The sequence below is a fragment of the Thunnus thynnus genome, chromosome 5 (genome assembly GCF_963924715.1).
Source record: "Thunnus thynnus chromosome 5, fThuThy2.1, whole genome shotgun sequence".
In the NCBI taxonomy this organism is placed as follows: domain Eukaryota; kingdom Metazoa; phylum Chordata; class Actinopteri; order Scombriformes; family Scombridae; genus Thunnus; species Thunnus thynnus.
The window spans coordinates 26,665,520-26,722,925 of NC_089521.1; the positions used below are offsets into that span (position 1 = coordinate 26,665,520).

General features: G+C 39.9%; 2 protein-coding genes and 1 long non-coding RNA gene across 6 annotated transcripts; 2 read left to right on the top strand and 1 right to left on the bottom strand.

Annotated features, from left to right (window-relative positions):
* The first annotated feature begins 1,598 nt into the window (after nucleotides 1-1,598).
* On the top strand, nucleotides 1,599-28,786 carry ptpn9a (protein tyrosine phosphatase non-receptor type 9a). Its single transcript, XM_067590409.1, has 13 exons — nucleotides 1,599-2,208; nucleotides 11,974-12,117; nucleotides 16,568-16,657; nucleotides 18,542-18,666; nucleotides 19,587-19,692; nucleotides 20,296-20,406; nucleotides 21,339-21,655; nucleotides 21,935-22,022; nucleotides 22,262-22,331; nucleotides 23,747-23,825; nucleotides 23,941-24,091; nucleotides 25,918-26,125; nucleotides 26,305-28,786. The coding sequence occupies exons 1-13, from the start codon at nucleotides 2,125-2,127 to the stop codon at nucleotides 26,493-26,495; spliced, it is 1,764 nt and encodes a 587-aa protein (XP_067446510.1). The 5' UTR covers nucleotides 1,599-2,124; the 3' UTR covers nucleotides 26,496-28,786.
* A 3,127-nt stretch (nucleotides 28,787-31,913) lies between these two features.
* sin3aa (SIN3 transcription regulator family member Aa) lies at nucleotides 31,914-53,051 on the top strand. 4 transcript variants are annotated; one of them, XM_067590404.1, is made up of 21 exons: nucleotides 31,914-32,120; nucleotides 39,215-39,431; nucleotides 39,729-39,926; nucleotides 41,346-41,452; nucleotides 41,932-42,226; nucleotides 42,319-42,567; nucleotides 42,682-42,834; nucleotides 43,151-43,306; nucleotides 43,463-43,552; nucleotides 43,956-44,074; nucleotides 44,172-44,382; nucleotides 44,633-44,749; nucleotides 45,071-45,309; nucleotides 45,909-46,092; nucleotides 46,246-46,822; nucleotides 47,185-47,354; nucleotides 47,453-47,626; nucleotides 48,368-48,460; nucleotides 49,043-49,137; nucleotides 49,451-49,643; nucleotides 51,071-53,051. In XM_067590404.1, the coding sequence occupies exons 1-21, from the start codon at nucleotides 32,023-32,025 to the stop codon at nucleotides 51,299-51,301; spliced, it is 3,966 nt and encodes a 1,321-aa protein (XP_067446505.1). In that variant the 5' UTR covers nucleotides 31,914-32,022; the 3' UTR covers nucleotides 51,302-53,051. The 4 variants fall into 4 exon arrangements, with proteins under 4 accessions (XP_067446505.1, XP_067446506.1, XP_067446509.1 ...); XM_067590405.1 differs by having other exon boundaries at nucleotides 39,744-39,926; XM_067590408.1 differs by having other exon boundaries at nucleotides 49,414-49,643; nucleotides 51,071-51,209.
* Nucleotides 36,044-39,207, bottom strand: LOC137183389 (uncharacterized). The gene is made up of 2 exons (XR_010928462.1): nucleotides 36,971-39,207; nucleotides 36,044-36,525 (listed from the first exon to the last, which is right to left on the bottom strand). It is a non-coding gene; the product is annotated as an uncharacterized lncRNA (long non-coding RNA).
* Nucleotides 53,052-57,406: the final 4,355 nt, after the last annotated feature.

The following is a 57,406-nucleotide window of genomic DNA, read 5'->3' on the forward strand; positions in this document are numbered from 1 at the left end:
GAATCTTACCATCACTCTCTGTTCTGCATCGCATTTCTTTTTACAGTCTCATTAAAAACACATCAAGGTATGAATTAAAGTCCATCAATATGTCTTGCAGGAAATGCAATCTCCTAACTGCACTTGAACTAACCTCCCTGATGAAATGTACCAGCAGCTGATTGCATGCCTGTTGAGACCTGCAGTGTGTTTGTGGGTCGTATTACAGCGACTTTATCGTACTGTCGGGCATTTTCGGTTTCCTGTGATGTCATGCAATTCCTGTAAAGTGTACTGGATTATGACATAGCCTGAGGGGGGATGCATGAGTTGAGAGTTTCTCTAATTAAATTGCTATTCTTGCAACCACCTATTAAGGAAGGGCATGCTCCTATAATTAGTTATTTCCTCTCACTGTATTTTATGCATTAGCAATGTAAAATGTGTAGCACTACTGCTACTTAACATAAAATCCTTAATCCTTATATAAGTAAAAATCCAAAATACCACATAGACAAAATACTCCAATCACAAATAAAAGTCCTGCATTTAAAAGACTTCTTAACTAAAAGTACAAAGGTACAACTACATGTGACTGCTATCTTATCATTTAGTGCATTATTAGATTGTTAATACTGATGCAACATTAGTAAGGTGCATGTTACTGTTGTAGCTGTTCAGAGTGGAGCTTCTTTTAACTGTTTTACATACTGGTAGGAAGTTCAATCCCCTTCAAAAGGTCACAAGATGAATCTGTAAGGTCATGAGATGATTAATGGGAGAGGAAACAAGACAAAAAAACCCAGGTTCTGTGACAAACTTCATTCATTTATTTGGAATTCTCTATAATCTTTGCTGTTTTGTGAAATATTGGAGTTTTATCTCATCGGGCCTTGAATAATGAGATGGTTAGAGATTAAATGTCTTTTTAGTTGAACTTTTACCAAGAGATAGACATCTTAAATAGCTTTTTGTAAAGGGGTCAAAAAAGGTTATGATCTGTAACATTGCACTGTATTTTACAAGATTGTCATGTTTTTTTTTTTTTTTAATGCTTAATCTGAAAAGCAACCAGTAACTACACCTGTAAAAAACACAATATTTCCATCTGAATTTTATTCAAGCTAAGTACAAGTATGTCAAGATTATACTTAAGTTCAGTATTTTGTATGAAAATGTGCAAAAAAAACCTACTTTTTTGTAAAGCTTTATTTCTATAGCAAAATACATGCAAAAAATGCAACACAAAGTGCTTTAAATAAAAGCAAAGCATCATAAAATTGACAAGAGAACAGTAAAGGAAGGATAAATACAACAAACTATGATTAAAAAAGTCAGGATAAGACAAGATAAACCAACTGCTGGATAAAAACACTTAAAGAGAAAGCAAAGGGAGAGATGTGCCTTTATTTAAAAGTGTCTGATTTAGAGTTTAGAGTTATTCTATCTTTTTTTAAAAACTGATGGAGCCTGTTGCATTTCATACTCCTCATCGGGCCTCCAGATGCAAACTGACACTCAAAATGGTGATTTTCCTGTTTGGTTTCCTATTTTTATGAATGAAGGCAGAGGTCGTGAGCTTTTGGCATATTCTGGTCTCAACCACCAGGGGGTAGAGCAACATGCAGGAAGAACAACCTCTAATCTCTCTCCCTGCTCGCTTTGCTGTGCGCCTCTCTCTCACAACATAAAGGCGACGTTCAGGGCTAAAAACCTGCAATTCATGGCATGGAGGAGTCAGCGGGGAGCTGCAGCCCTCTGATCTGTGTCTGGTTAGGTGGACGAGCAGCAGATCATGGTCTGAACCCAGTTATCATCGAGCCGAAGCAAAGCCTCGTCTAGCTGCTCGAGTGCTGCTGTCCTCTCTCTCTTTTTTTTTTTTTTCCTTCCCTTTCTTCATTTTCTTGTGCTCGGTGAAATCTGACACAACATCAGCGGGTTTTCCCTGTAGTTTGGATGGCAGATTCAGGCTAATTGGCCTGCGTGTTTCGCAGTCAAACAATATCAAGAGAAAAGAAACATTGAGCTCAGACTGCAGCGTTTCAGATGCCTTCAACTTTGAGCGAGAGGGACAACCCCTAAACCCCGTTTTTTACACGAGGGACAGACGCGCAGACATCTCCGCTTCATTTCATTCTCCACTTTATGAAAAGGACGCGTCTCGGTAAAAAGGTGAGCAGAGAACTGACGGGGACCATGGCAGCTACTTTATCGGCGGAGGAAGAACAGGTAGGCCCTTTTAAAGTGCTTCTTCTTATTGTGTTTTATTGCCTCAATGTTCCGGCTACGGCCTCACCTGGACGTGTTTCGGCCCTGTGTGCTCTTTTTTTTTTTTTTTTTTTTTTTTGCGTGTGCGCGTCGCAGTGAGTGGCAATGGCAGTGCGCAAATGGTGGATCGGTTGCGAAATAGTCCTGAATGCGGAGCGGAAATAATGTATCGATTTCTGGCTGCATTATTGCTCTGGTTGCATCACTGCCAGTTCCTCTCCAGCGACCGGGGCTCAAGTGTTGCGAAACAGGCCGAAAGCTCGACACTATCAGCCTCCACTGATGTTTAAAAAAAGAAAAAGAAAATTCATTTCGGCGCTCAGTTCTCCATTCGTGGGTACAGAACGTGACTTTAACAGGAGAGGGGGTTTTTTATGGACGGATTTGGCTCATTCAGGAATGTATTATAGCGTCATGATAGTGATTTGGCAATAAAAAGCTGCATAAACTGTATAATCATCTTATAAGGCAGTCATTCATACATTTAAACCAGTATCAAGGACATGAAATGCATTTATATGTCTTATTAAAGCCTAAATGACTTTGACACTGATGTTAAACATTCCCAAAAGCTAAGTTTCTCATTTATTACGTCATCACATGTAAAGATTTGTGCTGTGTAAGTCATCACTTTTAATAAACTTTGATTTAGATATTACTTTGGATGTTGTAGGTCCAATGAGGAGAGTTATAGCCTTTCAAAATGGTATTATAAGCTTATATAATGCTTTTAGAACTCAGGTCAAGAAGAATAAAGCATTTATTGTACTCTTCATTAGACTTTTATTAGGATTTGAGACCAAATTTGAATAATCATAGGCAAACCTGAATTGCTGAGCTCATACAGCTGAAAGGATCAGGTGATTCATCCTTTAGCTGATGGACAGAAAGATAATTTGCAACTGTCTTTAACACTGGATAACTGTTTAAGTAACTTTTCAAGCAACACATTTCCTAGTTCCAGCTTCTTAAATGTGATGATTTGCTGCTTCTCTTTGTCTTATGTGATAGTGAACTGAATATCTTTAAAGTTTTTGACTGTTGGTCAAACAAAACAAGCAAATTAAAGATGTCACCTGGGGCTTTAGGGAAATTGGGATGGGCATTTTTCGCAATTTCCTGACATTTGTCAGGCCAAACAATAAATCGATAAAGCAATCAGCGGATTAATTCATAAGAAGATAATTGTTAGTTGCAGCCCTACTGAATATACACCCAGTTTCCAGTTTATTAGGCACACATAGCTAAAAATAATACAGTTTAAAACAGCAGCCCTGCAATAAATCTTCATGAAGCTTTGTTGAACCTGTTTCAGAAAGGTGTTGATTCACCTTTATGGTCATTTTGGAGACTTTGGTTTGTTTTGGTGTATTTCTAATATTTTGTACAGCCTTTTTATATCAGTGAAGGTAGGCCAAATATTAGAAACAGCTCTTATTATAACAATTCAACAGCACCACTCTCTTGATTCAGCCTCCAAAATTCCCATAAAGTTCGATCAACATCTCTCTAAAACGTTTTAAACCAAACGTGAACAGTATAACCTTCATGAAAGTGGGATTTAGTACTGGCAGCTCTCTTAGTTTTAGCCCGGTGTTCCTAATAAACCTCACATTTATTTTGGTTCAGAGTTTATTTTTAATATATCCTGGGAAAGGACTTAGAAGCATTAGCTTCTTCTTCTTCTTCTTTGGTGTTGCTCATGCTTGTGCCTTCTCTTCCCTCTGACTCCTCTCATCATCTGGCCAGCAGAAAGCCTTATCTGGCTACTCCATTTCCTGTGTGAGCCAGGGCCCCCCGCTAGGGTACCGGACGCCCTCATTACATCCACAGCCTTATGGGGGGGGGTGGGGTGGGGTGGGGGGGGGGGGGTGCTTGTGTTTGTGTGTGTGTGTGTGTGTGTGTTTGTGTGGCAGGGTGGCTCTCTCGGGAGTGTACACGAGTGTAGTGGAACTTCATTCTAAAGGCAGCTGTTAAAAGCATTTCCACTAGACTCGGGGGTGGTGTGTGTGTGTGTGTGTGTGGGGGGGGGGGGAGTTTATGAGTTACAGAGTGAGTGAGTGTGTGTCTATCATGTGCTTTAGAGAAAGAGTGAGTGTGTGTGTGTTGCGTCTACTCCCAGGAAGCAGTGGAGTGAGAGAAAGTGGGGAGCAGGGAGAGAGTGACATTATTGACTTCCTGTTTTGGTATCGACTCGTGCCAAATGGGACTCACTGAAGTGAAGCGAAGCCGCTTGGCAACAGCAGTCCTATATTTGTAAATAGATTAGCATGGCATCTGTAATCAAATAGATGGTGGAAAGACAAGGGCAGGCCTAAATCCTCTTAAAAATGATAAGGAAATGCATTAGCCTTGTCTGGAGGATCAAGGTGTAATCGTGACGCTGCAGTCGCCCCGCGCTGTTTTCCATAATGTTTTGATTGAATTTTCTTCAGCTGAGACATTAATACAGTCATCGTCTTGCAGCGTGACTCCCTCCGGCTGGAATGTGAACACAGCAGACAGCATGTCAATACTGATGCATTAATGACCAATTCCTGTTAATAAAAAAAAAAAAGGAGCCTGACAGTTGTATGTGAAACAAAAGAAAATCTAGGTGTGCCAGTGACACACAAGTTTACACCATAAGGAATCGTATTCAGGGTGGGAAATGTGGATACATTTTTCTATATCACATGAAATTTTCTATCCTGGTATCAATATACAGTAGCTAACATTGAGGAACAGTTTACTGCTTTTGGAAAATCCAGTGACTTCAATATGTGACAGACCAAGCAGAGCTGAACGGATTAATTGATTAGTCAAGTAATTATCATAGTAATTTTTTTTAAAAAGCAAAAATGCCAAAAATTTCACTTGTTTCAGCCTCTTCTGTGATAGTGAGTTAAATATATTTGTGTCAAAACGATTCGAAGATGTCACCGTGAGCTCTGGGACAAAGGTGATGGGCATTTTTCACAATTTACTGACATTTTTCAGTCCAAACGATGAATCGATGATAGGGCTGCAACTAACGATCCTCTTTAATTATTGACTAATCTGCCAATTTTTTCACGATTAATCGCTAAATCGGTGAAACGTGAAAAAATAGTGGGGAAAAAATGGCATTAACGATTTCTCACGAGTTCACTGTGATGTCTTCAATTTGCTTGTTTTGTCTGACTTACAGTCCAAAACCTAAAGATGTTAAATTTACCGTCATATATGACAAAAGAAAAGCAGTAAATCGTCATATTTGAGAAGCTGGAACCAGCGTTGGGTGTTTTTTTGCTTAAAAAATGACTGATGAATGACAATTAACCAATCAAAATGGTTGCCAATGAAGAAAATGAATCGCTAATGAAAATGATAGTTAGTTGCAGCCCTAAAATCAAGGTACTTCATCACATTTGTAATCCCAACATAAAGCAAACATTGACTTGCAGCATTGCCCATAATGGCCGAAGTCAACCAGAGATATTAAAGGGAAAGCTACCATGGTATGAACAGTATGACAAAATCTCTGACAGTTTGCAGTCTTTATCATCTCATGGTGTGTGTATGTATACATATCGTGATATTGCTCAACTGTAAATTGTACACAGTAGTAACTATCATTATTTCAGAACCAGAAAACGCTTTCTGTATGCAACACGTGCAGTCATAGTGAACAGCATGAAGCAACGGGATACATGTGGTCTGCAGTAACCAAACAATGTACTAATCCTGTGGTGGCCGGCTGCAGCAGAAGACGCCTGCACAGCATCAAGGTTGCTGGTAGTATTGTGCCGGCCTATAAATTGACCTGAACATGGATAATAAATATTAAGCGGCAGTAAATAGAACAGTAAAATATAGCAGATGGCTTCACAAGACTCTTGTCATTGTGTTACGATTCTCTTAAAAAATAAGCAGTTATGATGAATTATTGTCCAGTTAATTGAAACTCCACTCCTTGGTTGTAAACTATTAATAACAGTAACCGTAAACTTGTTTAGTTCTTGGGAGTTCAGGATTTTGTTTTTCTTCCGCGGAATGGGTAATTTGTGCGTCTTGTGGAAACACTGACGCTAATAGCAAAGCTATTTACATTTTCTGTGTAATCCGTCTTCCTAGTAAGCCATTATTTTCTCCAGAGTTCTCTGTAACTGTAAGTTGTTTGACATGTTGAATGGTTTCTGTGACATTTCCCCGAATCACAGGGTTCTCTCTCCATGAAATCGGTTGTTTTCATAGCAGCTTGTCCTCTGTGATGTCATACTGTCTCTCTGCGGCAACAAATTTTCTGTGATGTTATAGTGGTTTCCTTTAGTAGCGAGTACTTTGGGGCAGAGGTCGTCAACCTTTTTGACCCTGGACACCGGATGTTAGTGCTGTTTGGCTCGTCAACTCGAAATTCCTCCACTAGCTCGCAGTACAGCGGGTTTCTACCACTGTGAGCCTAATCAATTAGTTATTGACAGTCGTTGTCAACACCACCAATGAGAAACCCCAACCATCAATGAACAACCCTGACAACCAACAGGATTATGCAATGTCAGCTGTTATGTTTTTTTGGAAGGCCAGTAACCACTTCTTAAAATGTCTCACTCAGCAAGCATTTCAGAATAACAGACTGAAGATTTACAGAAAACTGAACTTGTGGGATGGGTGGGGGGGGGAGTTGATGGTCAGATAGAAAGTGTATTTGCAAGAACTGCTTAGTCTATTTAGATTCATGTCAGACAGTGTTGGCCACATTTAAGTGTTTTAAGATGAATAATCAGGAACTTCAAGGAAACATCTCCTCCCGTATCAGAACTGGAGCGAGTCAGGCAAATATTTATGCATCCACCAGGAATTGAATAAGTCACTCCTCCGCAGTGAGTCTTCCACCGCAGTCCGGTGTGCTATCATGAAAACAAACTGGTCCATCCTCAAATTCCACTCTTGCGGATATGGCCCCTAGTACAGAAAAACCAAACAAGACTGGCTTCTCCAGGAACAGAGGGTCACTGCCTGGAGTTGGCAGGCTCTCCTTAAAAGGCTAAGAGAGAAAGAGCAGCTGTCAGGCCATTGAAATCTTGGAAACCCGAGTGTACCTGACAGTAATCTGACAGGAAGTTATCTTTGGCGAACAGCAAAGGATTAACGCTTCATACTGCAACAACAGAGAGCAGACAATTCACATTAGATGGGACTTGTGAACTTTCTGTTAAAAGATGAAACCACAGCTTTGAAAAGTCAGTGTTACTCTTGTGGTAAAGTGCAGTCCAGTTATTTTTTTTATGACTGTAAATAAATCTTAAGTAGTGACAGAAACAGTGGTTGGGATGCTTTCTTTCAAGAGCATAGGATGTTTTATAATGCTCACAAAGATTTGTACTGAAAGAGAATATACATTATCCTCAGAAAATCCCCGATGGCTCTCACAGATGCTTTTTACAGTTTCACCAAATACAAAAAACAAACATTCTGTGAAGTAGCTCCAAATTTTATATCTTGTTGACATCACAGGTTTGTCTTACTTAGTCTTTTTCTTGCAATAAAGAAGGCAAATCATAGCTCTAAGCCTGCACAGCCTGTATCGGTCCGGCTTGATCCAATTGGCCAAGCAGGGCAGAAGATTTAAGTCCAAGTTTGCCTCCCAATGTCATCAACCGTCAACATCTTCTCAGTGATTTCCACTTAATCGCACCTGATAAATATGCATCTATTGCACTGCTTATACATGTAAACAAGTCTAAGCCTCTACACCCGCGGTAGCAGCTTTAAAATGCTCACAATGACAGCTTAATGTTTAGCGGGTATAAGGTTTTACCATGTTTGCCGTTTTAGTTTAGCGTATTAGCATGTTGCTAATTACCGCTGAACACGATGTAGAGATCGGGCTGATGGGAATCTCTTAGTGTTGTAGGTATTTAGTCATGAAACCAAAGTATTTGACAAACTGAATTTTTTATCACATCAGATGAAAAGATTTCACAGTTCTTTTGGTAAATTTAATTCCACTTAATTTCATTTCAAGGTCTCGTGGTGGTGCTAGAAGAAAACTCAGGATCAGGAAGTCATTAGATAGATACATCGTCTGTGAACCGTGAACATCTGTACATAATTTTGTAGCTATCCATTTAGTAGATTATGAGAGTGTGCTAGAGGAATAGTGAAGGGGTCACCAAAGTCAAGATTAGTATTCATCCTCTGGGGACCATGAATGCTTGTATAAAATGTCATGACAATCCTTCCAATAGTTGGATGGATTGTCTGGTAGGCCGACATTGACATTCCTAAAGCCTAATCTTTAACATAGTTTTAATAAAAAAACACTTGTGCAAACATTCAAGAATCTAATGAAGAACTAATAAAAGGGAAAGACATAATCCATTCAATCATTTAGCAGTTCTTCACATGAGAGTTTAGCTATTGATGTCGATTGAAATTTTCCTTTTGGCTGTCTTGGTTTGATAATCATTTTCTTCATCCTCAGTGCAAGCTTCACTTGCATCTAAGTCCATAAATTAAGTGGAAGTTAGTATAGTGAAACTGGACTGAGACAATTAAGGGTTTTAATTAGAATTACTGTGGCATGTTAATGCTTCATAGGTCATAATAATGCTGTCACATTTGGTTCGTAGTTCAGTTTACTAAAACATTTTCTCATCAGTTGTGTTTTTTTTTTTCTTTTTTTAAGTCAGTATTTTATGCTAGTATGGAGGAATCAGCTTAAAAGCCTCAAAGATCACATCCTCAACACAGTGTAAGATTCAGAGTTCAGAAAAACACTGCTCCACATTTTCCCCCATGAGAATCGGATATGAAACGACCTCAGCCCTGTCAGGTGCAATCATCCCTCATCCCTTGCATGTTAAGGCTTTTGAACAGAGCAGAAGCTGCAGGCCCTCCTGTCTCTGAAAGCACTGGCTTTCCTGAGGAGAGACAGTGGCATCCTGTCTTTAGGCTCAGCGCTCGTCAGTGATCGTTTTGTATTCCTAAAGAGCCGTGGAATCCCAGAACTTGACTTCCTGTCTCCCATGCATGCCCCACCGCCGCTGTGCCTGAGCAGAGAAGCGGAACCCTGTGTTTAAAGTGTGAGCTTTCATTGCCTCCTCTGTCGCCTTTTGACGATTCACTGGGTGCTGACTTGCTAACTCTGCGGGTGCTGAGGGAGGGTGGGTGGCGGGGGTGCTTGGGGGCCTGAGGCAGGGTAGAAGGGGAGAGGGGAGGACAGGAAGCCCCTGAAAGACTGCTGGCTAAATGCATAAGTTATTTGCAAGATGAGTGGAAGCCTTAATGGTAAACAGACTTTGCAAATTACAAGTGCGGTGTATGATATCAGATGACATGATGAATTTGATTTGAACCAGTTAACCAAAGAGCATCTTAACATTGTGTTTTTTAAAAAGAAGACACATTTTGAAAATGAGCCAACTTTTCTCTTATTAATCTCCTTTTAATTAAAGCAGCTGTAATCAATATTTTTTTATAACAATATATCAAATGGCGTGTAATGTAATGCAGCATTTACATGCCCATTTCCCAAGTTGGGAAGTCGTACTTCCGACTTTGGTGTGTTCATGAACTTTTAAGTCATAATGTGGAAACAACATGGACGCTACAAACAAGATGTGTTGTATTTATATATTTATAACACATAGCTGTTTCCAGTTTTTGCGTGACAACGAAGAGAAAAGGATCAACTCGTCTAACAAATCTAAGTCAGACAGCAACTAACGGTTACAACCTAATACCATATTACAAATTACATGTGAGCAAAAAATTGACAAGCAATACAAGTTTTAATAAAAAGTTTCTTACCATCAACCATTTTCTTTCGTCACCTTGCATATATGATGTCAACTTTCAGCAAGTCGTGTACCAGAATTTCTGCTGACTTTCCAAGTTGTTGTTCCAACTTGAGGTGTTCACATGAATTTTCCCAGTTGGGAACTAATTTTTCCAATTATTCCGACACCACATGAATGCCACAAAAAAGGCTGTAGTGATGAACCTAGAGAGAATTATCACTCGACTCTGCAGCTCCCCCTGGCTTTATGGAGCTTTTATAGCAAGTTTAAACTCATTGTTAAGCTGTTCAGCCCACAACTTTACTGTTTTGGTTCACTGTCACGGCTTTCATATGTCATTATGAGTTGCAGCAGGCATCTGTTTTCAGAGAAAAAACACTGAAACCACTGTACGTTACCTGCACAGCACCGAATGGTAAAAAGACACAGGTAGCGACTAGTTGCTGAACATAGCGTAGCATTTAGCAGCTAAAGAGGCAGATAATTCTTTCAGGAGTTTATAGAGACCAGAAAACAGAGATGAAGGATAGTGAATATCAGGTGGACAGAAACACGACTCAATTGAATGAATGATCATAATGATTAAAAAAAAAAAGAATGCCACATTAGCTTAAATGGTGATATGACAATGTTGTCAATGCAACTTCTCCCCACTGCCCCCTAGTGGCCACAAATCAGTTATTGCATGTTTAAAGCTGCTATATATTTTCATATTAACAATAGATCACATGACTTATTTTATGTGTATTTTATTAGTATTGATGACCCTAATTATCTCCGGACTCTGCGGTTGTACACAGTTCATTTCTACTGCCCCCAAGTGGACAAAAAAAATAATTGATACACTTGGTATCGTAAATACCTGATGCAAGTTTAAACCTTGAAACAAATGAAAAATATTGTGCTTTAATCACACTAAATACTAATTAAAAAACACTCCGTTTTTCAGTTTTCTTAGTATTTTTTTTTCTCTTTTAAAGTGTAGTGTAGTTAATGCCATGTAATCATTGGTAATCCATCATGTCAGTAGTCATTTTTAGCTCTTTATACTCTGCTTTGCTCTTCTTGGTTTCTTACCTGTGGTTGCAGCCAGATTTCACTAATTAGCATCTTCATCCTGAAACAACTGTCATCAATCAAACTATCATCATAGTTTGATGGATGATTATTCCTCTTCTTACTTGTGAAGAAGACCCGAAACCAAAATTAGGCTTAGGTGAGAAATGAATCCTGAAAACTGTCATTTCAGTGACATTCTTCCAAAATGCACAATTTTATTGCCAATAAACTACTTTATTATTTGATGTCTCAGAACTAGACTAGGAGATATGACTGGCTTTACTTCCAAGTACTATTAAAAGCGTATGTTGCCCTGTCATTATTGCAGCTTCACGTCATAGACACCAGTTCAGCCGGATTCCATCTTCTTCACCTCTCATGCTCTTGCACTCCTCTTAATAAAAGTGTCGGCTCTAAACTGGAAGTGTTCTTGCACTGAACAAAATCTACAAACCGCCCCAGTTTACCTAAGTGCTGCCGTTTACATGCGTCACTCCTTCGTTTTTCTTGTTCTTTTTAGCTCAACCATGCACAGGAATTTTTTTTGTCGCTCCACGGCTTCCACAAAATGCCAAAACCTTCCCCAAGATAGCTGTGGTTAACACGCAAGATGATCAGCAAAACTGAGGAACAACTTGTGTAAAACTGAGCATTTTCATTGGCTGCACAAATTACAAGTCAAATATTTTTATTTTGTACTTCTCTGTGTATGTATGTGCACTCACAGTGGGCAGGGCTCTCCAGAATATGCAACAGCATGTTAAACACAACCATAGGCCAGGCCACCTCGGAGGATGTATCAAGTTTAAAGCCTAGTTTCACTTCCTTCCTGTTTGACCCTTCAACTATGAGAGAACAAAGTTTGTGAGAACAAAGTTTGTGACCACATCTGTGTCTGTTTCAGGCTACCAGGCAGTTTCTGGAGGAAATCAACAAGTGGACCAGTCAGCATGGAGTGTCGCCGCTGTCCAGGGAACTGGCTGTCAAGTTCCTCATGGCTCGCAAGTTTGACGTCCTCCGAGCCATCGAGCTGTTCCACAGCTACAGGGTAAGGAGAGGGAGGGGAAACAGTCAGATTTCAAACATCTTGCAGCTGCACACACAGCACTGGAGCACGTTTAAGTGTCGTGGCCTCCTCTGGCAGCCATATTGGAAGTTCACATCTCTTGAAAACAACTTGTTCATCAGTAGACATGTTTGTTGCTTTGGATTCTCCCACTTAATAATGTTAACTCACAAAATTTAGAGGAAACTTAAATTGGAAATTACTAGTTAAAGTTCAACCACAAGGACTTTTTAAGTGTTTATCTCCAGTCTAACCAACATTAGCAAAAGAAACAATCTTTGAGAGCTTGGGTATTTTTATGAAAGTCTAAATCATTTCCACCAAGTGGGCACTGGCAGATAAAGCTTTCTTAAGAAAGACTTAGATTAAAAAGTTAAAGCTGTGACTCGTTAGTGCTCAGTAAGGTTTGAATTCACTGAGTCACTTTTGCACCTTTAGTTTAGGGAATATAAACTTACTTTAACTTTTTTTTTTTTTTTTTTTAAATGGGTGTTAAATATAAATAACTTTGCCTAAATACATTACAGTCTGAAGTTTAAATCAAGAAATATCTGCTCAAATAATAAGCAAACAAGCTTAAGAATTTGATGGCAACTATAAATATTATACTCTTTTCAATACTTGATGCTAATGGCACATTTCATTTGTACTCAAGTATTGAGGTTAGATACCCAGCACCACTACTCATACATCAGTAGGTGTTATAAATCATCCTCTAACTTCATGTATAAAACACATTTGGCCACCGTCACACTAAAGTTACAAATGTTACTGAGCAACAAGCAGAGATACACTCGCCTGTCGTAATACTTTACACTGCAGACAGCTGTTTTTCCTGAAAGACTACTACTTTATCAGCTCAGCTCATTAATCAGTAAAGGGAGATCTTGGTGACAGTGATGCTCATGTAACACAAGGGTAACAAAAATTCAAAGCTGCTAACTTTAACATTGTTGAGCAGTTAGAAAATTAACACAGTAGCACTGTAATTAGACAGTGTGATATTTTTTTTCTTCTTCTTCTTTTTAGTTCCACTGAATGTTCTCAAGGTCAGGTTGTTTTGGTGAAAACATAGTTTCCAGTTTTTCAGAAATCTAAATTTAGAGACATATCTACCACATCAGTCTAAACAATTTTTTTATCTAACATTATTGAAAGAATCTACACCCACATTGGAACACTATTTCTCATCTATCGCTCCTTTTCTAGCTCATTATACTGCACATCTGCCAATTATTTCCACAGAACCAGTCGTATTATTTAAGCTTGTTGTTTGTAAGATTATGACACAACTGCAAAGTCAGCAGTTGCTTCTCTCTCACGCACGCACACACACACTTTCTAAAACTTTCAGATGGACAAAAAAATAAAATCAGGACATCATAAAATATACATCAAAAAAATATAGTCCTATATTTTCAATGCCAAATACACCAAATTCAATATTTAAAAAAATGTTATAACACCTTTTTCAAAACCAAAAACAGAGACACGGACAAAAGGCAGTCAAACAACACAGATGACGGTTGATTCAGAGGTAGAAAGGTAGAGTTCATTGCAGAGCGTCTTCACCACACCCACAGAACAGCAACACAAGGCCTTTTTCATTGAATTTCTTCAGAAGCTCAAGCCAAGTAAGAGATGGACTAAGCAGATGCACGAAAAACCTGAGGCCAGACACACACACACACACACACACACACACACACACACACACACACACACACCAAGTCACACACACACACCAAGTCACACACTGAATTATACACCAGGGGGATGTTTCAAGAAGCAGCATGCAGGCTTATTCAGCTTTCCAAGAAAGCTTCAAGCTTTTCACGAAAAAAGTGTTATGTTGTCATCAGAATAGAACATTGGTTGGTATGGTTGAAGTTATGAGGTTAGAGTAAATGCAGAACACAACAGACTTTGACTGGGAACGGCATGTTGAGCCTAGATGTAACCCAATATTAAACACAATAATAGAATTTGTGCTTTATTAAATCAAATAAAAGAGTTGTCATCTGGTTTCCCTGTAATGTGAGGTTATTTATTTTTGGGAGAGGTTTTTTTTTTTTTTTTTTTTTTTTTTTTTTTAGCATTTGAGGTACATATCTAATGAGTATTGCTGATCTTCTGCTTTTTGTTTCCTGTTTCTTTGGTTTGTTCTCAACCTATTCCCGGAGGAGAACTGTAGAGTGAAGCAGGCCCCGAGTTAAAAACATACACTTGCTGCTAATCAGAGGAGTCGTGTCCCCTCAGATATGTGAGAATGGATGGCTTTAGAAAATGTTCAAATCCTATTTTCACAGAAAGTGTTTTTTAATTAGCCATAATAATATAGTGCATAAACAAAAGTGGCTTTTCTGTATGTTTTTATTCATGTTTAACTCTGCACAGCCCCCCCTCTCTGTTTAGGCTGCTTGGTTTCTCACTCAGGAGAGAGCATTATCCAACATAGCAGAGAAAAGATGTCAGATCACTGAAAAACAGTTGGTGACCTTGTTGATGATGAAATGATGATCAAGATGAAACCTCCAGGGCAAGGCCAGCGGATAGGCCCGCAGATCTCATTTACTTTACGATCTGAAAATACGATAATAACATAATCAACACCTTCTCCTCCGAGACACATTAAAAACTACCAGGGAGTTGAGGATTATGTCTCATTTTGTCCCTAAATGGTCTATTCTGCTGTAAATTACAAAATAGGATTTATCTGCTTAGATCTGCTCCGGTTTTATCCACAGCAGCAAAACGGAAAGTTCCCAGACGTCTCGCTCAGACTCTAATGACCTGAATAGCTTCAAGACATGGCAGGATTTTACCTCCTACCTTTTTAGTGAAGTCACTTCAATCACCAAGGTGGGTTCTTATTTCAGCAATGAATAGTTGGCCTGCATAAATGCGACTCATTTATAAATGCCTCGAATGTGACTTTGAGACGGATTAGTCTCCCCCTGCTACGCCACAGTTCATTTAACTCGGTTTAATGCTGCGTCAGCACCAGGACAGAGGCTGGGTACAAGTAATTTGTCAGGACCAAGTAAGGGGGGAAAGTTTCCAGTGCAATACTTGTTTGGTTGGGGGGGGGGGGACACAAACAGGACCGAGCTGGCATTCAAAGTGTGCGAGTAGAGCTTGGCATGAAAAAAAAAAAAAAAATCATGAGTTTTTGTATCTCACCATCTACTGTAACTGCCTCGAGAGTAGTTTCAGTTAAGACTTTACGTATTTCAAAGAATCTCAGTACTTTTGATAAACCACAAAATTTTAAACAAAATAAGGTTCTGTTTCAGTGATGACGGTGCATTTTTTGAGACAGAACACTCTGCTTCTCCTTATTTCAGCACAATTTTAAGAACTGAACACAACAGAGCTGGATGTAAGCCAAAAAGCTGTTTGATAACTGAAAACTGTGTCTATTTCCAAGAAAGTTGTATAACATGTAAAAAAAAAAAGAAGGAAGGAAAGCTTTTTTGAAGCTGAGTTTACAAGTGTTTCTATGGATTCTGAATTAGTCATTTTATTACATACTGTAGATGTTTTTATTAATGAGGTATTCTTTATAGGTGTAAATATTGTTTTTCTTTTCTTCTCAGGGCAAAACATGTAATTCAGCTGTTAATTGCTTCTTGTTTTGCATCAGGCTCATCTTTGAATGTTGCGTTTAATAGCTTAGCAAGAAAAAACAGTTTCTGAGTCATTCTTAAATGCATTTGTTTCACTCTTAACACTTTCATATTTAAAATACAAATGCTTTTGCTCGTGTTTGTTTTTATGCCTGTTATCTATAGTGTTAAAGCTTCTAGTTTTATATTAACAATGGATAAAATGAGTGTGTGTCTATGTGAAAAGAGTCACTCAGACCCTGCGGTTCTCCTCAGCTGTACAGAGGTTTCTTGTGCTTTTGTAATTCTGAATTTCCCTCCAGGGATCAATAAAGTTCGACCTTATCTTATTGTTATCGATTGACTAATTGTTTCAGCTCTAGACAGGGTTCAGGTCAAGGAAAAGCTTCAGTGAAAACTAAACCCTTTATTAAAATCAGTATAAATAACATTCTTATGGCTTTAAGACTATTCTCCCAGATGGGTTAGACTCATTCCAGTGTGACCACTTTTCACTGGTCAATATAGGCCTCAATCACAGTTAAATCTCCCACAACTCCACAGTATTAAAATAAAAAGTAAATAAAATAGCAAATGGAAATCACACCTCCCCAGCTTGGCTTCACAATAAGTTCAAGAAACTCCCACACAGCCTCCTTGGAGGGGGGGAAAAAGGGAATGGAAACCTTGCAGAGAGGGATCCTCCTGGCAGGAAAGTCAGGCATGTAATTCTATTGTTCACAGAGACGAATTCAGCTCAAAGTGACGCCTGCTATAGTTACTCCAAAGTCCTGACTTCACCTGCTGTGATCTGTTTTCTTCAGGAAACGCGCCTTAAAGAAGGAATCGTCAGACTTCAGCCACAGGAGGAACCTCTGCGCTCCGAGCTGCTGAGTGGAAAGTTCACTGTGTTGGTAAGAGAGTATCTGTGTGCTATATGCCTGTGTGCCTTCACAGTAATTTCCTCTACATTTAGCATAGCTCTTTAATGAAAGGTCAGGCCTAATGTCAAGTTGTAGAAAAACTGACTGCAGGTTTATGGACCATCTCAGTTTGAAATCCCATCTTTAACTGTTGCTTATAAACTATATTATTTTTTGTAATCTAATCAGTAGTAATTTTGATAATCGAATAATTGTTTAAGTTTAAATGCCAAAAATGATCTGGTTCCAACCTCTGAAATGAGAACTTTTGCTGGTTTTCATGGTCTTTTTGATTGTAAACTGAATATTTCTGTGTCTGACTGTTGGTCAGATTAAACAAACTGTTTCAACATGCCAGCTCGGGCATGTTGAAATTGTGACAAGCAATTTTCACCATGTTCAACATTTATTGACCAAACAATTAAAGGAGTCCTCTAGTGATTCAGTATTACACCTCCATAAAGTCTGGGGTGAAGAAAAAAAAAAAGAAGATTTTCTGGCTTTTGGCACCAAAAACACTTTCCCATAATGCAACCAGTCACATCTTTTTGTTAAACTCTCCCTGCCTGGTGAATGCTCAGGTCTGTCAGACTCTATTCAGCCACTTTGTAAGTGCAGGATTTCTGTTATGAATTTGTAGTCTCCCAAGTCCAAACTGAGATATGTTATTTCATGTTATATATTTTCTCTTGACAAACTCCTCTGTGACTAGTCAAAAAAAATATTGTCAGATTTTTCTGTTTTTTAATAAAATTACTCAGGAAGTGACAAAGCTCGAAAAATATTTGCTATTGTCTTGCATTGAATGTTTGTCCTTTTTTTTTTCTCTGTTCCTCACTTGTAGTTTATAATGCAGAAATTGCATTATAAACTGCATTTTAGGATCTTCTAGACCTGTCAAGGAAGTAGCTTAACTTGAAGATCAATCAGTCAGTAATGTCCTAAAGTGGCCACTTGTCATTGACAAGAAGGTTTAGGGTATGAATTCTAAAAGCAAGCTCTTGTAATTAAGGAATTAATGGCCCTTTCGGGTGTAACTTACTGACAAATGCTCAAGCCAAGTGGCTTTCCTGAGCCAGATAAATTTAGCCTTTTGTCAGCCAAATCACAACCATAAAAGATGCCCCCCTTCCAGCTTGCACACACACACATTCCCATTCTCCTGCGTTTCCCTTCTTCCTTCCCCACTGACGTGCCACAGTGGCATTGATGCTGCACATCCTCTTGTCTGACGTCGGAGTTCTCCAGCCTCAGCAGCAGGCTTCATATCCTGTCTGAGGTATTTTTAGCTCCCATGGCCGAGAACACAGGCTTATTTGCTTACAAAGGACGGTTCCGGTGTATCTTTGGTTCTCATGACACACTGTAGCTTTAACACTGATCACATTTGACTAGAAAAATATGTTCTGTGTCCCTCTCGGGGGGGAAAGAAAGGAGCCGTAAGAGGCAGAATCATTATTGACAAGAATCGCTCCTCCTGCTGAAATGTTGACAGCCCTTTTTGGCATCATGCCAGTAACCAGTATATGAACTTAAGTGCCCCCCTGTGGTCATTGTTCATTCTTCATTTTTGCACAGCTTCCATTTGGCAGCCTTGTTGTCACGCTTAAAACCAGCCCCCAGTTCACTCCTTGAAGTGGCTTATAGCACCACTCAGTCAACTTGCAAAACCTTCTGTACAGACGTATTTCATGGATATAATGAGAGGTTTATTAATAGCTATGTGAAGCCTGGCGGGGAATTACCCCAATATTCCACAGTTTAGTCAAAGGAAATGAGAGTTGGTGGTGAAAAAGGGGATAAACTTGTCACACTAGGTTGAATGCTGATGTAACCTGTTGTTGTTGTTGTTGTTGTTGTTGTTGTGTATTGCAGAGTGTACGGGACCCCTCAGGGGCCTCCATTGCCTTGTACACGGCCAAACTTCATCACCCCAACAAGACAGGCAACCATGTAGTGCTTCAGGCCCTATTCTACCTCCTGGATCGGGCTGTGGAGAGGTGAGGACTCCATAAATGATGAATAGCCTCAATATAAAAGAAGTTGTGATAAAATAGCTACATTTTGTTTAAAATCATTGTTGAACTGTTGTCAATACTGGACATCAGTTCTTTGCTAAATTGATATATCTTGCTTTAGTATCGGATGCTGGTACAGAATTTTACTTTTATTAGAAACCAAATACATCACCCAGTTTATTTCTTAGTAGGTCAGTTGTCCTTGAGGGAATCCTACAACTCATAGCATATTCGACTTTTACAAGGTAGTAATTTCAGACACTTTGCAGTTCCATGTGGCAACTATACTGAATTTGAAGCTGTTCATTGCAAAATACTGTCTATCCGCTGTAAAACTAAAACAATGTGACTATAATTGATTCAACTACAACTACTCTAACATCTCCATATGTACAACAGGATGGTCTTTGTATAGATGGTTTTAAATCATTATATGCAAAATATTCTGGAAATTCAGTTGAGAAACGACTATTTTTTTGGCTAATCCAGTAATTTAAATATTTGACAAATCAAGTAGAGCTGAATTAATAAATCAGCTGAACATTAATCTGCAACTATTTTGATAATCAATCCATAGTTTCAGTCCATTTTCAAGCAACAATGCCAAATATTCTGATTCCAGCTTGTGAAATGTGCGAATTTACTGTTTTCTTGTCTTATGTGTCAATAAACTGAATATCTTAAGACTGCAAGCAATTTGAAGACATTGGGCTTTAGAAAATTGGTATTTTTCATTATTTTCTGACATTTCATAGACCAAACAATTAATTGATTAATCTATTAGTCAAGAAAATAGGGGAATACTAGATAATGAAAATAATAGTTGCAGCCCTAATCTGCTATGTTTGACAAAACTTGCCTGTGTACGTTAGTTGTTACCTGACATGTTTTGTTGTCCACAGCTTTGAGACCCAGAGGAATGGCTTGGTGTTCATCTACGACATGGCAGGCTCCAACTACACAAACTTTGAGCTTGACCTGAGCAAGAAGATCCTCAACTTGCTTAAGGTTGGAATTACAAGACTGCATTTTGCACACACGCAGGAAATGTTATTGTACAGGTAGAGTAAATGTAGTCAAGACAGGATTAGATACAGACAGACCCACTGTTAACACTTCACTTGTATTATTCTTGGGTTTAAAGTTGAATTTTCAGCCACTGTTGAAAATCATTCATTTCTCTCCAGGACAAGGTTAATGCATAACTGCTGAGTTATTTCCTTCACCCTGTGCAGAAGCACATTGATTAAAATGCAGTTGGTGTCTTCAAGGATTTTAACGCCTGTCCGAAGGGCAAAACAAATGGCTCACTGAATGGTTTGACAAGCATAAAAAAGATGTAATACATGCACCATAGCTGTAAAATATTGCTTATTTTGTCAGTTACTTTCGTGTACGCCCACATCTAAGTGATTTGTGCTTTAAGGGCCTAGTAGTATGTCATTTGGAGTCAATAACACAGACACCTCTGTGGCCACATCCGCATCAGCGGCATTTATATTGTGTCTACATATCGATCTAAACATTGACTGTAGGAACTGAATTATCCTCAGTCAAAATCAGTTGACAGACTTACAGTTTGTTAAAATGTGTGCTGTCTCTCTCCACCAGGGGGCGTTCCCTGCCAGGCTGAAGAAGGTGTTGATTGTCGGGGCCCCTGTTTGGTTTCGAGTGCCCTACAACCTGCTCAGTCTGCTTCTCAAGGAGAAACTTAGGGAGAGGGTAAATGAAGGAGCTTGGTGCTCATTTTCTAATACTTTGATTTCTCACATCTGCTCTTTAGCTCTGCCGTCTCATTGTTCATGATTATACTTTACTAAGAGATTTGAGAAAATACATTTAGTTTATCTGGAGTGGCATGCAGTAAGTGAGCAGGCGAGTCTTTGTCATTGATTGTTGCAAGTGATCATTTGATTAGAGGGTTCTCTCTAACCACTAATCCACCCTGCTGCATGCTTGAGCCCTTTGGGTCGATCACCCTACAACACTACTGTCCCCAAAGAAAATTCATTAGTATGGATTTCTTTAGAGGCTGTAAATTTCACCTGACTCTCTACTGTAAACTGTGTTTCAAGATTACTAAGGCAAGCAAGAATAGAGCGCTCTGAGATGTCACATGTAAAAAATATATATATATATATATCAGAGTCAGAGAAAGTTGTTACCAAAATATTAGTGTCCTGACTCTGCGAAGAGGAAAAAAAGTTCACTCTGAGCACATCTTGAGTAGTAAAGCCACGGTAACATCACCAAATTTAGACGTGACTACCAGAATGTATCCCTCCTTCCACAGCTCAGCGAGGAACTTTATTCTGTAAAAACATACAAACAGACTTTAATTTTAGAAGATACTGACTTGATGTAGCTTACTGAGACTAGTGAAGCATCATATTATCTCCAGCTGAACTTTGGAATGTATTTTTACATGAAAAGAGGGCTGCAGATTTTGTCCCTCATCTCTTAGTGTAGTATAGTCTAAGAGAATAGCTTCAGGATCAGTACAGACAGTAAGATTTGTTACAGCAACCGAGACTCATTTCCATGTACATAATGGTATGTTAGTATTGTAGTAAGACAGTTGTGTAAAAACACGAACCTATCCTTTAACTCTGTCTTTATTGGGTCCTGTCGACCCCTGTCTCTTCTAACTCCAGGTTCAGATGGTAAAAATGGTCGAGCTGCGCCAACACCTCCCCAGAGACTGTCTCCCTCAGCACCTTGGCGGCCTGCTACCTCTGGATGCTTACAGCTGGAACCAGCAGCTACTGGCGGGCCAGAACGGCAGGGTGGATCCAGTAGACGAGCTGGTGGGAATACCTGTGGAAGATACTTCCATTCACGTCCCGGGACCTGAGTCCATGCGCCCGCAGGAGCTGCTGACACACCTCGGCAGGCTCCAGCGTTCAGGCATCCATCAGGAGTATGAGGAGCTCCGAAAAGAACCTCCACCTGGAACCTTCCACTGTGCACAGTGAGTTTACAACATCAGACACATCATGGGATGGGTTTATTACCTCAAAAAAGGAATTATTACACATTATACAAGTGTTACATTTCATAAAAGCAATGGATTGGTTTGCTTATTTCCCCGTGAAACAAAACCATATTATTTACATATACACTTTTATAGTAACGTCTTAAAACAGCTGTCATGGCTTAGGCTACTTTTGTTCATCAGAATAAATATTGTTGACCCACACTTCAAGCAGAAGAAGTGTCACTAATAATCTTTGGTTTTAATTGTTTACAGAGCAGCCTACAATCAGGAGAGGAATCGCTATGGAGATGTGCTGTGCCTTGATCAAACAAGAGTTCGTTTGAAATCCAGAAGGAATGAGGTTGGTGATTTTTTTTAAAATATGCATATTACAGGTGTCATTCATATCAAAGAAAAAGACTGGTCACTCTCAGCTGCCAAGAAACATGACGAGCTTCAAAATTTAACAGGCTGCCACACTAGTTCATCAGCTAGCTGGCAGTTGGCAATAGAAGTGTTTTCTTGAACTGACGTGCGATATACTAGAAATACTGCACAGGCTAAGTCCATCATTGTGACAAAACTTCGTTGTTCCTACAGAGATCAGACTACATCAATGCGAGCTTCATGGATGGCTACAAACAGAAGAATGCATACATTGGTACTCAAGGTATGTCAGATATTTTAGCTGATGCTCTCTGGATTACTGTTAGTATTACTGCCAACCCATGTTCATGCCCTTTTAAGTTAATGGTTCATATTGGTTGTCGATGATCATTACATTGCAGTCAAATGGAATAAGCTTTAGTTGTACAAACATAGGTACTTGCTGTAAGGTTTAATTTAAGGTTATTTTTCCATTTTCAGTACATTTTTTCCAAACCTCACCTTTTGAATAGGTAGATCTCCCTACATCTAATAATTCATGAAGCTTATATTCTCTGAGACTTTGTAAGAAACGCATAGATTCAACTTGATAATCATTTTTCAGGCTGTATTTACAGGGAGTATTGAATCGCATTATATATTGAAAGAAGAGTTTTTTTTCTAATAATTTGTTCAACTGCACACTGAAAAATGATTTCAATTACTCAATTATTTAATTTAAATTGTATCTAAAATTATGATTAAATGTAACCAAGGTACTATTTTCAGCTATGGACTGTAATTGATGGCAAAATTCCTGATATTTAAAGTAACATATGCAGCTCAGTACTGTTTGTGATTTAGGGCCAACATCTGTTATTTGGCATTAAATTGCTGGAACTTAACACATCTTGTGTGACTGGGCATTCTGAGCATAGCTGTGTATACTGACATCATAGCAGCACAAAATCTAAACAAGACGTAGCATATGAATAAAAAAAAAATGACAATAGGCCAAACACTGAGCCTTGTGGTATACCAGTGTTAAATTTAGAGCATTCAGAGATGATGTTGTGTGAAACATAGTGTGATTTTCTTCCACAGAAAATTATCATGAATGTGTAGGGCTATAACTGCCAGAGTGCCTTTTTATGAGATTTATAAGTTCATTTTGATTGATTGTTTAGGACATCAGCATTCCGCTGAGTCATTGAACAGAAGTTTAATTAAGAACAGATGGCAAAATGCAATAAGGGAGACAGGTAAATAAATGACAGTCGGCAGAACAGGGTTCTATTATCAGAACGAGCTCCTTAATGAGTTTTGCAGGAGACGGGTGGTCAAATTGGCAGGATGTTGGTTTTATGACATGCTCTAATTTGCTGAAGATATCTAGGGAGACTGTCTCAAACTGACAGAAAAAGCTGGTGGACTCCAGGATACTGCAGGTGCATACAAAAGAGTGACTAGAAACAATCACACCATGATTAGGTCAATTTTGTGATTAAAGAATATGTAAAAGTCATTCACAGTAGATGAAGAGCTGTGAAAAGGGAAAGGGGTTAGTTTTCTCAATACCCTGTCTTAATTATTGTTAAGTATAAGTGTAGCTCATTAGGTTGCAATCAAATGGATATGCTCCATTTCATTTAATCACTGACTAAATTCACTGAAAAAAGAAATTGAAGTTTGCTCTGAATCTCTTGTTGCACTGTCTAGGACCACTGGAAAAGACCTATGGTGATTTCTGGAGAATGGTTTGGGAACAAAACGTGCTTGTTATCGTCATGACAACCAGGTAAATTGACAAAGGCATAGTCAGTACATAGTTCTTGAGCCAAAAAAGGTACCAGTTGGCAATTGTGAGACTAAAATTCATTTTTATAAAAGTGTATTGTGTTACTGTGCTGCAGGACAGATGAGGGCAGTCGGAGGAAGTGTGGACAGTATTGGCCTTTGGAGGAAGGGGGACAGGAGGTCTATGGCCATATGGCAGTGGTGAACCAAAGGGTGGACCACCACACCCATTACAACCACACCACGCTTGAACTGCACAACACTGAGGTACAGCCATGGACCACAGCAGGAATACATACTGGGCAGGTTTTTCCTGTAGCAGCAGTTTGTCAGTGAACAACTTGGGGAGCACATAAAATACATTCATGCATAGTAACGCCAAAGATATTTTCAATATAAGTTCTGGCCTACAAATTCCTATAGTAAGATATCCATCTTTATTTTCCTTTTATTTTTCCTCTTTATTTGGGTCACGGTGGAGACAGGCCTAGCAATATAGCCTCTCCTCATCCAAGTCCTCTAGCTCATTTTGGGGGATCCTGAGTCATTTTTAGGCCAGCTGGGATATGTAATCCTCTAGCACGGTGGGGTCTGCCCCAGAGTCTCCTACCAGCTGGACAAGCCCAGAGTACCTCTATAGGGAGGAGTCTATGAGGCATCCTGATTATGTGATAATCCAGGGCAACCTAAACCACCTCAACTGGCTCCTTTTAACACAAAGGAACAGCTGGTCTATGCCAAGCTCCCATTTCGATATAGAGCTTCTCACCCTGTTCCTACGGCTGAATAGGGACTTCCAGCAATTGAAAGCTGAAGTAATTCTCATTCTTTTGGTCACTACCAAACACTCTGGGCAATATGTGATATGTGGAATGTAGATTTAGGAGCCTCGCCAGCATGCTTTGCTGCCTGCCATAGTATCACTTCCAATGCCACACCAATCCACGTCTGTATCTCATTCCCCATTTTTCCCTCAGTCATGAACAAGAAATCCTTGACTTGGGAAAGCAACTTTCTCCCAACCCAAGAGGTGCAATCTGCTGTTTTCTAGCAGAGTACCATGGTACCATACCACCACCAGACTTGGAGGTGCTAACTGTCATGCCACTGTCATCCACTTTGGCTGTAAACCACGTAAGCATGTGCTGGAAGGTACAGTGAAGCCAACAGAACTGCATAAATGTCTTCGCCAAGATAAGTGGTCCATGAAAATCACAAACAGAATTAGTAAGAAAATGTCTGAGACCAACCAAAAGTCTTTCTCTGTTGCCTCCTCGAATACCTCCCAAGCCCTGAGTTTTTTTTGCTTCCTCAATCACAGAAGCTTTTGAGTCCCCAAGATCAACAAAGGTCTTTGTCTTCAACCTAACGTCTTCCTTCACTGCTTGTTTTCATGAAGAGTTTCATGCATTGCCACCACAACAGGCACAGACATCCTTGGTCAAGACTGCAAGTAGCAACCTTTGCACCTGAACAAAGCCTACCTGGCCAGCTGTCCCTCTAAATTACCCCTATAGGTGTCTCCGGCATTACTCAGTGTTGAAGCCCCCCCACCAGAACTGGAGTTCGCAGGCCATGCCATCTCTAGGATTCACCCAGTGACTCCATGAAGGCCAAATACACTAACCTGATTTGCGGTGTGTTGGCACAAACAACAGTCAAAACCTTCTTTTCCATGACTTGCACTTGCATAGAGGCAAATTTGGTTGCACAACCAGTCTAACTGGTAGACTGTATCTGATTGGTAACACCTCCCACCTTAGCTCTGACTCCCTCCATACCAGACAAATGACACTCGACATCCTAGAAGCCAGTTTTTGTAGGCAAGGGTCAGCATGTCAAGGGCCCCGCAAGAGAGGCTGATGTTATAAATATAACTTAGGTTTGAGCTATATTCTGCTGTGACTCCACATCATGCATACTGTAGATTCAATGGCCAATACACCTACACTGCTTGAATATACTTGTTTCCACATTTAAAACCTTAATTGTGCAATCAAGCCATATTTCCTGAGCAGAATTCATTTTTTTCAAAGTTATGAGTAATGTACAACAAGCATGTAACTGTCAAAATATTCTTTTTATCCATTTAGACATGTGAACAGAGACAAGTGAGTCATTTCCAGTACCTCAGCTGGCCTGACTACGGTGTTCCCACCTCAGCAGTGACTCTCATTGACTTCCTGGGAGCTGTGAAGAGACAGCAGAGGAAAATGGTGAAGGCTTTGGGACTTCAGTGGTCAGGACACCCACAGGGACCCCCAATGGTGGTCCACTGTAGTGCAGGGATTGGGAGAACAGGTGAGGTCCTGAGATTGTAACTCTCCAAAACTATTTTTTTTATCATTGACATCCAGTTTTGAAATTACATTATGACCTTCAAGGGTCAGTTAACATTTAACACAGAGTTTTTACAGGATGGTAATAACTGCGCATCATTGTCAATCCCTCTTTTAAAAAGTGTCATTTGTTCTTTGTAGGTACCTTCTGTGCCCTGGACATCTGTCTGTCCCAGCTACAGGACGTTGGCTCACTAAATGTATGCCAGACGGTGCGGCGCATGAGAACACAGAGGGCCTTCAGCATTCAAACCCCAGACCAGTACTACTTCTGCTACAATGCCATTTTGGAGCATGCCCAAAGGCAGGGTCTGCTCCCAGCCAATCAGTGAGCTTCATTCCTGACTTCCCAAACCAATCCATGAGCCCTGAGATTTCTGCAGTCAACCTGTTAACCCCAAGCCGTGTTGTGTGACCAATTAGTGAGCCCAGGAAAGAAACTTCCTTACAGTGGCTGTCTTTTGAAACTAGGCCATTCTTCATTGGCACGCCAGACCAAGACAAGGCAGTGACAAGAAAGGCTTGAGTGTTGACATTACGAAGTTTCAATGTGATAGCATCCTGGCCGCCAACATTGTGACATTTTGTTTTTGCTGAACATATCTCCAGAAAATAGGTGGTAGAGTGAACAAAGTGCTCCAGTGTTGTGCAGTTTTGTGGTCTATGGTCAGGCACATTAGGTGAAGTGATCGAGGTAATGTTCAATAACTTTGTTTTATTTTCCACTTTAAACCAATGGTTTAGGGACCATAAGAGAGTAGTTCATCCCCCCAAAAAATCATCTACTCATCATATGTCAGTTGAAACTCCATTGAAGGTAATGGCAGCAAAATATTGAATTGAACTTTTACCTGCATTTCAGTCGAATTCTCATTAACTTAACATGGTCTAAATACTCCAAAAAGTCACTTTACCTTTCTCTTAATATCTGCTGTAGAGTAATCCAACTGGTTAGTGGCCCAATGACTGCCCCACATGAATTATAACATGAGCTAAACTAACTTCAGATGTTTTCAAAAGTATTGAAATGAGCTCAGATGGAACTGTGGTGCCAAACTTGCTGCAATAAATTCTATTTATTGGAGTTTCAACTGACATGGAGGGGTGAAATATTCCTTTTTAAATAAGTGCACCATTTTTATTCCAGATAAGAAGTGTGATCACCACTGTGATAGGATTGTTTTTACACCTACTGTGTCCAGTAAGTATCCAGTACACTGCAGTTCATTCTTAGCACAAGGTGTATGTCAAGTAGATGGTACGAGCTAGTTTTGCATCATCTCAGGAGTGTCCTACTGAACACCAGGAGGTGAAACTGCTACTTGACTTATTTAGTTGCAAAGAAGTTCTTTGAGCTCGCATGATGCATTGTCCTCTGCCTCAGTAAATACCACTGACGGTAAGGAGAGGTAAAGCACATCCCAAATGATCAGGCTATAAACTCCCAAATGGCCAATACATCTCCTCTGTGATCACTCATCAAATCACTTTCCATGTGAATTCTTTTGTTTTATTTTTCCACATGTATCCACTGAAACCCAGGCCTTACATCTCACCTAATATTGAGATTTCCTGACCTGCAGTACAGACTGTGACTAGTGTCTGCGTCCGCCTTTGCTCACTAGCAGTGCCATCATGCTTTAGTGATTGTGCGAATGTATTGCTAAGCCCCCACCCACACACATGTGCACACACCTGTTTAGAGCAGTCCTTGCTGCAGTGACTATGCCATTGAAGCGTACATCTGTGTAAGTCATCAGTTAAGACCTCATAAGTAGTGCAATACTTCTTTTTTTTTTTTTTTACACAAATCATGTTATAGCACTTTTAAATAACTATTCCCAATGTGCTGAGATTAGTCCTTATGGCGTTAGGTTGGGATGACAAATAAAACTTAATAGTAATTCTGTAGGTCTACATGTGATGCTGGGATAACTTGATTGTTATTGTTAAATTTAGTAATGCTTGAATATAAAACATTTAGTGACATTTGACTTACTGTAAACTTCTGCATAGAGCTTTATTGGACAAATCAAGAGGATTTTACAGGGAAACCAGAAATTCATGATAGAATAGCAGAAATAGCTGATGGAGCATGCACAAATCTGTGCCTACACCCTATAAAGTCCTTCTTGGGCACGTGAGAGTCAGAAATTATGTCTGAAGTATATTTTCAATATTATTGTGTTACTTTTAAGTTCTACAGACTGTGGTTGTAATCAGTGCTTTCATCTGGTCCCAGTATCTTGCCATTATTATAGAGTACATGTACAAAATCTGAGTGTCTGTCTGTCATACTTTGCATTATGTTATTGCCGGGTGAAAAAAAAAAATTTGTTCTTTGCTACAGAATTCATATTGAATTTGCTTGTAGTGAAGCATTTTTTAAGTCTGCCATCCTCATGCACTCTGATTTTAGAATTGTTTTTCCTTTCAATGATGGACGCAGAATGTGCCCTATTTTATTTTTCTATGGTATTCAACAACTGTTTTCATACGATTGCCCAGGATATACAGTTATCTACATTAATTTTATATTTGTTCTGTTATAACCTATTACTGTATCATTTGTATGACTATTGAATCAAGCTATACTGTATTAAATACAAACTATGTCAACGTGTACATTTGTAAAAGACGTCTTTTTGGCATAGATATTTTGTAGAGCTGCCCCACAGTCATACAAGGTGTATAACATTTCTCATTTTCTAAATCAGTGGCATAGAGCTGAAAATTAATAGATTAATCAATTAGTCAGTCAACAGAAAATGATTCATTAACACTGATAATCATTTAAGTCATTTTTAAAGGAAAAATGCAGAAACATCACTGGCTCCAGCATTTCAAATGCAAATATTTGCTGGTTTAGCGTCTTCTTTGATAGTAAATTGAACATCATTGAGTTTTTTTCTGACTGTTTGTCAGAAAAAAAATAGTTTTAATATGTCAGCTTGGACTTGATTGACTCTTTCACTATTTTCTGAGATTTTATAGAGGAAATCATCACTTAAGCAAGACGATTATGTAAACAATTGTTGGTTGCTGCTCTGTATCATTGGAAGTTTGACCGTCCTCAATAGTATAGACAAAAGTAGTGTCCACAACACTTTGCATCAAGTTGTATAAAATACAGAATATGAAGAAAATGTATACAATACAAAACAATTTTGCAGTTGTCTTTTTATTTCTTATCAGTCAGGTTTTTAGAGTTTCTGTATTTTCAGTCAAGATAGAGCATACACCCGCACCATCAAAAAAAACCTGAATATCCTGTAAGAGTGGAGACAAATACAAAATTCAGGTGCTTCCATTCAAGCGGCAAGGGAACACTGAATGGTCTGATGAGTACAACGATCGTGTGAATTGTTTACAAAATGCCTTCACAGTCAATACATTTTAAGCCAACTGATTATCTGATAACACAAAATGATAATCCCTCCAGTAGAGTTGCAGAGACTTGTTGAATCTGTGCTGAGAAGCACTGAGGTGGCTCTCGCACCTCACTAAGACCCTTCATGTTGTTTTTGTCTTTGTCACACACTTGTATTTGGGCCACAATTTATTTTGATAACAACCAAATTTAAGAGATCTTTATCAGTATTATGATCACATATTTACAGTCAAATTTTTATTGATCTTGGTCTCAAAACTCCAGTATTGACGGAGCTCTATATAATATACATGAGATAAGGGATTTCAAGCTTCCTATAGAATCTAGTTTGAATCTAACATCATCATTCAGTGGGACTGTGGAGTTTACAGCCACACCAAAAAGTGAGCAGTGTAAACTACAGCACTTAAACAGGAATACCCACAAAATAATGTGCACTCCCACCACATTAAAACACTGAATCTGTAAAGCATGCTGGGAGCTTAATTCAGCAGCGTGTGGGTATTTATCTCAACAATGTTTATTGGTGTGTTGTAATATCCTCAGGCCAAATTAGTGCCCTCTGTATATTGCAGCAGCAACGCATACTGAGAGCAATATTCCTTCCTTCAATTTACACCCTTTACTATTTTCTCTCATCAGTAACGTTCAAGTATAAAATTGTTTATAATCCTTTTGTCTTTATCTGATAGTATCTTCTCAGTGGAGAGGATACTACCCCCCAAACTAGGAATTCTGTTTTTTTCTTTCTTCTGCAATATAAAAACACTTGGATACAGCTTATGACTGCACCAACCAAGGATCGAGTACATGGAAAAAGCCTGCAAATCTTTGAACTGGTCCTGTAAACTATACATTTTAACAACATGAGACCTAATTTACTAATTTTTTTTTAGTTTTTTTTTTTTTTTTAGCTTTGACAGAGACTAATTAAGATTAAATCAAATGAAAATGATTAAAAAAGCTCCAAGAATAGTTTATTCTTGAGAACTGTTACCACCATAAAGCAGAATTCACACGTCATTTCTATGATTTTGGCCAGTTCTTAGACTCACTTGTGTACATGACTCCCCCAAAAGCTCCAGGATGGAAAAAGAAAGCCAAAGCTCAAACACTTTTTGGATCTGCAGGAAGATCTACAGGCTATGAGGGTTAAATTTACATTTAAGTTCATCATTTTGTTACCCGGGAACACCTTGAACATAAAAGATTTAAAACAAAGTTAGCAAATGTCAATATTCCATCATTTTTTTTACTTATCTAATTACATTTTATGTCACTAAGCTCAGCTTGTCGCTTGGTTTTCTGAGTGTAATGTCATACATACAAGTGAGAACAGTAAAAATGTACACCCACAGGCCTTAGATACAAGGCTGCAATCAATGTAAGCGCTTTCTTTGATGGTTTAAGTAAACCATTCGCCACTCTTAATAACAATGATTGTTGCAGACTGTTTTCCATTATATGAAATACAGCTATGGAGTACCACTCTCTGCCTTAACTGCTTACAAGGAAAGCCTGTTTTAAGAGGGTCATAAGAGATTAGACTTGACATCAAGCGACATACATTTTCTTCTGGTGTGTTAGAATAGGTATCCTCTTACTGTAGTAACTCGGATGAAGAGGTTAGGATTTTTACACTGTATCAAAAATGTGTTTATTTTAATAAATAAATATGCTAATAATGAAAAATCCAGCGGAGTAAAGGGAAAGTCACTTAGTACATTTACTCAAGTACAGTATTTAAGCACAATTTTAAAAAGGAACTTGTAATTTACTTGAGTATTTCCATTGTATGTAACGTTGGACTTCTACTCAAATACATTTCAAATAATTAAATACAAATATTGTATTTTTTTTACTTCAGTACATCAGTGGTAGAAGTAGCAGTCAGACCCTTTACTTAATTAAAAGTAGCACTGTCACACTGTAAAAATTATCCATTACAAGTTAAATAGAATTATTAATACTAATTAATATTTTAGTTCTTTTATGGACCTAAGTGATTAATCGATAACATATTCGGCAGATTCATAATTAATAATGAAAATAATCATCAGGTGAAGCCATACATGAAATATCAAAAGCTAAAGTACTCCTACTGTTTTATATATAATCCTATTATTGGATTATTATTACTGAAACATCAACAAGTAAGAAGCATTTTAATTGGGTCAGTTTGAACCACTTTATACAGGCCTGCTGCTGTGTAGTTTATAACAACAATGCATCATATTTTATATTTATTTATCATTGTTTTATACGTAAAAAGTAGAATATGTTCCTCTGAGATATAGTGAAATAAACCTACCTGAAAAGTGTCTCCATCACTGCTGCAAATCATTTCCTAACACTGTGAAGGTCTTCAGCGTAGATGACAGTCAGGCCTCCACAGTTTTGATCTGATGAAGCCACTGCAGCCTCAGTGATGCGCGCTGTGTTTTTTAGCGGGTGATATTTAAAATAAAATGACGTGGACTGTAGTGTGCGCCAATGCCAACGGAGGGGGGCGTCTCCAAATATTTTGTTACAAACACGAATCCGGAGTAAGGAGTCTTTTTCCTGGGTATGTAACAGCTGTTTAAACTAAATAATATTAACTATACTGATGATAAAACAAAGTGAACGATGTTTATTACGAATCGGAAAAGCGCTCTGTTGTCAGTCGCGCCTTTTGTGTCCTTATATGAATTGAAACGGGGGGCTTTTATGCTCGTAAACGGGCAACAGAATAGCCAGAAAACATAACGTGGTATAGACGGCCAGATCTGTAAAAAGACGTCATTTTGTTCGGCTAGTAAACAATCTCCCCCGGGCTGTGTAATGAGAATCTGAGGCACCCCGCTGTCTGGAAGTGGAAACATTTTGTCTGCAGCGTTGTGTGAGCATGTAACGCTTGTTTGCAAATGGATCTGTAGTGTGGAAGAGAAGAGGGGGGGGAGAGGGAGGAAGACAGGTTAGACATTTTACTCCCGACTATTTGAAGTAAACAAAGAATATGATTTGTTAAACGCGCGGCCGTCCTCTCTGCAGGAAAAATGGGGCTGCGTTTTTGTGTTTTTTTTTTTTTTTTTTTGGAGAGAGAGAGAGGAGGGGGGGACACGGGGAATGGCGTGCCGATGTTTCCATACAGCGACGCCGTAGTTCCCGTTTCGTTTGACTTTGGCATTGTTTAATAAGGGCAACTGGATCAGCTCTGTCCGCCGTGAAAAGATGCGCTGATAGCCGCCTACAGGCCACGGCTACTTCACCGTGTTCCTCCAGTGTTACCAGTGATGCGTTTTGGTGCCATAAAGCCTTTTGTTTGGAGTGTGGCAGCCTGCGAATACGCACGTCCACCGACGCTGGCTGGTTGGCTGGCTTGCTGGCTGTGGGGCTCGTTGATCCTCCTTAAACCGTGCAGTCCGGTGTTGTGTGTGTCGGGGGGGTGGATGGGGGGGATCTCCACAGCCCGTAACAGCTCGGTGTCTTGCATGCTTTTGCACAAACACTAAAAAACGACTTGTGAAGCAGCCGATAAATAGTCTTACAGCGTACGTTCAAAACAAGAAAATCAGCTGTATGTTTTAGTCAAATGCTGGATTTGGTGTTCAAGCGTATATTTTGCAAAGGAAGCTGCAAACATGCGCGTAATTATGTTGGGGTTGGGGGGGGGGCAGTCGGGATAGTGGAGTACTCCGAGTGTGTGTGAGTGTGTATGTGCTGCAGCCTACGGTCGCTGCTGAAGCTTCTGCCCGGGCTGGAAGGAGGAAGGAATCCCGGGCTGGTGCTGCAGCTCCGCCTGTCGTGGGCGATGGTTTATTTAGGAGGTTCCACCTTTTGGAGATTTGTAATGACTATTGCGTGCAGTGATTGGCTGCTTTGTCCACAAGGAGGCGGGACATAAGTACAAGAGGTAGACTCGCTCCCTCCTACACAGTCACGTGTCACCAAAGTCCAGGAAATAGATAGATAGATAGATAGACAGACATAAGAATATAAGGACACTCAAAGAAGTAGATAAGAGATAAAACAAAAACATAAATAACTACAATCTTAAACTGAACTAAATCTCAAATTTAGGACCATACTCTAAATTGGAGATGCACTGATACTAATACCCAATATTGGTTCAATACTGACTCAGATAGCTGGATCTGGTATCACTGGACACATCAGATACCATTATTTTAATACATAACAATTCAGTAAATTTATATCTATTTATTTGTTACATCTAGTTTTACAAAGTTAGGAAAGCAATGTTTAAGTCAAGCCTGATTTTATACATAAAAAAATGATCCCAGTCTCCTCCACACAGTGAGGCATACAGCTTATCAATTGAACACTGGTGCCGGACCAGTACTCGGTATTGACCAATACCCAAAGCCCAGGTATCTGTATCTGTACTGAAAAAGTCAGATCAGTGCATCCCTACTCTAAATAGGTTATAGAGCCTGCATATATAGTGCCTTGTAGGGCTGGGTGGTATGGACAAAAATCAAATATCACAATATTTTTGACCAAATACCTCAATATTGATATTGCATCAGTATTGTAGGGATGAGTATCGGTGCAGCCCAAGATAACGTTCTGTAAAAGTTTTATTTTGTTCCAACCAACCCTCCACAACACAAAGATATTCAGTTTACTTTAGAAGACTAAAAAAAACACAAAATATTCACATCCGAACAGCTTGAATCAGAGAATTTGGACTTTTTTTTTTCTTAAAAAATGACTCAAAGTGATTTATCAATCATCAAAATAGTTGGCGATTAATTAACTTATCGATTAATCGACTAATTGTTGCAGCTCTAATGGTATGGTATGGTATGGAAAGGCATTTAATTGGAATTACATAGATGCATATTGAAAACAGTCAATTTATACACAGTACAGGTATGTAATATACACGAGGCTGAGTACCAACTGAGCAAAGGGGCAACTAACCCCCAGCAAGTCCCTGGTTCACTGTGTGTCAGTTACTATTTGGTAAATTGATTACTTAAAAATGTGTTTGTGAATTTGCACCATAGAAGTATTATATCAGCTGGGCCCTGCATTTTTAGGCAATCTTGTGACCCATCTTGTAGGGGGGCCATGTGTCAAAACATACATTTAATATTGTAACATCTTTATTTGTTATTTCATAATGTTTTTGGCTATCTCACCTTCATCAGGGTGGTGCCTGAGGTTGCTTCCTTTTCCCTTCAATCCATTTCACCAATTTATAATGTGATCAACAAGTCACCATATAAACAAAACATCATAGTCAAAAGCTCTGATGTTTGTACTTTTTCATCTCAAGCTAACAATCAGTAAAAAAGTTAAACATTCATCTTCCAATTCAGGTAAATCAAATTCTTTATTCAAACTAGTATTTCGAGGCGGTGTATTTAAATCACTTCCATTTTATGTATAAAAATATAAGTTTATATTATGCTCACATAAAGCGGCCACCTAAATAAAGTTGTGTGATTTATGAATTCATTACCAAAAAACTAACTGACATACAGAAAGCCGTGTGTGTGTGTGTGTGTGTGTGTGTGTGTGTGTGTGTGTGTGTGTGTGTGTGTGTGTGTGTGTGTGTGTGTGTGTGTGTGTGAAGTATGTAACAAAAAAAAAAAGACAGTTGTGGTTTTGGTTTTCAAAGTGCAAGTGGTACGATATCTACTTGATTTGACTATCTGAAGCTTCATATTAGCTTCAGATAAACTTTTAAATACATTTTTGCACAGGAGGAGGACTGTGAATTTTGACTCCTATCACTTACATTGTAAATACATTATGAAGGAATCTTAACAGTAATCATTCCTCCTCTTCATACAGGAGGAATGATTACAACTAGAAAACCCTATTTCAATGTGCATTTGGGCACCTGAATGTTGTTTTAAGACAGACTTGATAAAATATGAACCCTTCCTTTAAAATGGACAAGAAAAGCCTGATGCTTCACTGAGGAATGACCAATTTATGTAAGAAATACACATTGAGTACAATTATTATTGATCACATGAATCATTTTTATCTTTATTGGCCAAGATTGTTTATGCATACAAGGAATTTGACTCCAGTTTAGTGGCTCTCAACATACTTACACACAAAAGTCCTCAGAAAGACACACAAGGACAACAAGCCAACAAAGATAATTAAACATAAACATATCACTATTATGTACAAGGAAGTGGCTTAAATAATAGATATACAAATATATAAATAAACAAGCGGACAACAACATACAATGTCTATATACAAGTGAAAGTGTTTGTGTGAAATAAACAGGATACAAATAAGGCTAAGGTGTGAAGAGTGCAAAGAGTGCTGAGATTGAATGGTTTTAAAAAAGTTACTGTATATACATACAATAGGTGGTTATGTACCGTATATGCAGCCTGTTCAAATATAAAGTAATGGCTCAAATGTAAATATATAAAATCTGTAGGTAAGGAGAAAGAGTGTGTCTGACTGTGTACTGGAGTATTGGGGAAGTCGAAAAGTGTGTTCTTCAAACAAGTTTTGATATGTTTATTAAACGTAAACGTGTTTCATACAGCAATTTCTCACCATACATACTAGTGGGAACTCCTCTCTTCTCCTCTCCGCTCACTGGCATTGTCGCGCTTCAACTCAAAATGGGCGTGCTGGGTAAATGTACGATAAGTCCTTGATTGACAGCTCAAACTCACAATCAGGATCCGTCGCCCCGCCCTTCTGCGGATCCTCCGGACGAACTGTCCAATAGCGTGTGCCGGGGGCGGGGTTATATATAAAAAACCACGCCTCCCTCCACAGCTAACCGAACGGAGATTGTTTTCCTCTCTCGGGGAGATTTTCACTTTGCAGCTCACACAGCTTGAATTGTTTATTTTTTACAAACACACGCCACCGATAAGTTGCTTTTTTCCGCACATACGTCGCTTCGGTGTCTTTTTCCCCAAGCAGGAGGTGTGGTGGTTAACGGATTATTCAGAAGCATCATCTGCGAACTTCGGCTTGCCATTTAGGAGAGAGAGAGGGGGTGAGTTCAGCTGAATTCATTCAGAAAGCTAACACAGCTAGCTGCCTACCTACCGTTAGCAGACGTTTTAAGTAAACTACAAGGGGAATCGGTGTTTCTTTACATGTCACTCACTCGTAGCTACAACTGATATGAGCTCTCTAAGAAATCGATAGCTAATGCTCGCTTCAGATTGTTGTTTCAGCTACAGCGAGCCACATCGCTAATGGTTAGCTGCATGTGCTTCCCCGCTAGCCCCGGATGATTCTCGCTGTCGGGCTACTCATGTTGTTTACATTAGCTAGCAGCTAACTGGCAGCATAAAAACCCTGCCGACACACAAGTTATGGGTGAAGTTAATAAAAATAATCACCTGTATGTACTTTTAAGCTGGATAGGCAGCCAAACGGGTAGCAAGTGAGGTACTTTTTCGTGCTTACCTGCTTGACACGGGGTGTAATTTGCTGCTCCTCCTGCGCCACGCTCTAAATGGCGGGCGTGAGGGAAGCGCCGTGCTGTAACTCGAGGTCGGTGCTTGTGTGTTTGCTAGGCCGTAAAGGGGATGGTGAGGAGCTGCCGTCGGACAACGGCTGGTAGCCTGTAGCAAACATGTCTGTATTTGCCTGTACGTGACTACAAACGCTACTAGCTACGCCACATGAAGATGAAATATCTATAAATACTCGCAGCCTCACTCTCTCCGGCTGCGAGAATGTGTTGGTGAGCAGCTCAGTTCGGCTCCACTGTCGGAAGTGTTTACGAGTACACTTCAGTTTGACAGCCTTTATGTCACTTTTTTGCTCGATTTAAAGGTTTTATTGAGCGGTATTTATTCTATCCCGGTTCGTCTTTCATTCAGAGGCTCGGGACTCGGTGCTGTCTTGAGGAAGTTGTGAATGGCAGACCGACTCCCACGTTCCCACACAGCACCTGTTTGTTGCATCGGTGACGTAGAGTGTCTGTAGATTTCATTGGCTGCAGAGGCTGCAAGTTTTACATTCAGTGCATGTTAACATTTAAGACCCATTTAAGACGTGCTTTTCACCACTTTTGCAGTAAATCAGCTCATCACTAAAAAAAAAAAATAGGAGATAAAAACGGCAGCTGCCTGAATATGTGCAATATAACATAAACTCATTCCTTTATCATCTGTAAACCCAAAACTGTTGGTGTGGGTTTCACAAGAGTTTTCAAGGAATGCTGTCCCAAATAGCTGAGATTTGATTCAACATTTACTATTAGTCACCATATTCTCTATTCTTTATTCATTAAAAAAAATTAAACCTTAATTTTAAATACCTGTTGCATTTACGCTACCTTTTCCTCAAGCCCAGGGAACGCAATTTCATGTATTCATGGGTAGCATTTGAAACCGAAAAGTATACACGAAACTGTCATAGAGCTGGGTATCAGTACTTGATACTTTTAAGGTATCGACGGAAATAACCCAGTACCAAGTAGTATCGAAACTCCTCCAATCAAGCAATACTTGCATTCGATCCTTTTTGTACCCAGATCTAGAAAAAAAATGACTATTTGTGTAGTTTGGCCCACAGTCAACCACTGCAAGCGTACTCTTCAGTTTAATGATTGGCCCACTACCGCAGCTAAAACCCGTACAGTTATTTAACAAATATTTAAATAATTTGAACACTTTCAAAATGTATTTCTGCAGAAATCATTTAGATGGGGAGGAGTAGTGACATTTTTTGCAACTTAATGCTTCCATTCACATGATTCACATGGGTATCGAATGAAGTAGAAGAAAAGGGTATCAAATAAAGTACTCTGTTTGTATCGGTTTCACTTTAAGACTACTGGTACTGGTATTCTTTAAATGGTACCCAGTCCTAAATTGTGGTGAGATAACAATAAAGGTCCTTTAATCCCTGAACATTTTAGGCAGAAAACAAATCTTCAATGAATAAAACTGCTCTTTATAACAAGATGGGTGAATTATATGAAAGTAATAATAATAATAGAAGCAATATAAAAATAAAACAACAGAGAGAATCCATTAAAGGAACAAAAGCTTGTATATTCAGGTTGTCGTGTCTCGTGTGTTGTCTCTTCGTAACTGCTTTCTTTTTCCTAAAACCCCCCTCCTCCAATTCTTTCACACACATACAAATTTTTCTCATTTTCATGCTTTTGCTCCACCATCTCTGTGACGGTCCTGTGGCAACGTAGCTGCTCCGTCTGTTACCTATGCAGCAGGGCGTAGCTTAAGTTTTAGGCCGTCATTGTTAGAGAGGCCCAGGACATCATCGAGTGTAATCAGACACTTTAAGTCAGTCTGCAAAGACACACACTGCTTTCATCTTCTCTCAGGGTAACTTTGCTGAAGTTCCCGAACAAAGAAACTTCACAAAAGTATAACACAGATAGAAACAGTCGTGTGTTATAACGTGTTGAGATATCAATGAGGTCCAAAGGAGCGGACTTCTGTGGATTATCTTCATATCGTCAGGTGCTATGTAATAATTCTCCTCCTCAACCAAACAACATAAGTGGCTAGCTGGCACCGTGTTGATTCATAATTTTACAGTTGAAGCAAAAATTACTGCCACATGTTCCTCACCAAACTGCTGAATGAAACCAAGAGGCTGATTTAATGGATTCTGATAACTTGACAGAGGTCTGCCAGTGTGAAATAAGGTCCATATGGTGCTCTTCATTCCCAGGTCTCTCAGCTCTCACGAGTATGAGTTCATAATGAAGCGGCGACTGGAGGATCAGGAAACGGTTTTTGCGTCCCAGCAGCGGCGCCTCCCTGGCAACGCGGAGGCTTTCCAGCATCGTGTCCTGGCCCCTGCTCCAGCCCCAGCTGTGTATGAGGCCGTGACTGACAACATGCAGCCCACAGCAGGCGTCCAGTACTCCGTCCCCCAGGGATACCAGGTATATACTGCATGTCCACTGCAAGTCTCTCTAAAACTAGGTCATATAGAGAAGTTTTACTCATACCGTAGGCTGTCAATTTCACCCCTGTTACAGATACAGAGACCGAAGCTCTGTTTTTTTCCATCTGGAAGCTGTCAGTATCTCCTTACTTTTATGAAGAGAACTTTCTGTACATTTATTGCACGATTTACATAAATCTGTTTTTTTTGGGGGGGGGGGGGGGACAAGTTTAAGTGCAAACTGACAGATGTCTTTCTACCAGAGTATGACTATTTGCTGTTCCTCCAACAACAGTCTCTGCTTTCCCAGGTTCCCACTGTGGCCCAGAACAGTGGAGGGCATGGACACACCCCGAGCCCAGCAGTCCATGGGGGGTCCCACCACCACAGCCCTGCAGTCCAGTCCCACGGTCCCGCGGTGATGTCGGGGCACAGCCACACGGCTGCTCCTCAAGCCTCCGCGCAGGGCCAGCAGCAGTTCCAGAGGCTCAAGGTCAGTCGGCCACTTTCGCTTTGAAAGGTTCAGGGTTACATTCGTCAAAACCTGTAAATGTCAAGAAGTTTTCATGCCAGGGAAGTTATTGAAAGTAAATATCCAGGCATTTTTTAGAGGTGCAAAGGAAATTTGTGTATTTTTAGCCCTTCGAATGTTTAGTGGAATTGTTGGTTGATGGTAGTTTGAGAGTCTGGTTAGTTAAATGGCGAGTTTCCATTGTTATAACCTGACTCAAGTGGCCACAACAAAAAGGAGACACACCATGTCAAAGTTTAACCAAAGATATTTATGTAAACGAATTAAACCAAATTAAAGGAAATTAAAGCACTGAATGATTAAAGTATGAGGCGTGGAAGCCTGTGGGATCAGTGGTGGATGTGATGCATGGGTGTTGTGTGTGTGTGTGTTGGAAGGTGCATGAAAGCAAAAGAAATAACTAAGGCAGCATAACTAAACCGAACCAAAACGGGCGCCTGAAGGGGAGAAGCGAAGAGCTGCAGCAGCAGCAACAAGCAGTCAGAGGAGAGAGAAGCTGCGGCCAGGCCACACCATTTACCCCCAATCGTATCTAGCCATGCAAATATTTTTAAGTGTGCAATTCACCAACATTACAGTGGTTATCAGTGGAATTTCATTAGCGGTTCTCAAAGCAATGAAAAAATGAATTTGGAAAACTACGTCTTTTTTTCCAGAAACTGTGTCCTGATTAGTCAGAATAATCCACAGACTCTGCTGTGAAAATACTGAAATGTGCTAACAGTCTGCACTTTATTCTGACTTTCTTAAACTTTTTAGAAACTTTTTAAAAATGTGTCAGTTGCCACAACAAGACTAAGCTGCCTTTCAATAAAACCTGTGTGACACATGAGCAGTAATGAATTTACTTTTTTAAACATAACAAATCAGAAACCAACAATAATTAATTGTGTAGGATACAGTGCAGCAAACTCATTCCTTCCACTAGCTACGATTATTGATTCTTTAAATCAATCAGCTACATTTGCGTTTAAGGGTTACTTTCATTTCCTGAGTAGAACGGTGCCTCCGTGGTATCTGTCACACTGATCAGTTGTGTGTTGAATCTTACAAAGCGTGGCAAGAATTTACCAGCATTTGTTTGATGCTTCTAGATAACATCAACCCTGGTTTCATGTGCAGGACATGCTTAGAATATGAGATATTATCTGAGATATTATAAGTTTTAAGACCTGGGTTTTTTCCAGTATCCGTCAAGGTTTCAGAATGTATCTTCTATATGTTTATGATAGTGTAGGTGCCCGTTCATTTGTGTAAGGTGCTAATTTTTCATTGTTGTCTCTTACTGTGAGGATTTCGAATGGTTAATATCAAACTCAGGGCAGTGATGTCAAATGAATGAAGCAGAAAAACAGACTTTCCCTCTTCTCTCTCCAAAAGGTGGAAGATGCTTTGTCTTACTTGGACCAAGTCAAACTGCAGTTTGGCAACCAGCCTCAGGTCTACAATGACTTTCTGGACATAATGAAAGAGTTCAAGTCTCAAAGGTGAGGACATGATTTGATTTTTACATTGGCTTGCACTTTGAAAATTTGCCTTTTTTTCATGTGTTGATATTTTCTAAAGTAAATGGTTCCCATGTATCCCACAAACTGCTAAAAAAAAAAAAAAAAATTGACAACGTTTTCAGATCTGGAAAAATTATGGAAAGTGTTGAAAATAATTGGCACATTTGCCATTTCTTGAGAGCAAACGGTCTGTTATCCCTATCACAGCCGGCTGCCACAGTTCAGAGAGTATGTGCCGCTTTTAGTTTAGTAAAACTCTCAATGCTCCACAATGTTGAGAGCTTTTAAATACATACTCGGTCAGATCTCAGCCATAGAAGAATGACAGGTTATACAAGACAGTTGAAATGCAAGATTAAGTTGATAATATACAGGACTTTGATATTTAATTAAGTTGAAATTCCCACTATTTACAGGTAAGGAGGATTTAAGTTATTTGTCTGTTTTTCTGTCTCCAGTATCGACACCCCCGGGGTCATCAGCAGAGTGTCGCAGCTTTTTAAAGGCCACCCGGACCTCATAATGGGCTTCAACACCTTCCTGCCACCTGGCTACAAGATCGAGGTCCAGACCAATGACCTGGTCAACGTAACAACGCCGGGTCAGATCCACCACATCACCCCACATGGCATTTCAGTCCAGAACATCCCCATAACAGGAGCACCTACCCAACACCCACCCCAGCTCCCGCCCACTGCAACCACCAGCGCTCCGCCCCTCCTGACGCAGCCCACCCCTGCCAAGATGAGCAAGGTGAGAATCTACATAAGGAACTTACACTTTGTTTGTTGCGCAGCATCTTGTAAAATACCCCTAAAACCTTCAATGCTCCGCCCCTCTCCTAGCCTCTTCAGCCCCAGGCGTTGACACCAAGCAGTCAGAGCAATCCGTCCATCCCTGCATACACCTCTCCCCGCTCCCCGCCCATGCAGCTCCACCCGCCGCTCAGTGGGACCCCCACCGGTCCACCCCTGCAGAACAACCAGCCAGTGGAGTTCAACCACGCCATCAACTACGTCAACAAGATCAAGAACCGCTTCCAGGGCCAGCCCGACATCTACAAAGCCTTCCTGGAGATCCTCCACACGTACCAGGTCAGAGTTTATGATCCGACACACCTGCCCCCTAAAGACTTTCTGGAGTGCAAGAACTTCTTAGTGAATGTTTCAGCAGTGACTTCACAGAAATCTTGTATTCATTCACTACAGAAGGAGCAGCGTAATGCTAAGGAGGCAGGAGGGAACTACACCCCGGCTCTGACGGAGCAGGAGGTCTACGCTCAGGTGGCCAGACTCTTCAAAAACCAAGAGGATCTTCTTTCAGAGTTTGGGCAATTTCTCCCCGATGCCAACAGTTCAGTGGTGAGCAGAGTTACGATACTAAGTTGACCCATCTTCTTGCGTCAGTGCAGAGGATCTAGCAGTCACTTCATAAACTCCTCTTCACTAAATTAAGCTTTTTATTATAATTCAGATATGTCACAATTATGAGTTTTACTCTCCAGATCATTTCCTTTGTAGTATATACTACTTTTCATGGCATTTAATTAAAAACTTTGTTGATATCATGTTGTGTAGATGGGGGTTCTGTCAGTATTTTTCCTAGCAAGGGGGAGCAGACGTAGTCTTGCTCTATCAGTCGTACCCCTGTCTTATCAGTACTGTGTTTTCTCTTCAGCTATTGAATAAGACAACAGCTGAAAAGGCAGAGTCTGTACGGAATGATCACGGTGGAACCGCCAAAAAGCTGCAGCTCAACAACAAACAGAGGCCCAATCAGAACGGCTGCCAGATCCGTCGGCATCCAGCTCCAGGCAGCACACCCCCCGTGAAGGTAAACACGCTCTCTTCATTACTGCTGTCGTCAAACAGTACTCGCATCCTGTTTCCACTTAATTACCATGTTTTTTTTTTTTGTCTCCCGTTGTGGGATTGTTTTTGATTACTGTACCTTTTGTCTCTTCATTTCCATCTCGGTAAAACGCTACAGAAGAAGCCCAAGTTATTGAATTTGAAAGATCCGTCGGTGGCAGAGGCCAGCAAGCATGGAGTCGGAACAGAGTCGTTGTTCTTTGAGAAAGTGAGTTGTTGGTATACTGTTTATATAGTTTAAATCCATCCAATTTTTTTTGTTTATGTAAAATACAGTCATTAAATGAAAAATATTAACATGGAAAGAAATGAAACAGATCTGTGAGTAAGGAAGATAGCATTTTAAATCAAAACACATGCTGAAAAAAGCAGAGCAAAGAGCAAAAGTTTCAACTGTACAGATTGGTAATAACATTGTTTTAAATATAAATTTATCACCAATGTCTATATGAAGTGCACATGAAAAATTCTTAATTCTTAAAGATTCTTAATTTAATTTTGATATTCTTTATTCAAAGTAATAAAGTTTTTGTTTTGCAGAAAATATTTGCACATGTGAACCTCCAGTAAGCTCTGACATCAATGGTTTTAATATTTATTTCTCATCAAAGGTGCGTAAAGCCTTGCGAAGTGCAGAGGCCTACGACAACTTCCTGCGGTGTCTGGTCATCTTTAATCAGGAGGTGATCTCCAGGGCTGAGCTGGTGCAACTGGTGCTGCCCTTTTTAGGGTGAGTATTCTCTCTTGACATATCAGATAAATGTCTTCCTCACAGCACATTGTATTTCTCATACTTCATTTTTTTTAAACTTAACGCTGTCATACAGAAAATTCCCTGAGCTGTTCAACTGGTTCAAAAACTTCCTGGGATATCGGGAAATGTCCCACATCGAAACGTACCCTAAGGAACGGGCCACGGAGGGTATCGCCATGGAGATTGATTATGCTTCCTGTAAGAGGCTAGGCTCCAGTTACAGAGCACTGCCCAAAAGCTACCAGCAGCCCAAATGCACCGGCAGAACTCCACTTTGTAAAGAGGTGAGAGAAGCATTCAGGCAGAGTTTAGAGTAAACATCCAGAAGGTTTAGAAAAAGTCATAAACTGTCATATGACACATTTACTGATTATGGACACTCCAGTTACCTTATGTCTATCTATCTAAAAGTCTGTAGATTAGATTTGGAAACAAGATTTTGTTGGCAAAAAGGTGCCAAAAAAAACACAACAGCACACACAGACTTTGAGATAAATAAGTAGATGACAAAGTGTTTGTTTCTGTCGTGTACAGGTCTTAAATGACACCTGGGTCTCCTTCCCCTCGTGGTCAGAAGACTCCACTTTTGTCAGCTCCAAGAAAACCCAGTACGAAGAGCACATCTACAGATGTGAGGATGAACGCTTTGAGGTGAGCAGGAACATTAAGCATTTACAGCTTGATGAGGTGACATCATCAAAGACAAAGGCCGATATCCCAGAATGAAAAATAATTTTATTCCAATAGATGTCACATTTTCCTTTTCCAGGAATTATTTTTTTCTCATTAGTGTCTTAAAAACATCCCCGAACAAAGACTCGGGAATTACTCTAGAGACATTTCTAATTGGCGAACAGTAAAACATGTGAATATTTGGAAAATCAAGGAACATCGTGAGCCTTTTTAATGAAAAATAAAGGACATGCAGGCTCAGCAAAGGATAATAAAATGCTTGTGTTTTCCACCCTGCAGCTGGACGTTGTGCTGGAAACCAACCTGGCTACCATCAGAGTCCTGGAGACGGTACAGCGGAAGTTGTCCCGCATGTCTGCAGAGGAGCAGGCCAAGTTCCGCTTGGACAGCACGCTGGGCGGCTCCTCGGAGGTCGTGCACCGAAAGGCCATCCAGAGGATATACGGAGACAAAGCACCCGACATCATCGATGGTCTGAAGAAAAATCCTGCTGCTTCTGTCCCCATTGTGCTAAAGAGGTGGGTGTTTAAATAATAATACATTTATTTTGACTGATCGTGTTAATATTTTTGTTTCATTTTTTATTAGTTGATTAATGTTTGTGGGGAAAAAACAACAACATAAAGCTGTTTTTTCTGTTGAGGTTGTTCTGTGACTTTGATCGTGTATTTCTGAGCAGTGTGGTGAATCATCAGTAAGGTGCATACACGCTCACGCACATGTGTGGGATTCACAGGCTCTCTGTTTACACAGTGTAGTAAATATGTGTACACCAGCTTCTTTTTGAGCCCAGACTGAGGTCATGAGCCGCAGCTTATAAACCCTCACTAATCCACACAGGAAAGAAAAAAGCCAATGTGACGTCGGAGTGGTGGATTTAAAAATGGTGCTTTTATAGACTGAACTCTCCATCGTGGCAAAAAGATTTGACAAGAAGTCACTTCTTTAACTGTATTTATTATAGTTCTCCTGCCTGAAAAAAATAACGCAGCAGATGTTTGCATCATGCTGTAAAGATGTGAAGTAACAAGCGAGACTGGACGCTCTGCCACCTTTTTTTAAATATTGTTTTAAATGTCACTGAGAGGTTGTTCACATACATAACTTCTCTACTCAGGTTAAAGACCAAGGAGGAGGAGTGGCGGGAAGCCCAACGAGGCTTCAACAAGATCTGGAGGGAGCAGAACGAGAAGTATTACCTCAAGTCTCTCGACCATCAAGGCATCAACTTCAAACAGAACGACACCAAAGTGCTTCGATCCAAGTCCCTGCTGAATGAAATCGAAAGTATCTACGATGAGGTAAGTTATCGTAGCGATATAATACAAACTGCTTTAAGAAACTGCAAACCAAATAGGAATCATAGTAGAAACAGACTCTCAGATGAAGGTGGGAATCACAGAAAATTTGCTCTGTATCCAAAGAGTTGTCATTGAATTGTTTCTCCTCTGCAGCGCCAGGAGCAGGCGTCCGAGGAGAACGCCACCCCGCCAACGGGCCCCCACCTGACGCTGGCGTACGAGGACAGCCAGATCCTGGAGGACGCAGCGGCGCTCATCATCCACCACGTCAAGCGCCAGACCAGCATTCAGAAGGAGGACAAATACAAGATCAAACAGATCATCTACCATTTCATCCCCGACATGCTGTTCGCGCAGCGCGGCGAGCTCTCCGACGTAGAGGAGGAGGAGGAGGAAGAGGAGATGGATCTGGAAGAAGGCGCCTCCAAAAAGCACAACGGCGTCCCCGGCAGCGGGAGCCCCTCCAAGTCCAAGCTGCTGTTCAGCAACACGGCGGCACAAAAGCTACGCGGCTGCGACGACGCCTACAACCTCTTCTACGTCAACAACAACTGGTACATCTTCCTGCGCCTGCACCAGACGTTGTGCTCGCGTCTGCTGCGGCTTTACGGGCAGGCGGAGCGGCAGATCGAAGAGGAGGTCAGGGAACGAGACTGGGAGCGGGAAGTCCTGGGACTCAAGAAGGAGAAGAACGACAATCCGGCCATCCAGCTGAGATTAAAGGAGCCCAGTGAGTAACAAGAATAAAATCTAAAGCGTCTGTGTCTCTACTTTAACCGTTCTGTATTGTGTTTGTTGGGTACAGACTATACATTTTGTGCCATTTTCCAGCTTTTTGCCACATAATGAACATTCCTCTTTTTCCTAGAGAACATTTTTCAAATATTTTGGCAGTTTTTCAGTAAACAAATATTGAAAAACTGAATGAACAAAACATTAAAGTGAAGTAAAGTACAAAAACTTACTGCATTGGACAGAAGATTTGGAGAAACCGCTTCCAATATGAGCACTGTTTGTCAAAAATGATCCATTTGAAATCCAGGTAGTCTTTCTGTCATATGCTGATCCACTTGTGATTTTTCTCGTCTCTAGTGGACATCGAGGTGGAAGATTACTACTCGGCCTTTTTGGAGATGGTTCGGAATCTCCTGGACGGAAATATGGAGGCCTCACAATACGAGGACTCGCTGAGGGAAATGTTCACCATCCACGCTTACATCGCCTTCACAATGGATAAGCTCATCCAAAGCATCGTCCGGCAGGTAAGCGTCTGTTCTCTCTCTCTCTTCCATCCAGATCTTCCATCGAGATCTGAATGGTTGTTTTTCCAATCCAACGCCGCTGCTTCTCTCCTCCTCAGCTCCAGCACATTGTTAGCGATGAGATCTGCATCCAGGTAACGGACCTCTACCTGGCAGAAAGCACTAACGGCGCCAGCGGAGGAACCATGTCCACGCAATCTTCGAGGAGCTCCGCCGAGGCCGTCTACCAGCGGAAAGCCGAGCAGCTCATGTCTGATGAGAACTGCTTCAAGGTAAATACAGAAATGCAGAAATGTTTGCTGTAATTGATCCAGAAATTGTGACAAATTGAAAAGTCAAAAACAAATGACGAGCGCCTGAACTCAGCATTGAGCTTTCGCCTTCGTTGTCCCGTTAACAAAGCAGCCGAGTTGGTAAACATAAACATGTCGCCTACAGTTTACTACTCTCATTTCTGAATATCACTCACAAGAATTTTAAAGCTGCTTAAGGCCACCTGCCGCCAGCATGTCAATTTGCTCTTTGACCTATTTTGAAAGCTTGATTTTACAGCTGATATAACCTGCTCGCTTCACACACAAGTGTATCCACTTTTGTCAAAAAAGATCCAATTTTGAAGAGGACATCTGAAAACTAGATCACTCTGGAGCGATAGTTACATTAAACATTTATATCAGGCTGGTGTGTGAACTCCAGCTGGATGTAAAAATGAAGAGAGAGAGTAGTCTCACAAAATACAAGTCACATAATGTCCATGTTTTTATATTGTTCTCTGCTTTTTTTATTGTATTTTTATTAGAAATTTAAATGTAGAATGAGTAGAAGAACTAAAATTAGACAAAATATTTGGAAAGATGGCACGACTTACAACAAAAATTCACGATTCCAACTCAAGATATTGAGTCATTTGGTTTGCACCTCAGCCATCTGATCCCTCAGGACATGCTAGCTTCTTTACTTCTCACGCTGAATTAATTTTGCTCTCACATGCGACGTCTTTGTCACTTCCTCAGGTGATGTTTCTGAGGAACAGAGGCCAGGTGCAGCTTACGGTGGAGCTGCTCGACACGGAAGAGGAGAACTCCGACGAGCCCATGGAAGCCGAGGTAAGAAACACATCTGAAAGTAGTTGAACGTCTCACAGCACTGCTGGCTGTAGGTTTGAAAGTTTTTGCCCCATGAGCAAAGAGTTTGGTGGAATAACTTTTTTCAAAAGCCAAACTATATACATCAGCATTTTTTTATTTTATTTTATTTTTTCACAATTTTACAAGCCACTTAAGATTTTTTTCTTATCAAGTAGAGTCTCTGTGACGGCTGGCAAATTGCAAAAATGAGGAATTGTGCAAAGTCCCGACCACAGTCGTTGGCTTTTGGCTGGTCTTGAATTCTCACACTGACATTTAGTGGCACTGAATGATGTTTAAAAAGGAGTTTAAACGTCTCATTTGGCTTCGTATGTCATAATCGGTGATATCTTTGATTATTATCTTCATTTTTTTATATGAGGATATCAATATGCAGCAAATAAATGCAATGTTTTGTCGTTGTTTTCACATTTTTGTCTAGTAAGAAGGTCCACTTTCCCAGCTGGAGTGGAAACACTAGTAAGGACCTTTTGGTAATGCTGGTGCAATATTAGTGTTTATATACCGAATCTGTGTCTTAAACTTGTTTGGTATCTGCAGCGCTGGTCTGATTATGTTGGACGCTACTTAAACCCAGATTCCACCGCTCCAGAGCTGAGGGAGCATCTTGCTCAGAAACCAGTTTTTCTTCCCAGGTAATTTTTGTTTTGTTTTGTTTTTTTTAGATTTTCTATTCTCCTTTTAAACTAAGATTGTAGTTTTATTTCTTTAAGTACAGGACATTTGTAAAACACGTTGCTGAGTTTCCGTTGCCGCAGTGAAAAAGCTCACTAGAGTACCTTGTTGCGTAAGCTGTCCGACACATCTCTACCTATGAAAGTCGAATTTTAAAAGCCAAAACATATGAGTCCTTTTTGATTAAATTAACTCTCATCGATTTGTTCTGACACATTCTTGCTTGATCTCATTAGTCACTCTCATCACGTATGTCTCCGCGCCCGTAACCAGGAATCTGAGACGGATCAGGAAGTACCAGAAAGGCAGGGAGCAGCTGGACAAAGAGGCCTGCGAGGGCGGCAAGAAATCCCTGGAAAAGGAGAAAATGGAGTGCATGTTCAAGCTCAACTCCTACAAGATGGTCTACGTCTTTAAGTCTGAGGATTACATGTACAGACGCACTGCCCTGATGCGAGCTCACCAGGTATTTACCCGCCTTTTTTCCTGCTACTAATCATTTCTGCAACTAATTTCATAATACAGCTCTTCTTACAATGAGTGTGTATATACTGTATATATATATATGTTTATATGCAACGTAATTTCACATCTTTGCACAGACTCAAAACCAATCAAAATATCTGTAACTCCATAAATCATAGTGGAATATAACAGTCTACAGTTCCTTATATGGTTTTTGTTAAAGGGAACTTTTGCCACGTTTTATATGGATGTCCAATCAGTGTTGATAGTAAATGTAATCAACTGAAGCAATAAATTACTCAGTTAGTGCTATATTGACTGAGAAACTACGTCACTGTGCAGATTAAATGACGGCGCTGGTGCCATAAGAACAACAGGTTCACAGAGAATATTGGCAACTACTGCAGGCATTTTTAACACTGTATCCCTAATTCAGATAGCTAAAGATGATCCTTTGAAGCTTTGTTAAACCTGCACTTAACCAAGGTCAAGTATAACGTAAGTAAACATACCAATGTAAATTAACTTTTTAAGCAAAGCAGAACACTAACATTACATTGCTGCCTCTGATTGTTTTCAGTTCAGTGTTGGTTTCAATAGCTTGGCATCGCTCCGCAACAGTGTTATTACATTATGGTTGGCTCTGTGTATATCGCTGTCTTTCTGTAAGCTTTTAACCAGGAATTAACAAACTATACTGTATAACACAGCTGAGCTGACAGATGAATGTCGGTGCTTTCAGTCACCAGTAAGAGGAGCTCTAATACAAAAAGCTGCTCAGTCACTTATTAATCAGTACATTCAGTTCAGCTTGAGGATTCATTCTTAAAGATTCTTACATCTTTAGTGCTTAAACGTGACATATCATATCATATGCACATTTCCAGGTCTATATTTATATTCTGGGTCTCTACTGGAATATCTTTACATGATTTACAGTTCATAAAACTCTTTATTTGACTTATACTGAGTCTTTACACAGCCCTTCAGTTCAGCCTCTGTCTGAAACAGGCCGTTTTAGCTACTGTCTCTTTAAGGCCCTTCTCCTGATAAGTCGACTCTGTTCTGATTGGCCGATTTCCAACGGCTCCAGAGGCTACGTAAACAAACAGTAGTAGGATTTCACTTCTTTTTCTAGTTCTTCACTCAACGGAAACTTCTTAAATACAACAACCTTAGCAACAAAAAGACTACAGAACAGCCCTGACTTTTGACTTTCAGGGAGTATTTTACATATATTCACCTCAAGTTTTGGACCTTTGACCTTGTTAAACATAGAAATCCTACATCATCGACAGTATCCAAAATAACAGAAAACCCCAAAAAGCATCCCCTTTAAGAGTCAAGTCCTAAACTATTTCCGTTTTATTTTTTCCCCACTGAGTTTTCTAACAACAGGCCAGTAACCTCCCTCTCCGTTCCCCACAGTCACACGAGAGGGTGAGCACACGGCTGCACAAACGCTTTAACGCCTGGGTGGAGTCGTGGGCCAAGGAGCACGTCACCCGGGACATGAACGCCGAGACCAACAAGTGGCTGATGGGCGAAGGACGCGACGGCCTATTACCCTGCACCACCAGCCGCCAGCCAGAGGTCCTTCACTTCATGAACATCAACAAGTACCGCGTCAAATACGGCACACCCAGCAAGGCGCCGTAACTAACCAGAGCCAAGAGGAGAGACAAGGAGAGAGACTCATTTCTTTGGGTGGTGTTTGGTCTGAAGTCAAACAGGTCAGGAGTAGAGGTAGGGACGAGGACTTATTAACGTGTTTTTAAGGCCGACATGGGAGCACAATTAAGCTAGCTACCGTGTATGTTGCACCCCGGGGCGGCAGGATTACTGATTTTACCAGCGTTTTTAGCTGGGCCCATTTTTGCGCAGGGCCTTTGGTGCCAAAACTTAGGAATGGTCATGTCCCAGTCGCAGACCTGAGCTCTTACCAGCATTCGGAGCCACGTCTCAGACAAACTTCCCTGAGCCTTTTCCACAGGGGGCTTAGCGACAGCGAGGCAGTGAACTTGTGAGAGTCGTAAGAGAGTGGTGCTTTTTGTACTTTTATCACACCGGTTTAGCTTTTTTGACTGACCGTCTTGTCTGAAGCCATCAGAGTTAAGAGCTCCATCGAAATCAATCACACAGGGATTTCTCTATGATAGTGTTTAACAAACTATACGGTGGACAAGTGCACTTATATTTAGAAAGAAGAAAATGTCGTTTCTAAAGTTTCGTTTCCCCAGATTGAAGGTTTGGAGGGAGCTCAACAAAGTCAAGAGATCTGGTTCAGACATTCCTGCGTTAAGGCCAAATCACAATTATATATGTATCACTAGATGGGAAAAAGGGTTACATTTCCTTTTTCCAAAAACACATGGCAGCATTATTAGAAACTGTGCCTGAGCCCCAAACAGTATTGTCGGGTTAAAATCGAAAAGCACTGTTGCGTCTTATGTAAAAGAAAATTAAAAAAAAAAACAGAAAAAGAAGAAAAAAGTTAGCCTCACAACACTGTTTGGTCTCAGACTGTAAAATTGTATAGCTTGTGGATGTCAGATACTGACATGTATTCCAGTGTATGTGTTGTGTATATATATTATATATAGTTCTATTAACACAAATGATCCTTGCCGCCCTGGAAGTCAACCTTTTTAAAATGTTGCTGGCAATGCCCTCCGCCAATACACCAGCTTGTACACACACATAAACACACACACATACACATACATACACACACTCGTCTCATTCTGGGAGGACTGTCCACATGCCGCTCACGTTTGTAAATACACTGTACATAGTCTCAGACTTTTTATGACAGATCTGTGTTGTTGTGCTAGTAATACTTTCCAAGCTTACTGTGGACTTTAGTGATAAATGGCTAAAGTTAGTATGTATATGAAAAAGAAAAATGCAAGACCATTTATTACAGTTTTTACCAAAGGGAGTTGATTATAAAAAAAAAAAAATAGCTGTTTTCCCCCCTTTGTGTGTTCCTTTATGTCTTTTCTTTTTAATTTCTGTAGTAAAAAAAAAATGTGGAAAAGTAGAAATGTATCCAGGTCTTTCAGTTTTTATATATGAAAAATAACATTTTTTTTTTTTTTTCTTCTGAATGTGACATTTGGTTGGTAAAAATCACTGCCCCCCCCCCCCCCTTCCTTCCCCTCCCCCCCTTTTTGACATCCAACACCGTCCGTGGTGCTGGTGGGACTCATTTCAGTCTTCAGATGAATGGACTCCACAACGGTCTCACCTTGTGATGTACGCTTCCCTCCCTGGATAGATTTCTGCTGCAAACATCACCCCCACACCATATTTTTGATAATGGAAGAAGTCACACGAGCATGTCTTTAGTCCCTTTATTTAGACATTATTTAAAGTAATAATAAAAATGACATTTGTAGCCTACGTAGCTCTTTGCGGAGTTGTTGAGTGATTTATTTATTTTTCACCCTTTCATCCGGTAACTTCTGTCATTTATGTTCCGTTATAAACTGGAAGGAAATACTCACTACACCACTTTATTCAACGCAATAAATATACAGATTTGTCTCGTTTTTACTTCTATACTAAATTAAAGGTGCAGTGTGAATCAATGGCATCTAACGGTGATGTTGCAGATTGCAACCAATTAAATACTCCTCCCCTTCCAAGCATGAAGGAGAACCTACGGTGGCTGTGAAAAAGGCAAAAGTCCCTCTCTAGAGTCAGTGTTTGGTTTGTCCGTTCAGGGCTACTGTAGAAACATGGCGGGCTCCGTGGAAGAAGATCCACTCCCTATGTAGATATAAAAGGCTCATTCAAAGGTAACAAAACACAAACATTCTTATTTTCAGGTGATTATACACTAATTAAAACATACTTAGGAATATTATATTCCATTTCTGCTAGATGCCACTAAATTCTACACACTGCACCTTTAACATTCCTGACACAAAAAGTGAACAGGCTTAATTCAAATGCATAACAGTATGAAAGAAACAATTTGACAACTAGATTAATTAGTGTCTGTCTATATAGTTAAAGTGAAAAGCACAGTGAGTTTAAAGGAAAGAGGAAAACACCCACAGTGTTATTTTCCAACCACTAGCAGCATTTGTGTCAATATCAATGAGTATACAAACACCAGTTAACATATATTCACTCTACATATATTCATTGTATGTTGAACTAATTGAGAAAAGCTGCAGTATTTTCTCTTTGCAAACACTCTGATCCAGGATTCATTTCATTCTCAAAGTCCACTGCTGTTGGGACAAAAAGCAACAAAAAGCATTTGTGTGGTTTTATGAACATTTCCATTAAATAATCTGTTCACTTCAAATCCTGCAGAGGGCGACCTCACACTGTCCACCAGCACCAATAGCTCCTTGCATCTTGCACATACAGTAGTAAATAATATGTTACACTGAAGCTGACTTGAGACACTGAAGGACTTGATTTCACCACAGCTTATATTGGACCAACAGTCTAAAACAACAATCATCTTTGAAGAGCTGGAATAGTTTCGGAACTAATTGCCATTTAAGATTTTCTGCATAGATTTGAATATCAAGCTAACAAAAAATATTCCTTTTGGACACAGTGACAACAACTTTAAAAGCGTTTCAAACAGCTCTCGTTAGTTTGATGTCTGAACTCTTACTGAACTATGAGATTTGAAAATGAAAGTAAAATATCCCTTCAGTGGTTTCCAGTTTTACTTATTTTCTCCGCAAACATCAACATGTACTTTCAGTAGTTCAGTATCGCTGACAAAAGCATGAATTGGAAGCACATGGTGGGACTTTGGAGCCACACTGTCAACCGAGTCGGGTCTTGTTTTTACTCATCATACTGATTTCTGTTTCAGCCTTGAGTCAAATTGGCCCTGAAAATGGTTTGTGGCGGGTTTTTTAAGCTGTTGGTGGAGGTTAACATGTCAGGACAGTTTGAAGGGTGTCTTGAAAGATGCCAGTCCAAAAAAATGTGGTCTTTATAATAGTCAAATTACATTTGTAATTGTCCAATGTGGAAAACTTTTGGTTTGTAGTTGTAATTTAATCAGTGACCACAGAGAGAAGTGGGGCGGACGTCTCTTGGCAGCTTTGTGTGAGATTTCTGATGGAGGACATCAGCTGGGATTGCAGAAAGCAAACTTTTTCTTCTTTTTTTTCAACTTTATTAACAATACAGTAATATACAAAGACAATACAATACAAATAACAGTACAGGAAGTACTGGAGAATAAAATAAAATAAACCAATCACAAAAACACAAGCAGGAATAAAATTGTACACCGTAAAAAGATAATACAGATATTAAGAGAGAAAAATAAATAAATACAACTTTAAAAAAATGAATAAAAAATATTGCAGACCATCTGAGGATGTCGTCCACAATGTTTCTCAGGAGATGAGATGTATTTCAAGCTTTTTTGTTTTTAGATACTTTACAGACAATCATAAAATGTCTGAAGTTCAACATAAAACAAGTTTTTGTTTGGAAGAAACTGAAGAAATCTGTCCTTGTGAATATGATGTTTGTCCAAAAGATGCAGCAATTTTATCAAGTTATCAACTTCTTTGTTGTTAGACTCTACATTCAAAAATAAGACCATACTTTCTGTAATAGAGACCAAGTCCAAAGTAAAGACATTAAACAAAAATGAGGGAAGGACTCAACCTCCTTTCTGCAGAAAGAACAGAGAGGGGAAACATCGGGTCTAAAATTGTGAATAAATTCATTGCAGGGATAGTATCTGTGTAAAAATTTTAATATGGATTTCTTTAACTTTATTGGGGACAAGACATCTATTAAAGTCAGTCTAAACATTCCTGCTCATGTGAAGAAACATCACTTTCCAACAATGAAAGGAGTTGGGACACTGACTTTGAATAGAAGTAAGAACACTGCTGATATGAGCGTTATAAGAAAGTTTCTCAAGAACCTTTCCACCCCTGAGAAAGGTTCATATAGTAACGACGCTTTAATGAGAGACAGCAGTTTACTGGATGGACTTTTAAGTACTCTGGAATGCTGAGAGCGAGAAATGTCTAATCCTCTCTGTTGGATGAATTCTTCATAGGTAGCTACTGTAGGTCTCCCGGATCATTTAGGAGTTCAGAGAGAAACACAGTACCTCGGTCATACCAGCCCTTAAAAAATAGCATCTTATTTTTGTTGATTGTTCCATAAGATACACGTGTGTGAGGAGAAGTCGTGCTTGAAAGCAATCTTCTATGTGTCAAAGGCTTGTTTATGGGAGTTTATCAGGTAATTTACCTGAAATAAAATGACAGGAAAGCAAGAACACTGATCAAACACAAATTTGGGAATAAAAAAACCAAGGGGAATTATTAGGAGCTTAACAATGTTTTAATAGATTTGCAGAAAGAAAACTGTACAGATGAAGTGGCCAGACTCCTTCAGGCCTTCGTGAGTGGTCCCACATACTGTACTGTAGGCCTACATTACAGTGACGGTCCAGAGAAGTGTCCCAAAGCCAAACTCCACCACACTCACCTGCAGCTACACATCCACACACTTTACCCACTTGGCCGTGGCGGCGCTGAGGCCCTGACGAGGAGGGAGGCCGACACATGCCAGCAGAGCCCTCCATGCCTCCCACTGGCAGCGTTAACAATGAGTTCCTCAAAGGCAGCACCAGCTGAGGGGGAGTGGAGGGGTTTTTTTTGGTTTTTTTTTTTTTTAACCCCCAAAGCTCTTTCTGCGTGATTACTTCCTTGGAGTGCACACTCCTGAACTTTCAACAGCTTTCAGCTCACCAATGTTGATGCTTCCGTAACTTCTGACTCAGAGAGCAGAGCTATTGTCACAACTACAGAGCTAGTATTGTCCCTCAAGCTTGGAGGCCTTGGCGCTCACAATGCAGAGCAATTAACTCACTTAGAGTGACCACGTAGATTTCTGTCCTTTATTCTTGCATGTGGAGAGGCGGGCAGGGTTTTTTTTTTGTTTTTTTGTTTTTTTTTTACAGTGTTCACTGCGTTTCAAAATTCAACAGGCACTTTCACTCTTTTCACTCTCACCAGCTACAGTGCTTTTCAGAGGAACAAAATGTCTGAATGCTTGTCCTCTACTTGTTGGTGGAGTAGACAATCCTGGCAACCATGACAAGAAGTTTATTACAGCATTTTGGATGCTAGCAGATTTTGACAACATCAATAGCAAATGCTGAATAAGGGAAGATTATCTGAAACAGTTTTTGATTTGGAAAGTATTTTTGGAACGGGTTATGACATTTGAGGGCCGATGGATTAAAAGAATAAGAAGCATAAATCAGAGAGCAGCTATTAATAACGGCAAGCTCTCATCTTTTTTCTCACATAACTCATCTGTATCAAATTTGTGGGTGATTACACTCCCCACTTCAACAAAACAAAGACCCACTGTCTTAACAACAAAGCAAAACAAGACAACAACACACATTTACCCCACAAACAGTATCTTCATGTCTGATCAACTTAAATGAAATATGTTAAATATAAATAAACATAAACATGGTTAGAAGCTAAAGGATCGTTGAAGTTGGTGAAGGATAAAAGGTGAGGGGTACTCGATAGAGAGGAATAGTATTCAAGTTAAATATGATGATTTCTACCCGCAGCACCCAGAGGCTGTTTTTTTTTTTTTGAACATTAATGAGAGCGTTCATGAGAGGATTTCTCTGTATGGCGGTGGATGCACAGCCCAGCTAAGATGTCGGGTTTATGGGCTGATTTGTCTTGATGATGAGAAAGCGCTACCCTGCAGGCTCCTCTCCCC

Coding starts and splice junctions, on each gene's coding strand:
- ptpn9a (XM_067590409.1), top strand. CDS start 2,125: ATGAAAAGGACGCGTCTCGGTAAAAAGGTGAGCAGAGAACTGACGGGG. Junction 21,656..21,934: donor GGAACCTTCCACTGTGCACA/GTGAGTTTACAA, acceptor AATTGTTTACAG/AGCAGCCTACAATCAGGAGA. Junction 24,092..25,917: donor TTGAACTGCACAACACTGAG/GTACAGCCATGG, acceptor TTATCCATTTAG/ACATGTGAACAGAGACAAGT.
- sin3aa (XM_067590404.1), top strand. CDS start 32,023: ATGACGTGGACTGTAGTGTGCGCCAATGCCAACGGAGGGGGGCGTCTC. Junction 44,075..44,171: donor CTGGTGCTGCCCTTTTTAGG/GTGAGTATTCTC, acceptor GCTGTCATACAG/AAAATTCCCTGAGCTGTTCA. Junction 48,461..49,042: donor ACGAGCCCATGGAAGCCGAG/GTAAGAAACACA, acceptor TGGTATCTGCAG/CGCTGGTCTGATTATGTTGG.